Source organism: Vulpes lagopus, chromosome 1 (assembly GCF_018345385.1).
Source record: "Vulpes lagopus strain Blue_001 chromosome 1, ASM1834538v1, whole genome shotgun sequence".
Taxonomy (NCBI): Eukaryota; Metazoa; Chordata; class Mammalia; order Carnivora; family Canidae; genus Vulpes; species Vulpes lagopus.
The window spans coordinates 62,830,806-62,900,291 of NC_054824.1; the positions used below are offsets into that span (position 1 = coordinate 62,830,806).

General features: G+C 54.8%; 1 protein-coding gene across 7 annotated transcripts; it reads right to left on the bottom strand.

Annotated features, from left to right (window-relative positions):
* Window positions 1–459: 459 nt before the first annotated feature.
* FOXP4 (forkhead box P4) lies at window positions 460–53,984 on the bottom strand. 7 transcript variants are annotated; one of them, XM_041762125.1, is made up of 18 exons: window positions 53,731–53,984; window positions 45,656–45,719; window positions 34,864–35,089; window positions 22,350–22,460; window positions 15,244–15,366; window positions 14,607–14,693; window positions 12,955–13,102; window positions 12,610–12,823; window positions 12,231–12,335; window positions 11,337–11,424; window positions 10,193–10,276; window positions 9,894–10,101; window positions 9,736–9,812; window positions 8,780–8,881; window positions 5,191–5,312; window positions 3,596–3,662; window positions 2,887–3,056; window positions 460–2,421 (listed from the first exon to the last, which is right to left on the bottom strand). In XM_041762125.1, exons 3-18 carry the CDS (start codon window positions 35,071–35,073, stop codon window positions 2,274–2,276), a joined length of 2,064 nt encoding a protein of 687 aa, XP_041618059.1. In that variant the 5' UTR covers window positions 35,074–35,089; window positions 45,656–45,719; window positions 53,731–53,984; the 3' UTR covers window positions 460–2,273. The 7 variants fall into 7 exon arrangements, with proteins under 7 accessions (XP_041618059.1, XP_041618066.1, XP_041618084.1 ...); XM_041762132.1 differs by lacking the exon at window positions 45,656–45,719 and having other exon boundaries at window positions 12,610–12,820; XM_041762150.1 differs by lacking the exon at window positions 45,656–45,719 and having other exon boundaries at window positions 9,894–10,065.
* Window positions 53,985–69,486: the final 15,502 nt, after the last annotated feature.

The following is a 69,486-nucleotide window of genomic DNA, read 5'->3' on the forward strand; positions in this document are numbered from 1 at the left end:
CAGGCACAACCCACCCGACAGCCCCAGCCCCAGTCGCTCCAGCCAGGCAGCACCCTCCCCACCGTGGAGACCGTGACACGCCCAGAAGGGCAGCTGGGCCTGCAGGCTGACGGGGGTGGGGACCCCCGCAGCAGGGACCCTCCGCATCCCTGAAAGAAATCTGATGAACACACCCTTGGAGGAGGGGCGGGACCGGCAAGAAGGAATTGTGGCTTTGGGACAAAGCAGAATGACCCACAGAACCTGGGTTGGGAGAAAATACCAGAGAACGAACGTGGAGGACAGTGGAAGAGGCAGGCAGGAGGAGCAGAGAGGTTGGCGGGGCCCACTCAAGCATTCCCAGAGAGCGCCCCTAGGGTTCCCCACTGTCCACCAGGCCTGCTGCCCTCGGCCCCCCAGAGCCATCTTTCCACTTTAGTGTCCTTCCCCCCTCACCTTGGTGACACACGCAGGGCCCGGTGAATAGAGGACGTTTAATATTTCTGTGCTGGTCAAACAGAACACAGGTGGGGAGTACACAGGGGAGGGGGCGGACGGCCCCCTGCCTCTTAGGAGGGGTGGCTTGTGAAGGGGTGTATGTGGGGAGGGGTTTCTTGGGAAATAGTCCAAGGAGTCTTCTCAGCAAAGGGGCCTGGCCTGGGGTATCATGAGCATCCAACATACCCAGTCCTCGGCCTAAGTTGGGGTCCCCCATAGGGGGTCTGTGGAGTCTCACTTTTTTTTTTCCAGCTCCTTTGCTGGAATCCACACTCCCAGCGTGATGGGGGGACTTGGTCCTAGTGAGGGGTCTGCAGAGCCCCCAGGAAGCAGCCCAGGGTTGGGACTCGGGCTCAAGGCCCACGGCCCGAGGAGATGGGAACCCCTTGGGATGCTGAGGGCAGCACATCTCCTTCCCTCTGCCCTCATTCCTTCCTCCAGGCTGGCCAACAGCAGAGCTGGGGTGAGCAGGGCCCCCAGCCTCTACTGAGTCCCAGGGTCCTCGGGGTGGGGTGGAGGAAGGGTGGAGAGAGGGTCTGGGCCACCAACAGACACTGTAAACTTTGGTTTAAAACAATAACTTAAGTGGAGGGAGGGCTTCCAGCCTGGGGCCAGGGTAGGGAGCAAGGAGGAGCAGGGGTGTGGGAGGCGACAAAGGAAGAAGCCAACAAAAAGTTTTGGTTTTTGCTTCCGGCATAAGAAAGGTCTTTGGTCATTGGTTTAACTGGGGGGTGGAGAGGGTCAGGGAGGGGTGCTGAGGGAGGGTGAGAGAGAACTACAATGGGGGACCTGTAGGCTGGGGGTGACCTGTTGGGTCACAGAAGCCACCTGCCCCTCAAGCCTGGTTTCTGCCTGGCCTTTGCTGTGACAGAGGCAGGATGTTCCTGGGTGGCACCAGCGTTGCCTGTGACGCCAGCTCCAGCCTCAAGGGCAGGGGGGCTCCCTTCAGCGGCTCCCCCTCCCTCCGTTAGTCCATCAGGCACAGACCTCTCTGTGAGGAGGCCGGCCCTGGGCCTCTTCCTCTGCTCCCCAGTGTGGGGCACCCAGGGAAGGGGGTAGCGGCTCAGCCCAGCCTGGGCTCTGTCTTAGGTCCAGGGCAGAGGCTGGAGCCAAGCAGCCTTGCTCCCACAGATCCCCACAGGGCACACAACTTGTCCCGCCCCAGCTGCAGCTTGCCAGTGGGCACAGCTGAGGGGGCTGGTGCTCTTGGGGCGGGGGTGGGGGTGGGGGGGGGGTGGTCTGAAACTTCAGCTCCCCCGGCCCTACAGCCTGGGCCAGGGTGGGAGCTGGGGGCAGCGGGGAGATTTTTTCACAGTACGGAAAAGGAGGAGGAAGGGAGCACAAATTAGGAAGGTGGGGGGCCTCTGGCTAGAAAACACTGCCAGAGCCAGGTGCGAGGGGCCCTGGGTTGGAGAGGGGTGGCTTAGCCCCGCCTGCGGGTCTCCATGGCGCTGAGGGGCCCTGTAGGGGAGAGCTGGTGGGGGAGGAGGGCCCTGCTGCTGCTGGTGGTTGGGGGAGGCGGTATTCAGATGTAGGGGAGGGTCTGAGAAAGGGTCTGGGCCCTCCGTGTCCTCTGCCGGTCCCAGACCAGGGGTTATGTGTCCCCTCGGGGGCGGGCCTGTCCCTGCCCCCCGAGCGTCTGTCAGTCAGGTCACATCGGGAGTCGCTGGCCCAGCCCCCCCATCTGAGTCCTGGAAGTGCCTTGAGGTTTGGGCGGGGCTGAGGAGTGGGGGTAGGTGGGGCCTGGGGTCCGGAGGGAGGGGTCTCACCCCTGCCCCGCCTGCCCCTAGAGGCCCTTAGGACAGTTCCTCTCCTGGCAGCTCCTCCTCAAGGTCCCTGTCTTCAGGAGGCCCCGCAGTGCTGGGGTTGGGGGGGCCCAGGGGCGGGCCTGGCCGCCTGTCTTCCTCTGCCTCGGCTGGCTCCTCTTTCACCTGCACCTGGTGGCTGTGACAGAAGGGATCATGTGGGTGCCCCAGGGGCTTTCCCCTGCCCGCCCCCAACATCCAGAAGGTCAGAGTGCAGTGGGGTGTCCCCAGCTTGCCTCCCCAGCTCATCCCTGAGCTACTGAGGCCTTAATTTTAGGTCTGATCTCCCCAGGAGCTTTTCTCTGAGGAAGGGGAAGGCTGGGATGGACGGAGGTTGCCTCTGGTCAGGAGGAGATGAAACAGTGGGAAAGGAGAAAGGAGAAGAGGAAGATGTCATTGTGGAAGGAGGGGAATGAAAGGGGGAGGAGGAGGAGAGTAAGAAGGGAGAGAGGAGGGAGAGGCGCCAGGAAAAAGGAGGGAGAGAGAGAGAAAGATCACCAGTCCTGGGAAGACAGGTATGTGTGTGTGGGGGGGGTATGAGTTGGGGATCCCACCTGCAGGGGCATTAGGGGGAGCACTGGGGGGGTCCAGGCCATGTGCTCACCTGTACTGGGACGGGGAGAGGCGAGGGGGGCTGCTGCTGCCATTGCTGGGCAGCGGCTCAACGGGGGCGCCCACTTCATCGTGGCTGAGGGGCAGGAGGCTGCTGGCGGAGCCCGGGTTCAGCATGCCAGGGCTGTTGAGGAGGGGGAAGCTGCTCTCGGCCAGGGCAGCCTGGAGGGCACAGGGTTGGCCCTGTCAGCCGGCTCCAGACAGTCAGGTATATCCCTGCCCCCACCCCCAGAGAACCCCCAGGGAGTCTATGTGCTGATCCTGAGAGCAGATCTATCTCAGGGACTCCCCAGCCCAGGCCTGGCCTTTCCAGCACGGCACACCCCCCCAAGGCCAGATCATGACCCTGACTGGCCTTCTCCCAGCTTTCCTGGGAGCTTGGGCCCAACCTATCCCTATCCCTTCCCAGGAGACAGAAGACCCCAGAACGACAAGCCAGGGAACACCATTGGTTATGCCAACCACCCTCCTTGCTCTCTGGACCGCCTGTAGCAGCAGAGGTGGGGGCTGAGCCCTGAGTCGGGTGGGGCAGAGGGCTGGGGTTTGGGCCACCCAGGGCGGCCTTCACCCTCCTGGCCCTCCTCTGACAGATGGGCCCTTGGCGGGGGGGGGGGGGGGGGGGGGGGGGGGGGGACAGGGGGCGAAGGTCAGTGTGTGGGGGCAGGAAAGCAAGGGGCTGGCTCCGGCCAGGGTGCACTCACCTGGTAGCTGGCATTAAGTGCTCCGTAACTGAGGCCCGAGATCATGTTCTTCACCAGGGTGGGGCTTCTGGAAGACAGAGAAGGCTGTGTTGGGTTCATTCATTCACTTGCTCCTCCTTCACGCCCTCAGCCTTACTAGGCCCTGCTCTGTGCCAGGGCCCATTCCATTCATGGTCCTAGGAGGCTGGAGCAGGGTCAGTGCTGTCTGCCAAGTCCCTGTGCACTCCATCTTACTCAACCCTCACGCTGACAGGGCACAGCACATATGGACAGCCCCCTCCACGCGTCCAGTGCTGGGGCTCTCAGGGGCTCTGGAGCAGGTGCAGTGTCTTGGAGCTGGCAAGTGGGAACGGGGATCCCTCCTCATGCCTGTCTTCACATCACGCTACTCCAGCGGGTTTTCTCTGCTGTCTAGATGTTCCAGGGTTCACCAGGTCCAAGCTAGAGCCCCAAGAGCCCTGTATCTGTAACATCCACACCATCTTGCCATCCCGAATTTTGGGACATCTAACAGCTGCGCATTCAGCAGGTCCTTGTGTGCTCTGCACCAGAGACTTTTGTGCACAGGAAAGTGTGCAGGAGTTGGGTCCTGTAAAGTAGTGGCTCAAGGCTGCCCCTCTTCCATAATGATTAATCCTTTATCCCCCATTTACAGACAATCTAAGAGAGGTGAAGGAACTGGCCCAAGGTCACACAGCCAGTGAGAAGCAGAGGTGCACTGGAACCCAGGTCTTCTGACCAAGTTGGTAAAGAGACATACCAGTGTTGTGACTAGTATGTGTGTATAGGGGGCACTCAGAAGGAGATGGCTTTCTTCCCTTTTCCAGGCCACCTTCCTATATACCCCCTACCAACCGCCTGGCAGAGAGAGGCTCTTTTCCCAGGAGAATCTTTGAGGGTAAACGGCACCCACAGAGGTACCCATCTAACTGTCTGACTTCTCTCCCTCCCAGCAGGCCTCTGGCACAAGCAGCACAGGCAAAGAAGGGCCACGTGTCAGGAGCACATGGGGTGGGTAAGAGACCCCTGGAAGCCAATGGGAGGTTTCCGTCCTCTCCCAACTTCCTCAGTTTCCACTGAAAATGCTGCTTGCTACAGCAGAACATAAAAGGTGGGAGTTCAGACACCCAGCTCTGCCAGGAATCTGCTGTGTGACCTCCCCCCCAGCCCCTTGCCCTCTCTGGGTCTCTTCTCCCTATAAAACAAAAAGGTGGGACCTGGGGACCTCAGAGATGAGCTCATCCTGTGAGGAGACAGGGTAGTATGGCTCTGGGGCTAGCAGCCACCTCACCAACGGCCATACTAGCTGGCATCCACCCGTGTTCCAGCTCTGGCCATGGCTACCCTCAGTCTCTGTGTCTCTCTGGTGGCAGGTCCCCCCCTCCCCCCAGCTCCTTCCCTCATTTAGACATAGGGACAGAATAAGACATAAACGTCCACCTGTCACTCTCCTGGGTTCCTGCACCCTTTTCTCCGCACCCCACCTCCGAAGTGGGAAGAACGGGGGTACACAGGGGTGTCCTGGTGAAAAATGGGGTGGGTGGCCCAGTCCATGCCCCAGGTGAGTGTCCCTGCTCAGGGCTGAGTCCACATACCCTGTCATCTTTGGCGGCCTCCGCTTCTGATACTCGCGTTCGTCCACAGTCCACACGGCGCCCTTGACGTTCTCCACACGCACGAAGCACTTGTGCAGGCTGAGATTGTGCCGCACAGCATTCTGGGGGTGGTGACAAGGTGCATGCTCTGAGCAGGTTTCTCCACCCTCTCCGGGCTCGGGCAGGTGCAAGGGGCAAAGCACCTGTCCCACCTGGTCCCACTTCCCCAGGCCCAGGGAGGCTGGGGCTGCCTCAGTGAGGAGTCCCAGCTGGGGTTGGGGCTGGCAGGCAGGCCTCTCTCCTGCCCACCACCCAGGACTGCAGGGTCTGTCAGGGTCTTCATTGCCACAACCCATTTTATGATCCGGTCCCCTTCTCCCTGCCATATTTTGGAAAACTCTGCCTACCAACTGAACACCACCTAGGTAGTAATAATTTGGTTCCCCCGGCAGCACTGATCAGACACATGTTGCTGTCACTTGGGGGCTCCTGGTCGCCATGAGCCTGCACTTGGGCCCTGGCACATCAGTGAGCCTGGGACCTGTTATCTCAGGTGCGTGCAAAATTTCTATGAGGCTTTGGAAGTTCTGGAAATAAATCAGGAACTCTCACTGCAAGCCTCTCCAGCCTCTAGGAGTATGGGAGCCATGGCTTTGAGAAGAGACAGCTTAAGAGCATGAGGTAGACAGCAGGCCTCTCATACATACTTGTTGAAATACACTGGGAGAAAGGAGAGCATGGATTTAATAGCTGTGAGGCAGGAAGAGGAAAGAAGAGAGAAGTCACCTTGTCGCTCCCACCTCCTTCTGGTGGAGTGACTTTAGGAATTGAGGCCATCTGAATTGTAGGACACTTGGCGGGTGGGGGGGAGCTTGGCCCCATTCCCCCCAGGGGGCCTAGATGAGGGCCCTAGCCCACCAACTCCTGCCAAGTCCCTCAGTCCTGTCCCTGTACTCTCCTCTCTCAGCTTCAGCCCCACCCCCCACCCCCCGCCATTCCTGTCCCTGTTACCTGTCCTCCCACAGTCTCCCCCGCCTTGTCCCCATCCTTGTCTCCTCTTTACATTTCTAAACGGGGAAGAAAGCCGGCAGGGCGGGCAGCCTATGCCCCTGGAGATCCCCTCTCCCTCTCTCCCTTCCAACTCTTGCCACTTGCAACTGGCCCGATTTCATTACCAATTTTAATTTGCCTCTAATTAAATCCTGTGTATTTTTCCGACTCGCTTGCTAATCCACGAGGGAGGCGGGCGGCTGGAGTGGAATCTCTTGGAGCGATAATTACAAAGGGCCTAATCACGCCGGGGCTCCTGCCTCGGAATAAATTTGCCCGCATTACGGGGCTCCGATCCTCCGCTTTGCAAATGAGAATGACCCCAATTTCCGAGGATGGCCTCACCGGGGCTTTTTTCCCTCATTTCGAAGCCTGATTCGTGATGAGAGACTAATTCGTTACGCTGAAACATTAACGGCAATTTAAGGGGTCTGGCGGGGGCTGCGTAAACAAAAGGACAGGCCCACAACACGGGCCCTGGGAGGGGATGGACACAGGAGGAGGGCTGGTGAGGACCATCGGCTTGGCAGATGGCAGCTCTGTCCCTGGATGAATGGCAGCTGGCCTGGCCCACACTGGCTCCCGACCCTGCTGCCCTGGTCTGAGGTGGACAGCATCTTGGAGTGTGGGCCAGAAGGGTGAAAGGAGGAGGACAAGAGGAAGAAGAGTTGAGAAGAGGGACCTCAAGGGGCAGATAAATGGGTGGTTGGTGGAAGGTGAACAGTCAGGTGTAGACAAGGATACATTTCCCAAGGAACGTGAATGAAGCTTGGCTGCAAAAATCCTGGAGGTCAAAGTGGAGCTCAAGCTGAGCTAGATCTGCTGTGCCACAGGGAGGGAGGGCACAGGCAGTGCTCCAAGTGGCGGAGGCAGCGGCAGAGCACCACCAACTGGGAAAGTCACCTGCTCATTCAGCTAGTGTTGAACTAGGACCCTATAGGAGGTGAGGGGAGGTGGACATGAACACCCAGGAGCAAGAGACACACCACTGGGATGACCCTGGCTACCAGGCAACCATGGACTGTAGCATAGAAGGTCAAAGGGGCTCGGCTAACCGGGGATTCAAGATGGTCATTGAGGGGTTTGTGCAAGTCACCCACACTAGCTCTTTCTGATTGCAAGAAAGGAGAGCAGGGTGATACAGTTAAGAGAGTATGGGAATGGAGGGTAGGTGGGTGAGTGGCACTCTGCCCCCAAGAAGGAGGCTGTCTTATGGGGAGCGAGGCTCTATATTCTCATCCCGACAGGTAGGGGATTAATCTGCATTATGAATACAAACATTAGATGAAAATTGTAATGATCCTTTATGTTTGTATAGGACTCTATCGTTTTTTTTAAAACCTGGTATGCAATCTGGTCTGGGGGTTGGAGACTGGACCAGGTGGTCCCAACAAGGCCCTGCGGGCTCAGGGAGAGGGCAGGACTGTGGTTGGCAGGAAATGACATCACTCACAGCCAATCAGAGCAGCTGTCCCAGCCTTGAAGCCTCTCTCCCCAGCTTTGGGAATTATGAAGGGCCGTGGAGCAGTCTCTCCTGCTGCAGTTAGCACATTTCAGGGCAGAGGAGAGGGGGCCCTATGCAGACTCCACCCCATCGGGCACTGGTGGTGGGGATGGGGCCTCAGTGACACTTGTTGAAAGCCAGCCGCGTTGCACGGCGGTAGCCGGTTTTGCTGCAGTTTCTGAGCTGGCCAGCAGGGGGACTCAAGAGCCAGGGATCCAATTAAAGTCCTGAGCTAAGTACTCCTTCCCAGGTGTCTAACCTTCCCCTCAGGGCGCCAACACTCCCTTCACTTTCCCTCCACCCCCACCCCCATTTAAATATCACTTTCCACTCTGCTGCACAAACCCTAATATTCTCACCCATCAGACAGACACATGGACACACACATCCCTCCCATCTTGGCTATGGGAGAACAAACGGCTGAGCGCCCCAGTCCACATCTCCGTGTCCCATTTTTGTAGGGTCCCTTCCTTCCCTGCCTGCGGTCTCCTGAGTAACATCTATGGCCGAAGGTGTTGAAATGACTAATTGGATGGAGACAATTATCTTCCTGCCGTCATGGCAGAGCTGGGGAGAGAGTGGGGGTGCCTGATGTTGTGTCCCTAAGCACAGTCCACAGGTCTTGTTTGGCCCATCCCTGTGTCTGTTCATCGCACCCCACAGCTTCCAAACATGCACCTTCAGCCAAGGTACCCAGACCCTTAGGGTCTCAAGAGGGTAACCCAGGCCTCCCTGACATGCTCGGGCATTACTGGCTCCCTGAGGTCCTACTTCATGGGGCTTATGGGGGAGCACTCCAGGGAAGAGGAGGATTTCTTCCCAGAAAGAAGGCAGCAGAGGCTGGAAAGAAGGGGCTATTAAGAGGCAGTTAAAGAACATCCCATAGCCCATGCTGAAATGGGGTGGAGGGGCCCATGGTGCAGCCCAGTACCCCTCTAAGGGGACTAAATGTTACGAAGCCTTGGTCTCAAAGGGATGTGGAAATGTCTGAGAGTGACTGGGGCCCCTGGACAAGGAGGAAGGAGCAGGCCTCACCTTCCAGGTGGCAGTGTTTCTCCGGAAATAGGCGAACATCCTGGTGAACCAGTTATAGATCTCATTCAGGGTCAGCTGCCTGTCGGGGGTTTCCAGAATGGCCTGTGGGCAAGAAAAGTGCAGAGGGACCCTCTGTCTGGGCTTTGAAGGGTCACAGGCCTGAGGTCTCTCCCTTCTGCCTGGCCCCTGACTCCCACCCTGAGAACAGAGGACACCCACTGCAGAGGCCTGTAGACAAGTGGACTGGTGGGTATTGTCGATGCCCCGAGGCAGGCAGGCTGCTTATGGCCCAGCCAGAGGCCAGAGGAAACGCAAGCCTCCAGGGCTCTGCACTTGTGTGAGGAGCAAATGAATTCCTTCACAAGAGAAACTGGCCTTAGAGGAGTCCCTGCCCGGGAATGGGCATGAAGCAGTACTCTCAGGAGGGAGAGGTCCACAGGGTGGGGGCTGTTTGCAATTTATCCTGATTTTGGCAAAGCGCACCCAAAGCATGAGACGGGGTATGTGCGCATGTATGGGAATACGTGTGAGGACATGTGTGCCTGTTCACGGAGATCAGAGCAAGAGGACAACTGTGTAAATGTATGTTCATATGAATGTGATGTGAGCATTAAGCACGTGTGTGTGAGAGGGTTGGGGGGGCGGGGAGAGAGGCAGCAACCGACAGTGATCATAAATCTATAGGAAAACAGTCTCTTGGGAGCATATGTACATGGGAATGAGAGGTTGAATGACACAGTGGGTGTGGGTCGCAAAAAACAGTGCGCATGCCCTCAGAGACACGTCTACATGAGCATCGCGTAGACTCAGATGGAACCTGTGTGAGAGGGTGTAAAGCTGGGAAGGAGAGCCATGTGCCAGCCTCCTCCAGTCCCAGGACCCTTGCGGAGGCTGGGACGCTGAGCTGGGGGTGCAGCCTGTGTGCCCTTCCCACCCACTCTACCTTCCATGCTCACCTGGCGGATGAGGGAGGCGTAGGTGAATGGGGGCCTGACATCGGCATTCTTGTAGAATTCATGATTCTGGGCCAGCTCTGGGGGAGATAGGCAGAGGATGAGGTAGCCAGATGGGGGGTCCAGCTTGGGGGGCAAATGACCCTCCTGGCAATTCTTACCTGAGGAGATGGGGGAGCAGAACTTATCACTGCTCCTCCGGCGGGCAGGGCCTCCACTGTGCAGGGAAGCAGAGCTGAGGCCAGGGGGCCGAAGGGGGGTGACAGGAGCAGCAGCCGAGGTGGGGGGGTGCACGAGACCATCTGGGAACGAGTCTGCTGCAGAGACGGTCACCTTGGAGAATGAGGAGGAGCCAGGGACCGGGTTCAACTGTGAGCAATGGGGAGGGTGCTGAGACCGGCGCCAAGGGTGGGGATCCCAGGGGTCCTGGGAGGGCCGCAGGGAGAGGGGAATCACTCACTGGCTGGCTGAAGGGCTTGGGCTCGGAGGGCCGCATGTGCAGATGAGCCATCATGGCCTGCAGCCTCTCACTCTCCTTGGCGAGCTGTGGAGAGGTGGGAGGTGGGCAGGGGCTGAGCCCTGGAGGTGTCCGGCCCTCCTTCTCCTCTACATCCCACCTTTCCCCACCCAGATACCCAACATAACCCCTCTTCCCCCCACCCCTCTCCTCGGCCTGGCCTATCAGTCCCTGGCTCCCTCTTGTCCCCTGCTCCTGGAAGGCCTCAGCTCTGCCCTGCCCCCTCACACCCTCAAGGCCAGGGCCTGGGGTTGCCTGCTCTGGGAAGCCCTCCCTGCTTCTCCTCCAGACTGTGCATCCCAGGCGCGAGCTCAGTAAGCTGCTGAGCTACAAGTCAGGGGCCTCCTTGCTAACAACACATGCCTTTTCTCTCCATCGAAGGGAGAGACTGTGGCTGAACAACACCCAAGTTCAGTGGCACTTATGTGTGAGGGTCCTCGCGCAATGAATGGAAACACAGGAATAGATGAATGATTCATTCACCCCCATTCATAAATTCAATAGGTCTTTCACAACTACCCTCTCATGGCAGGGCACTCTGCTAGGTACCAGAGAACTGGGTAAATGTTGTCCATCATGCTGCCTGATGGACTGTCCAGAGTACTGTGTGCTACGTAGTATAGACTCGGGAACCAGACTGCCTAGGTTCTGATCCCCACTCTGCCACCCACTGGGCTGAGTGACCAGAAGCCAAGTCACTTCACCTCTCTGGGCCTCAGTTTTCCATATCTGTAAAATGGGGATGATGATAATACCTGCTGTATTCGGCTGTTTAGAGGATTCCTTGAGTTAATATAGGGAAAGCGTTTAAGTCATCACCAAGCAAGTGCTCAACATGTTAGCTGCTGGTATTTTGATTGTTTTTATACGGATGCTGGTCTTCCGGGCCTCCCAGCAGATACACTCCCAACCTTGGTTTGCTCCTGAGAATCTAACTGCAATCACCTTGTGACCATGGCACTTAGGAGCAAGAAAGCACAAGATGACCCATCCCTGAGATCCTCAAAAACCTTCCTGGAAAGTCAGTGCTGAGGGGGTAGAGGTCTGGGGGTCCCCATGTCCCTCCCAAGCATGGTCAGAGCCGCACCTGGATCTCCAGCTGCTGTACCACCTGCATCTGCACCCGGCACTGGGCTGTGCTCCGGTCATCCAGGGCATGCTCTGTGTTGAGGTGTCTTCAGGGGAGGAGGGGGCAGAAAAGAGAGACTTGGCCCGACTTCGCCTGCTGCCACCACCCTCCCATCCTCTGCTCCCATCCCATGCTCCCATCTCCTGCCCACAGACTGAAGAGCAGACAGACCAAGAGATACAAAGGGAAAGAGGTGGGAGAAGAAAAAAACAGGGCAACAGGGCAACGGGAAGCCGCCTTCTCCGCCTTCTCGTCAGCCTCCTTTTGATGTCTTTGCTAAAATCCCAGCTACAGAGAGATCTAATTGCAAATGAACTAATTAAGTAAACCTCTGACGAAGCGTGAAAACAATTTGTTTGACCCTGATGCTGCAAGGGTCTGGGAGACAGCGGAGTTAATCAGTCAGTGACAGAGCCTGGCACGGCTGTGGCAGCTGGCCGCCTGCTGCCAGCCGCCTGGCCGCCTCCCACCCTGCCTGTCCACCGGTCTTCCGGCTTGTCACTAGGCCATCAGTCTCTGGCTGAGTCTGGGGGAAGCTGGGGAGGGCGGTGGGGGCATCCTGTCCTGCTCCTTACACTCTCACCCTGCAGGGCTCTGACAGCGAAGGGATGGGGTTTAGGAAGGCTGTTGGTTCCCTCCATATAGATGGGTAAGAGGGTGGGGGTGGGGATCAGGGAGCTGGTGGGGGCAGGGAAGGAGCTAGGCTAGGCGCCCCAGGGGTGAGGACAGCAGGACAGCTGGTGGCTGAAGGCCCAAGAAGGGGCAAGCTAGGTGGCAGGCTGGGGGGTAATGGGCCCTATGGAAAGGTTTTTGTTGGGGGGGCGTGCAGTGGAGAATTAGGGTGACACCTACTTGATAAACTGGCCCAGGTCTTCACACAGGGTCTCACAGCCTGGCCACTTACACTCTCCATGTCCGTAGAGGGGGTGGGAGCCTGGCGTCTCCTCATGGGAGGAGCTAGGAGAGCAAGAGGGAGGCAGTGGTCAGGGACCCTGAAGACCCCAACAGCCCTAGGTCCAGCTCACAGCTCGGCCTGGCCCTCCCATTGGTGACATTTCTTTCCCTAATATGGGATTCCCAGAGGCCAACAACAATTCTGTGTGCCCTGGGAGAGGGGTAAACTTCAGGGCCCTGAGCTCCACCTCCCTGCCCCCCCACCCAATCCCTCACCACAGGTGCCATCCCTCCCAGTCCAGAGCCTACCCAGCCCCCGGCCCCAGGTCCCAGGCACCTGTCTCTCCGAGGTGTGAGCACAGTGGGCTGTCCATTGGGCAGGGTGTGGTGGGAGAGGGGGGGTGAGACTTTAGGGGGAGCGGCAAACGAGGTAGCGGTGGTGGCTGAGCCGGTGAGGTCCAGCCCCTCCTGCTTGACGCTGTCCTCGGCAGGCTGCCCAGGGGCGCCCTCGCCCTTCCACAGCTGGGGCAGGTCCGTCGGGCACACGGCTGCTGCGGGAGAGAGAGTGGTGCGAGGCTGGCAGGGCCCCAGGAATCCACAGGGCCTCCCCTCTGGCCCTGGGGGGGGGGTGGAGGGTGCCCGCCCGGGGGCCGGGGCCAGGGGCGGGCCATCGGGCACTCACCTTGCGGGAGGGTCTGGAGGGGCCCTGAGGCTTGGCTGGGCTGCAGGCTGACCAGCCCCTGTCTCTGCAGGTTGAGCAGGTGCTGCTGCTGCAACTGTTGCATTTGCAGGAGCTGCTGCTGGAAGGCCAGCTGCTTGTTCCCCAGTGCCTGGTGGGGGGTGCGAGGGGGCGGGCAGAGAGGGGTGCCATCAGCCTCCGGCGTGCTGTCTGGCCCCCACCCTGCAGCCACCCCCTCCCAGGGCCTGTCGGCCCCCGGAGCTGTCGTAGTGGCCTCCGCGGCTGCAGCCTCTCTGCTCCCGGCCCAGCTTCCATAGGGCTGCATGCCTCCTCGCGGTAAACACACGCATGCACGCACGCGCGCGCGCAAACACACACAGCAGAGCCAGACGCGCAGCACGACGCCCTCCCTGCTCCCGCCCCCCTCCTTCCGCTGCCTCAGCGCCTCACACCGCAGCTGTGCTCGCCTGGAAAGGGGGGGGGCTCTCATCACAATGATCGATGAGCCTGTCAGAGTCGGGGGGCCCCTCCCGCCTGGCGGGCACCCTTCCCACATGCCCGGGTGCCCCCCTTCTGCACTGAGGAGGGGGCCTACCCCCTCCAGCTCCTCTCCTCTCCTCTCCTGCTTCTTAGATACAGAAAATCAAAGAGTCTGATGGGACTTTAAAAGATGAGCATCAGCTGGTCATCAGGACCCAGGCCCTGGGAAGAGTCACATCTCTACTGCTCAGGCGCACACTTGCTCGCTTGCTCACTGTAGGTCTGGAGCTCTGTTTGCTCCCGCTCTCTCTGTACCCCCTCCCACCCCACCCCCCCATTCAGTTCTTCACACAGGCACTGACAAGTCAGGCCGTCAGCAAGTCTTTGCTGAGCGCCAGGAGCTAAGCATGTCCTGGGTGCTCAGGAGGCAGGGACGTCTCTGCCTGCCTGCCCTGGGGGTGGGGTGGGGGGCTGGCTATTCAATAAAGCCTTCCTAGAGATAATGCTGGGAATGCAACAATGACAAGAGCTTGAGGGGGGAGGCTGAGGGCATTGGGAAATGACTGGGTGTCAGCAGGGAAGCCTTCTGGGAAGAGGCAACTCAGGACTTGGCTGTGGTTTGGCCAGCAGGAGGGAGGCACATGTCTGGGACATGGAGTTGGGGAGCCAAGGGGCTTGGTACAGAAGCTCAGCAGGCCCTGCAGTCCAGGTGAGGCAGGGGGTGTAGGCTGGGGAGTTCTCTGGAGGGGAAGGGCAAGATATTACATGCGGCAACAGGTTGGGGCAGGCCTGGGGGGAGCAGTGCAAGTGGTTTTGCTGAGGGGCTAGAGTGGAGGGCCGAGGTGCTAAGTCACTAAGAGACAAGTGGGCCGGAGAGGGCCCGACAACAAGGCAGCTGGTCATGAGCAAGGGCCACAGGACACATGTGTGCAGGGAACACAGGGCTCAGCCTGCCCACTCTCGTAATCGGATAATGCGAGGACCAAGTGGGCAGGAGGGCATCCCTGGTCTTATTTCCCCATGCCCCGCAATTCCCTCCCAGCACTTCTTGATTTGTCTCCTATTCCCGCAGGGCAATCCTCTCCTGGCCACTTTGGGACGCCCAGCCTCTGGCCAGGAGAGGGCTGGTACAACCGTCCTCTGAAGGTACAATCAGCCCTGCCCACGCCCCTTACCTCTTTGGGTTGCTGCTTTCCAGCCTGCTGTTGGGTGAGGAGCTGTAAGTGGAGCTGCTCCTGCTGCTTCTTATAGTATTCCTGCAGCTGGGTGGGATGTGGAGGGGGACAGGGGTGGGAGTGAGTTACCACTCGCAGGGGACTGCTGACCCCAGAGCAACCCCAGCCCTGCCCATTACTGGGCTCCTGGAGGCAGAAGTAGGGAGTCTCACTGGGGTGGTGAAACAGACATCCTGCAGGTCCCTTGTATGGGTGTGGAGAAGGGAGAGGGGGCTCCTGCCCCCCACAGCTCTGGGCCCTCCCTGCCTCTCAGTGGGTCTCCTGAATACTTCACAACAAGGTGCCAGCCTGTTCCAGTACTTTGCCTTTCCCTGGGGTTCGGATACAGAAGCAGGGCCAGCAAGAGGGGGATCATGGGGGTGCTGCTGTGGGAGAGGCCTGACCTCTGACCTCTCCCCAGCTGCCCTGGAGGAATGCAGATCAATCCAGCCTGAGCAGTCTCTCTGGTTTCTGCCACTTCTTTGGCCAGCAGTGATGTTGGCAGTAAACAGGGTGGGAGATGGGAGGCCAGATGGGAGGCCTACCCTGCCCCATCCTCCCCTCTTTGACTTCCCAGCTGCCCTGGGGCCACACTCACCTGCTGGAGCATGAGTGCTTGTTGCTGCTGGAGCAAGGCCTGCAGCTGTGGGGGTGACAGGATCTGCTGCATCTGCTGGGGGGTGAGCATCTGCGGTGACATCATGGCCACGGACACAGGCACCTGTGGGATTTGGCCCCATTAGCCTACTCACCTTGATCCCACCCACAGTACAGCAGCGTGGACTGGAGAGCAAATTCTGGCTCTGCCACCTACTAGGTGTGTGTCTTTGGACAAGTGACTTGTCTCCCTGTTCTCCATTTTCTTGTCTCTGAGGTGGAAGTAGCAGCAGTGCCTATTTCTTAGGGCTACCATGAGGATTAATGAGGTGACACTTAGAATAGAGCCTGGCACACAGAAAGTGCTCATGAGGGTTGGCTATTATTGCAGGATGCACCATTCTCAGAGCAGAAGAGTAGCCCCTAGTGACATCAGTCAGGAGAACCCATACCCATGCTTTGCAGGGTTTCTCCCCCAGTGATGGGGATGGGCAACACCTAGCCATTCCCAGTTCTTGCTCAGTCTGTTCTAGGTGCGCTATCTCCAGGGTGCACCTGGCCAGAAGGGCAATCTGTAGTCAGGGAAAGGATTCAAATAAGTGGTCTACATGCCATGAGGACCTGGACTTTGGCTCTGATCACAGACACATCACATACTCCAGCACACCAGTCTAGATGGCACACACAGAGGCCCAGAGCTGACCCAGGGAGTGCCGGCCTAGGTGTCTATAGGTGTAGTTAAGTCAAAGTGGGGTGGGAAGAACACCAGGCAGGGAGTCAGGAAGCAGGCTTTGGAATGAAGTTGCTGTGTGGCCTCCAGGCAAATTACCTGCTGTCTCTGGGGTGTTGGTTTCCTCAAACCTAAAACAGGAACTGAACTAAAGAGATGACTCCTTCCAGCAGGAACACACAGGATTCTCAGAGAGGAGCAGCTCTCTATCCCCTTGCCCTGGGTTAGGCCCCTGGAGGAGGCTCAGAGGACCTAGCTACCAGCACAAGGTTCCTGAAAAAGCAGTAACACCATTCTTTTCTCTGCCCCACCTCCCTGAAATCCCCCAGCTTGGGCAGTCAGAGCCAGGGAGGCCCGAGTCTTGTCCTGCTGTTTTGGCAGGACAGGTGCCCCGATGGGGCTCTCTGCCAGGCCCACCACTCTGAGCCAGGCTTGTCTCATCTCCCCTCCCACTGCCAAGCCCTAGAAGCGCCCCTGCCCGCCCCCCGCCCTGTTTCCCATACACAGTAGGCACTCACTGAGTGTTTGCTCCCCTGAGCTGAAATACCTTCCCTAGCAGATCAGAAGCCCCTCTGCCAGCCCAGGGATGGGGAGGGAGGTGTTTGGGCAGCCCAGCCAGGGAGGAGTACCCTGCAGGGACTTGTCCTGGGCAGGATGTGACAGGTTCTGTCCTCAGGAGACTTGTGGCCCCTGCCACCTCCCCCTAGCCTCATGGGTAGGGCAGGGGGGTAGGAGTTGGTTCCCTTCCAGATCCCTGGCAAGGGGCAGGACCCAGCCTCAAGCTACCAATTAGGGAATCCCCAGGCAGAGGAGCTGCAGGGGAAGTGTAGTGGATCCAGGGACATCGGGGAAGTCCCAGTGCCTCCCATTCTTATGTCCCACCCCAATAGCCAGTGGCTGAGCCCTAGCCCTTTATCCCAGCCAGCTCTGTGCCCACAGCCCTGGGAGGGGTATAGCCATGAATGCTCCTAGGGGCCTCCAAGGAGAAGCCTTAAGTGGCAGGGTTGGGAATCAAGCCCGGGTCTGTGAACTCGACAGCTCCTGGTGTTTCCACGTCCACACTGCCTTCCCTACCCCGGAGCGGATCTTGAGGTGGGTTAGGAAGCCTGTGTGGAAACTGAAGGATCCAGGGAGCTGAGGGGTCGATGGGGCTGGAGATCCAAAGGTCAAGCTCCCTTTTTACAACTGTGTATCTGGAGGAGACTCTAGAAAGCCACGCTGTGGGGTCTCCTGGTCCTCACTCTGGGAGGGGCCTGGGCTAGATGGCAGACCATGGCGCAGACTCATACCCCTGGTGGAGCCAGCCCCCGCGTCCCTTGGTGGGTGCCCCCAAGGCTTTCTTTCCTCGTGGTCCTTTCTTTCCTCCTCCTTCTGGGGATGCACTATGGTGGCACTGAGCTTAGAGTCCTGGATTTCTGAGTCAGGTGACCTAGGTTCTTGTTCCTGACTCGGACTGTTCTTTGAAATCAGCCTGCCTCACCTTTTCCACCTGGACTGCTAATTGCTAATTGCGTGCCTTGAGGCACTTGGCTAAATCTTCACAGCAACCCAAGGGGGAAGGCCTAATCATCCTTACTGCCTTACAGATGAGAAAAACTGAGACCTAGAGAGGTTAAATAACCTGGCCTGTCCCCAAAGGGACGGTGGGAAGAGGGGTAAGTGAAAGTGATTTGTTAGGCCATTAAATCCTATACCAAATGTAGGGAAAACTACTTTTTAAAACATTCTGGGGGCAGCCCCGGTGGCTCAGCGGTTTAGCGCCTGCCTTCAGCCCAGAGCCTGATCCTGGAAATCCGGGATCAAGTCCCACGTTGGGCTCCCTGCATGGAGCCTGCTTCTCCCTCTGCCTGTGTCTCTGCCTCTCTCTCTCTCTCTCTCTCTCTCTCTCTGTGTCTCTCATAAAAAATAAATAAAACCTTAAACAAACAAAAAAAAACCCTACTTTTTTAAAACATTCTGAGTTTTCCTCTTCTCTTTTCTCCTCTTCTCCCTCTCTCCCTTCTCTATACTGCCCCTAGGCCTGCTGGGATCCTCAGAAGGCACTGCAATGGTAAGGGTCCCTGAGGACCAGCGCCCAGGGCCTGTCGTTCTCATCCTGGGAGGACTGAATGAGAGAGATGGACATGGTCCAGACAGGGAGACAGACCAGACACCAGGGGCTCTTTCCAGCCACTAGGGCTGTGAGTCACGGTGTGTGGCATGCAAGAAAGGATGTGGCATTTCCTTCCTTGGGGCTTTCCTACTTGGACATAGGGGAATGGAAGAGATGACCTTGGAAGGCCTCCCTGGCCCCCACCAGTCCTGCCAATTGGCCGAACAGTGGGATGGAGAGGGTGGCTACACAGATGTGGACGGATTACCTTGCGTGTACTTGTCCGACGGGGCCAAGGGGGTCTGGAAAGGTCAGTGAGGTGGCTGCTGCAAGCTGAGCTCCTGAGCTGGAATGACCCCATCCACCACCCTTCATGCCTCTTGCGGTTCTGAGAACTGAATTGGAGCTCCCCTGGTGGCCCCGCTGACCCCTCGCTAGGCTAGGATGTGTCAGGATAGGCACTGTCAGCTTGTCAGCTCAGCAAGGCCCGTGAGTCACTATCTGGAGAGTGGCCAGGGCAGCTAAATGCTTACTAAAGCCCTGGCAGTGTGAGCTGTGGGCAAAATGCCTATAGCTGCCTCCAGCCCCTCCCTTGGGGACCCTGCCCAGACCCCTGGGTCCTCCACCCTCTGTGAATACAGTGCTGGGCTGGGTGGCAGCTGACAGAGAAGAAGCTTGTTCAAGGGCGAAGAGCTGGGAGGCTGAGGATCCCATGGATGCAATTTGGTGCCAAAATCAAGGACCCAAACTCAACCTCTGATGTGGGGTTTACCTAGGGTCCTTGGCTCAGTGGGAAGACCAGGCCAGAGCTTGGTTTAGGTTAAACCCCCTTGCAAATGACCAGAAGAAAGTCCTCAGACTAGTTCTGGGCTAGGGCAGCAGCAAGCAAGAAGTGGTAAGGGCATGAAAATGAACTTCTAGAAATTCTGGGTCAGTCTCAGGGGCACTGAGAAGGTGCTATGGAGGCTGCATGGAACTAAGGGGCCTGGCCCTAGCCACCATCCCCCTCCATCCCCCAAAACTCCCAGCTACATTTGCTGCCCTTTCTAACTGACCTCTCCCTGCCTGGAGCCCAGGCCTGGGCATGAACTAGAGGCCATCTCCAGGCTGGAGCTGGAGACTCACATGGTTCTAGAAACTTCTGAAGCTGGCTCCCAGAAGGGGTGGTGAACACAGCTGGGAGGTGAGCGGGCAGCCAATCCCGTCCCGTGTTTAGGAGCAGGGCAGTAGGGATCCCTGGGTGGCGCAGCAGTTTGGCGCCTGCCTTTGGCCCAGGGTGCGATCCTGGAGACCTAGGATCGAATCCCACATCGGGCTCCCGGTGCATAGAGCCTGCTTCTCCCTCTGCCTGTGTCTCTGCCTCTCTCTCTCTCTCTCTCTCTCTCTCTCTCTGTGTGTGTGACTATCATAAATAAATAAAAATTTAAAAAAAAGGAGCAGGGCAGTATCATGTGGAGGCCACTGGAAAAGGGTGGCCATCTATCTTTCTTCATTAACCACTTCACTCAATTTCTAGGCCCTGGGCCCTGGTCAGAGATAGAAGCTCTACCTCCTTAGAGAATGTGAACCTAAGGGTGGATGAGAGGCAAGTAAGGTATGTTTCCAGGGTTGGAGGAGGAAGAGGGTCAACAGCAGAGCTCCAGGCTCCTGAGGGAGTTCAGGCATAGCCCCATGAACCCCATCTCCCCAAACCCAGAGAATCATCCAGCCAGGGCTCTGCACCCAGGGACTACTGCTCTTCATGGCTGTGCAAAAAGCACACAAAATGTCACAGTGCAGGCACTGAAGTCTAAATTCTGGAGCTAGTTGTTTTTTTTTTTTTTTTTTGGAGCTAGTTGTTTAGAGCCAGATCCCAGCTCTGTCCCTTATGAACTGTGTGACTTTGGGCAAGTTACTTAACCTATCTGGGCCAAGGTCTCCTCTTCTGCAAGATGAGGCTAATAATAGCATCTCTAGCCCCCACAGGATTATGAGAATAAAGAGAGACAAATGAGACTCGTAGAGCACTTAGTGTCTGCTCCAGGGTAAGGACTCTGTAAGTGCTATAGGTTTCGTTAGCACTGAGCAAGTATTTGATGAATGGATGAATCAGTCACGGATTCAGTGGAGGAAGCAAGCAGAGAGGAAGCCTCAGAAAAGGATCATTTGCTCTGCCTGTGACCCAAACCTCTGCCTCTGCCTGGGAGCCATCCAGGGCTGCTCTCATTCTGGGGAGGGGCTTTCCTTTTTTTTTTTTTAATTTTTAACTTTTAATTTTTTGGGGGGGAGGGGCTTTCCTAAGGAAGATTCCATAACCTCCCTTCTCCTCTCAATTACTTCAGATCTCCCATTCCTCAGAGCCAGCCGTGAAGTTCCTCTGGATGCCTGACTTCAGACCCTTCAACTACTATCAAGCTGCTTCCCTCCTGCCTTGGGTCAGCAGGCCCTCTCTGGCTGAGGGAACATTCCAGTTCCTCAGCCCATCCCTCCCTGTTCTTAGAAGGAGGTGTGAGGGGATCCCTGGGTGGCTCAGTGGTTTAGTGCCTGCCTTCGGCACAGGGCATGATCCTGGACCAGGCTCCCTGCATGGAGCCTGCTTCTCCCTCTGCCTGTGTCTCTCTTTCTCTCTGTGTCTCTCATGAATAAATAAATAAAATATTTAAAAAAGAAGGAGGAGGAGGAGGAGGAGGAGGAGGAGGAGGTATGAGAGGGACACCTGGGTGGCTCAGTGGTTGGGCGCCTGCCTTCAGCTCAGGTCATGATCCCGGGGTCCAGGATCAAGTCCTACATCAGTCTCCCTGTGGGGAGCCTGCTCCTCTCTCTGCCTGTGTCTCTACCTCTACCTCTCTCTCTCTCTCTCTCTCTCTCTCTCTCTTTCTCTCTCTCTCTCATTCTCTCTGGGTCTATGTCTCTCGTGAATAAATAGATAAATCTTAAAAAAAAAAAAAAAAAGAAGGAGGAGGTGTGAGGCTGGGCCCAGGGTGAGGAGTCTGAGGGTCACTTCAGACCCCAGGAATACATGGGGGGCGGCAGGGGGGAGTCCCCAATCCAAAGAGGCCCAGTCCGGACGCCACAGGGGCCAGAGAGCCTTTCGCATCATTCCAGTGTGAGAACTTTCTCTTCTCCCAGATTCTGTTCTGACCTCCCCACCCAGACCATAATCCATTTTGGCCCAACTCCTCCCCCTGGAGGGCCATCTCCTTAAGACCAAGACTTTGAAAGGAGGGCCATGGGCGCTGCTCAGGCCGGGACCTGTCAGTCCCCCTGACCTTCTACAAGAGCGCTGGAATCTCACCCCCCACAGGACAAAGCCTAGTCCTGGGTCCTTCTTGGAGTACCCTGCACCCTACCCCTGTTGTCCACCTCCCTTCAGCCTCCCACCTCCTGCAAACTCCAGAGCTTCTCACCCAGGATCCACTCAGGATCTCAAGATCAGGATCGTGCTCACCCTTTTCTCCCCTAGATAAACTTCCTTTCAAAGCCCTGCTTCATCCTTTCCCCAATTCTGAGCCTCCCCTGCTGCTGTGGGGAGGGGTGAAGGGAGAGGGGAAGGCAGGCTGCAGGGCCAGGGGGAGGGGAGCCGGCTGCTGCCCGAATAGTGACCCACCCCGACTCAGACCACAATTCTCTCAAGTTCTTTGTGACACAAAAGGTAAACAGAAGGCCCGGCTTTCCCCCCCACCCCCACTTCCCACAGATCTCCCCTCCCCCAGCCAGCCAGATGGGCTGGCAAGCTGGGGGAAGGGAGGGGGGATAAAAAGGGGCAGATTGTGCAAAGGAAAACAAAAGAGATAGAGAGACACCAAGAGACAGGAAATGGGGGAGACAGAGAGAATTGGTGGGTGAGAGATGGGGGGGCACGTGGTGACCTCAACATCTAAGAGAGAGCCCAGGAGAGGGGGATGGGCCAAGTGACCCACAGGGATGGAGAAACAGAAAACTGAGAAGGGATGGGGACACCCCCCTCCCAGGGCAGAGTCAGGGAAAGGAAGCAAGCAGGAGGTAGGAAGTGCAGGAGGTGCGGGAGGTACCCCGGAGAGGAGAAAGCCAGAGATAACCTGCCTGCAGACACAAACTGAGTGACACGCAACAAAGAGGCTGAGTAGAGGAAGGCCTGGCTGATCAGGTGGAAACAAGAGAAAGTGAAGTTTCTTCACCCCACCCCGGCACTGACTGCATTGGCTTCTGGAAAGCTGCCCACTTTGTGGCACTGGGGACTGGCCCTGCCCCTCCCTCTGGGCCAAGCCCACCCTCCCCGCCAGGCCTGGCCCTGGCCCCTGCCCTCCTCCCATACCCTCCTCCTCACCTGCACCGCAGAGGCTGACTGCTTGCTGTCATTGTTGCCCGGTGAGCTCAGGCCTGAGGCCTGCTGCAGCAGGAGCTGCCTGGCCACCTGGAGAGCCTGCAAGACAGGGGCCTGGTCAGGGTCAGAGTGCAGCCTGCCTGCTCCGACATGGCCTGAAGGGCCTGGAGGGGGGCAGGGGCGGTTGGGGGTCAGCTCAGGATCCAGGTTTCACAGAGTCAGGGGGCAGTAAAGGGAAGAAGGCCGGGCTACGGTGGAAGGTCTTGGGGATGGGCCAGAGGGTCCCAAGGTTTACTTGGACTTGGCAGTAAGCCTAGAGGTAGGAGTCTCGGGAGGAACTGCCGGGGTATAGAGATCAGAGCCTATTGGGGCCTCCCTCTGGGACCTGAAAGGTTTTGTTGGGACTCAAAGGAGCAGCAAATGGAAGGGAGAGTGGCCACAAAAGGACCCCAGGTATTAATACTAGGTACCACTTGCTAAGCATCTACTTACTATGTGCCAGGCCCTTTACACACATGATCTCATTGAGTCCTTCTAGTGAGGCTGTGAGGTAGGGATTATCAGTTCCATTCTACAACTGAGGAAACTGAGTCTCTAGGAGGTAAAGTAATTTGCCCAGGATCACACAGTCTGGAGGTGTCAGACAGAGGATCTAAGCCCAGGAAGCCTTGGCTGGGTGGCCAGTCTGGAAGTGAAGGGAGTAGCATTTAGTTGGAGTCATTCAGTTGGAGCTGAGGGGGGATGAGGGTTTTGTCTCAGGGTCTGAGCATGGTGTGGCTGTCTGAGTTCCAGAGTGTAGGGCCTTGCAGATTGGGGAACTGGGTCAAGTCCTCAAGGGCACGTCTGAACTACCAGCGAGTAACTCTGGCCTCGCTGTGGCAGTCCAGGCTCAGAGGCCCCGGCGGCTTGGACTGGACTGCGAGTTGGCAGGGTCACAGGGGTGGGGAGTGTGTGGAGTTTGCAGGAGCAACAGCTCTGGCTCATCTGTGAGCCTGGAAGGTGAGCGATGTGAGGTCTGATGAGAGAGTAGGGAGTCAGGGAAGGAGGCCCAGGAAGTCCTCTGTAAGGATGGCCAAGCCCTCTATCATCCCACTCTGGGTCAGTGGGGGCTGGGTGGTTCAGAGGCAGGGGATTCGGGGACCTGTCCTGAATCCACATTCCAGGAGCACAAAACCTGTCTTCATCATGTTCCACAAAGATCTTCTCCTCAGGCACCCCAGGCAGTTGCCTCAAGGCCTTTGACTGGGGCGGGGTGGGGGTGCTCTGGCATCAGACAGAGCTGGGTCTGAATCCCAATTGTGCTGCCTCCCAGCAGTATGACCTTGGGCAAGTTATTCTCTCCCTGTGTCCCAGTCTCTTAGACAAAACCAGGCCACTGTCCATCTCTGAAACACCAGGGGAATGAAGGGACCCAAGCTTAGCCCTCTGGGTGGCATTGTGAAGTGTCCATTCCCTTCCCTTCTGGAGAACCTGGGTTCTCTCCTCTGCCCAGCGTGCCTACGTAACGTCGTGTGCTCACCGCTGCTCCCTCACTTCTGTCCACACACACACACTTGTTTGTCCTTACGTGGACTTCTCTCTGACCTCACCACAAGCACCAACAAGGCAAAGCCTTGTGCAGTGCAACAGGGACACACTCATACACACTCTCTGCCTGGCAAATGCTCCTGAGTTCCCCACTGCACATACACACATGCCTTCCAAGCCCCTTCACTGCCACTGAACAGCCCAGCCACCCCCAGACTTAAACCTAGCTTCCCTTTAGCACGGTCTCCAAATACTGGTGTATCTTGGAGCACATGCCCCAAGGAATGAATGCCCCCCACCAACCTTCCCCCCTTACCCGCCCTGATCCTAGGCCTTCCCTAGCCCCTCTCTCCCCCTGGAGAAGTAGCCTGGGGTTGCTTCTCCAAGATTCACTTCAGAAACTAGAAATGTGCCCTCTGAGTCAAAAGGCTGCTCTGAGAAGCTATGGAAAGGAGCAGATGGGGTGAAGAAAGGGAGGTGGCCATGTGATCATCAGGAAGGACCCCCTCCAGGTCTAAGGAGTCAGACAAATGCTCTTTGTTCTCCAAAGGTGGGGGTGGCACAGAGAAGTGGGGGGTGGAGGTCAGAGGTAAGCTGGAGGAAGAGGAAGGCTTGGGGGAGCTGGGCAGCCCAGGTGACCCAGAGGGGAGCCACAAGGGAATGGCCTTCCAGGGGAAGTTGAGGGAGTGGCCTGGGAAGCTGGATTCACTCCCTGCAGACTCTATGTAGTCTCCCAAAGGACGAAATTACAAGACTTACAGGAAAAAAATGACAGGCCCTTCCCTCACCCTCCTGCCCTCCTCCCAGTCTGGGCCTTTCCTCCCCTGCAGGCCAGGTGACAGGGAGCCCAGCCAAGGCCGACCCCTCCTGGGAATCCCCCCCACTCACTCCTTCCTTCAATTAGGGGGCACCTGCTATGTGCCAGGGGTTGGGCCAGCTGCTGAAACACAACAGAACAGAACCTGGCCTGCTCCCAGGCTCAGGGATGCAGAGCCTGAGTGGAAGTGAGCAGTAGGCCCGGCCCCAGAGCCCGAAAAAAGTGGTGACATTGGCTCTACTGGCCAGAGTTCTCAGGGGTGAGGTTCTCAGGTGGCCCGGGAGGCTGAAGTGTGTCCCTGGCCACTTACCCCCACTGCACAGAGGAGTGAAATGGCCCAGCAAGGCCAGGGGTCTTGAGACTATTCCCCAGGGCAGGCAGCAGGAGAGGCTGGAGGAGCCCACAGAGGTCCTCAGGTCATCAGAGCCTGAGTGCCTGCAGGCGCTTCCTTCCTTCATTCCTTCCCTTACTCACATGCATGCCCGGCCACCTTGCACAGGCCCTGCGCTTACAGGCAATGGGACAGTGATGGTGGACAACCAAAGTCATTTTGTGTAATTTGCTTGGGGCTCAGCTCTGACCCAATTTGGAGTGGTTTGAGTACCACCAAAAATTCATGCTATGGGTGCCTTGAGGTCAAAACTCCCCTACTCGGCCGGCCTGGACATGACCCTGACTGCTCAGTATACTCCAGTGCTGCTCATTCCCGGCTCCCTACCACTGTCCACACATCTAGACCCCCTGGCTGGGGACAGCACTCTGGGAGGGGTGGAGTCCCTCTGGCCCAGGATTCCCTCCTCCAGGGTACCCACTGCTGAGACTTAGGCAATGGTGGCTCCCTCCCACCCCAACAGAGCCAGCCCCACTCACTCTGATGATGCCAACAAGGTCATAGTCTCTTTGAAAGCACAGGTGCTGTCAAATGTATCGGTGAGCCCCCTTCCCGGGCAGCAGCAAACAGCAGACATACCTATGAAATTCACTTTGGTCTAGGCTGAACAGGAGAGGTAGGCCAGGTAGACAGAGCTCAAGAGCTAGCCTCTATATAGGGCCTCCTACATAGCCCTATGTAGCTTTACCACCTCCTACATAGCCCTATGTAGCTTTACCACCTCCTACATAGCCCTATGAAGCTTTACTACCTCGAGTGAGGTAGGGCCTATGTCACTATCTTCCTCTTAAAGACAAGGAAACTGAGACCCAAGGTCCCATGGCCAGGAAATGGGAGTCCGGATACCTCTGACCGCTCAGCTGCCCTCACCCACTGAAGGGACTTCAGGAGCTTGTGCACGTCCCTCGAGGCCTGTGAATCTCCTCTCCCCTGAGCCTCGTGTGCTTTCAGCTGTCTAGGTGCGAAGAGGAGCTAAATTAAGCTAGTTTGGGTGGGTAGACAAGACCAAGGCAGGAATCTTCAGAAAGCTGGACTTACTGTCCCTTCCTCGAGGTCCAGAGATACCCAAATACAGAATTGGCTGGGAAAAGGCATTTAGAATCCAACACCGAGGAGTGTCTGAGTGGCTCAGTCGGCTGGGTGTCTGCCTTCGGCTCAGGTCATGATCCCAGGATCCTGGGATAGAGCCCTGCATCATGCTCCCTGCTTGGCAAGAAGTCTGCTTCTTCCTCCACTCCTCCCCCAGCTCATATTCTCTCTCTCATGCTTTTTCTCTTTCTCAAATAAAACAGTAAATAAATAATCTTTTTTTTTTTTAATTTATTTATGATAGTCAGAGAGAGAGAGAGAGAAAGAGAGAGGCAGAGGGAGAAGCAGGCTCCATGCACCGGGAGCCCGATGTGGGATTTGATCCCGGGTCTCCAGGATCGTGCCCTGGGCCAAAGGCAGGCGCCAAACTGCTGCGCCACCCAGGGATCCCGTAAATAAATAATCTTAAAAAAAAAAAAAAAAAAAGAATCCCACACCAAGGAGAAGCCATCATGGAAACCCTAGGAAGAGGGAGGAGAGTGGAGCTCAGGGCAGAATGGAAAACTGGGAGTCATTTAGCCTCTCAAATCCCCTTTCTCCACCACTTGGATTTAAAACTTAATCTCCAGCTCTGTGGTTTGGGGGATAAGGGCTAGCTTTCCTTAAAAGGAGGCAGTAGGGGCACCTGGGTGGCTCAGTCAGTTAAGTATCTGCCTTCGGCTCATGTCACGATCCCAGAGTCCTGGGATCAAGGCCTGAGTTGGGCTTCCTGCTTATCAGGGAGTCTGCTTCTCCCTCTGTGCTCTCCCTCTCTCAAATAAATAAAATCTTAAAAACAACAACAACAATAAAAGGAGGCACTAGTAGGTCATTCAGTTCATAGACTGTAGTCAGAGATCTGGATCCACCATATACTGAGTGACCTTGGATAAGTCACTTTACCTGAGCCTCAGTTTCTTTCTCTGCTACATAGGAATAGCCCTGTCCTTAGTTCCCAGAGCTGCTGTGAAGAATACACGATGCACATGAAGTATTTAGCACAGTGCCTGGCACCCTGTGGGTCCTGAATGGACATCACCTTTATCTTTACTATGCACCTTCCTGGCATCCCCTGGGCATTTGTCCAGTGCCACCCAGCAGGACTCACTCACCAACCTCCCCGCCCACCTGTACCCCTTCCAGCCTAAGAACGGTCTTGCTAATGAAGGAGAAGTCTCCACCCCGCCCCCACCCGCCATCCATTCAGAAGTCATTAGCAGGATCTCCACAATTAGGAACAAATGGCTTATAACGGATGACATCCAGGGAGGGCGGTGGGGCAGTCTCGGGATGAAGGGGAATGAAGCCAGAACTCTGAGGGCAACAGGGGCTGCTGTAAAAAGAAAAACAAGTCTTGGAGCAGGAGGGTCTCCTGGGCTGGCTGCAGGATGAGACCACACCCTCACTCTGTATCAGAGAATTCAGTGGGGAGGGACAGGCATCCTCGCCGATGGAAGCCAGGTGCAGGGCTGGTTATGGTCCTTTCTGCAGCCTGAGGATTGGGAGGGTGGGGATGTGGAGCTCGGAGATGAGCTGGAAGGGCTAAACTTTAGGAATGGAGTAGAATCACACAGACCAGGGCCCCTGCAGGGCTCAGGGGTTGAGCGCCCACCTTTGGCTCAGGGTGTGACCCCGGGGTCCTGGGGTCCAGTCCCGTATAGGGCTCCCCGCAGGGAGCCTGCTTCTCCCTCTGCCTGTCTCTGCCTATGAATAAATAAATAAAATCTTTAAAAAAAGTTCTAAAAAAAATTATTTAAAAAATAATAATCACACAGACCTGATGAACTGGAACTGTTGGAGGGTTTCTAGTCTCATGTTTTCTAAATTGCTGGTCATGATCTAATGGTGGGTCATAATAGCAATTTAGTGGGTCAAAAAAAAGGAACACACACAGGCATATAAGAAAGCACCAGAGTTATCAGGTAGGCATAAGCATTGTTTCAGGAAACCGTGCTAGGGCTCCAGGTAAAAATGTATCTCTTGGCGGTGGATCTGAAGCTAACTGGTTTGTGAAGCACAATGCAGTTCACAGATGTGGAAATGATCCAGAGAGGGACAGTGACACAGCCAAAGCCATGCAGTAGCAGAGGCAGAACCTGAATCTCCTGGGCCTGACATGGGCTCTGCACAGGGAAGAGGAACCACAAGCAGCCAGGCAAGAGAGAGGAACTTCTGGCAAATTCTGGTTTAATTTGGATGGGGGTGAGGGGCAGCCAAAATAAAATCCAAACTTCTTTTGTCAGCATCTAGCTAATTTTGGCAAAACTGAGATGGAAATTGTCTTGATAATTAATTTCAACTGGGGCTGACTAGATTTAGGCTAAGGGACACAAGCAGAGCATTTGTGTGTGGGGGTGGGGGGAGAGGTTAGCCTTATCCCAGACCTGAAAAGAGCCCCAGGAAAGCCCATCACCTGTCCCCTGCACCTGCAGCCAGAGTATGACTCTCTATTCTTTTGTCAATAATTCAAAAAGGATTTGTGAAGCCCCACAGGGCATTTGCACCATCCTACCCTCTAGGAAGGCCCAGTATTTGCTTTAACGGGGATCACATTCTAATAAGATGAACCAGACTCTAAAACAAAGACAAGCAGGCCTGGTTAGCGTTACACAGAGCATTACACGGAGCACAGCTGGCGGCCTACTTAAGTTGTGTGGCCAGCGAAGGCCTCTCTGGGGAGACATTTAGGATGAGGAGGGAACTCTTTCAGTGGACCAAATTCATAGTGGATGAAAGAGCTGGTGCAAGAGCCCTGAGGTGGGCCTAAACCTTAGAGCATTATGAAGTATGAAGGCCAGAGTGGCCAAGCTGAGTAGCCTCGGAGGAAGTCCCAGAGGTGAGCAGGAACCAGATCACATCGGACAACGGTTTTCTATTTCATTCTGTGCTGGAGGAAGCATTGCTGGAGGATTTTAAGCAGGAAGTGATAAAATCTCTTGAGGGTAGATACCTAACCCACTGCTGGTAAACAGTAGGTACCTAATAACTACCTGTTGATTTGAATTAAACAGGAAATACTTCTCAGCCCACTGCTTGAAATGCAACTTCTCTGAGGCCAGAGTGGTGGGAAGGGGCCGAGGGAAAAGGGTCAGAGGTCAGTGGCCCCTAACCACTAAATGTACTGACCTGGGGAGATCCAGGTTCTCTACTAGCCAGGCTTTGTCCTCCAGCAGAGACATAAACATGAAATGACACAGAAAAGGGGGGCAGCAAGGAGGATGGGGAGAGGAGACCATAAAACCCCTGAAGTGATTCTACACCTTTTTCCCTTAAAAAAAAAAAAAAAAAAAAGCTTTTTGGAAAGGCTGTAAATTTTTTTTACACCAACCTCGTAAAAATGACATCGGCGCATTCTCAAATTAGAACCATTAAAATGAAAACCAGCAACGCACCGATACAGGCAGGCCCACGTGGGTGGGAGACTCGGAGCCTAGGTGCACAGCCGGGTTTAAGGCCCCCTTCATACCACTGCCAGGAAAGGGCTCTCGCCTCTAGGAGATGAGAATTAACGAGGGACCCCAAATGCTCTGAAGTGAGAAAGGCACTCCTCTGTGGCTCCTTGGTTCCCTCCCAGCCCCGCCAAGGGAGGTGTGCAGGAGGCAGGGCCAGGGAGCTGCAGGATCTGGAAAGCATGCAAACAGAGCAGTGTGGTGGCAGTGCTGCCAGTCCCCATGCGACCCCTCCTCTCTGCTCCCCACTGCCTGCTGCTCAGGGATGCATCCCAGACCTGCCACTACCATGCAGCTGTTGGTTCTCCAGAAGCGGGTCTCTTTCCAGGTCTGGGTCCAGAGCCACAGGAGCCCAGCCACTAGCCTCACACTAGTGCTTCTTCTGCAGGGGGCTTGAGTATTGGACAGATGTGGAGTGGGGCATGTAGGGGCATGCAAGTCCCTTCCCAAGGACTCCCACTGGGACTGCTCAGGATGAAGGCCCTCCACTGGTGAGAAACTAGCTGACCCACTTAAGGGTGGCCCTCTGCATCTTAATCTTTCACTCTCAGATGAGGAAACATTCAGCTACTCCTCCCCCAAATTCTCCCCCTTTGCCCCCAAACTCCCAAGAATCCTAGCATAGAAAGGGGGTGGGGGTGGGCCCGAGGGGGTGTCAGAATTCCATAGCAGAAGGCTTAGTGGTAAGGGGGGCTGGCTCCCTTTTGGTCCCAGCAAAGCAGGGATCCTTTTCCTGGGCCTGGGGCCTCCCTCTGCCCTTCCCACCCACCTTACCCTAGCCCCCTCCTGAGGAAACTTTCTTTTTTTTATTGGACTGGGAGGCAGACCCATAAAGACCCTTTGGCTTAGTAACCCTGGATCAGGACAGTAACCGGGACAGGGGTTAAGGCCCTCTCCCTCCACAGCACCCACAATTCCACTGGCTGCCTTCATACCTGGGCCTCTATTCCCTGGCAGCAGCTATGCTATGCTGCAGCTGTTGGAGAGTCAAGGGCTTCACTGACAAGTTCCTAAGTCTCCCCTCTGGAGAGTTGGGGCCCCAACTCTCCCTGTAGGCCCCCAGCACCTCCTAGGGAGGGCCTCAACCTACTGAAAGAAAAGAGGAGTCCAGAAGGTGAGACCAGAGAAGAGTAGAATCTGGAGGGCGTGGGTCCCAAGGAGAAATGGGACCCTCATCTAAAACTAAAGACCACTGTTGAGAGTGTGTGTGGAGTGGGAGGGGGTGTGTGTGCTAATTCACCCCAGAAGCCTCCCTTTCCACCTCGTACCCTTAAGTAGCTTGGGCAGAGGAGGGCCAGATGGGGGAGGAAAACAAAAATGTCTTCCATTCTTCTTTCCCTCTGTGCCCTGACCACTCCCCCCCATCTCTTAGGAGGGGGTGAGTTAAAAGGCCATTAGTGTGCAGAGCCCCCCAACCCCTTTGAATGTCCTCACAGGATGTGAACAGGGTGGGATTTGGCCCTGGTTGTCACAGCAACTGCGGTTGGAGTTCCCAGACGCTAGGCAACCCTCCTGTGACCCTCACTGACCTGTCACCCCCGAAACCTGAGGACAATGGAAGTGCAGGCTCTGGAGGCCCAGGATGCCTTTCAGCGTGGCCGCCAGCGGCTCTCTGCCGGCCCCCACCCCGCCTGGCGCAGCCCTCCCAGGCCCAAGACCGGCTCTCCTGGGCCAGAACAGTCAAGCCGGGCCCCAAGGCCTTTGGAGGCCCACCACCTCCCACACTCGTCCCAGCCCTCATTGCCCCCCATCACAGAGCCCAAGGGGTATCTGCGTGGTCCCTGGGGAAACCTGCCCCCCCCCAACACACATTGGGGACATTTTATCCAGGAGAAATCAGATTAGGATAAAATGCAAGGCCAACCTTCAAAGAAAAAAGCCATCAGAGGGAAAATGGGAGGAAGGAGCAATGAGGAAGGAAACTTCACTTGGGGAAGGAAGGGGATGAGTGGGCAGCTGGCATGCCTGCTGGGCCCAGGGTATTCTTTAATAGCAGCTGCAGATCACCAACTCCAGCTGGCCAGCAGGGAGCCCGGTGTAAATAAGATTCAGAGCATGTTTGCTGAATGAATGCATGCTCCAAGGCCTACGCAACTGCTAGCCTTCTTCTCTCAGGAGGTTCTCCCGAAGCGGGTAAGGCCCAAGACCCAGGGAGAGCCCGAAGGACAGAGTGGACCCAGCAACAGCAGGTTTGAGAGGAGGGAGCTGGAAGCTGGGGCCCTGACTGCAGCCAGCAGGGGACCCTCTCCCTAGTCAGATAGGGCCTGGCAGCCAAGCCAGGTCACCTCCCCACCCCCAGCCCCAGCCCCAGCCTCTGTTTGAACAAGCTCCCAGCCTGCTGTTGCATGGAAACGGGTGTCTGCTCTTGTTCCAAAGTGATGCGGCCACCCTCTTCAAGCACTGTTTGTTTCAGCCTAAAGTCCTGTCACTGGCCTGACTTCTGACTTGCCCTGTTTATCTCTCTCTGCTCTGTCAACTCATTACTCTCAAAGGCCAAGACTGCATTTCCAGGGCTTGTTTATCCAGAGTGGAGAGACAGAGACCAGCGGACAGATGTAAAAGAAGGAGAGGGGCTTGGAGGTGCAAGGAGGCCCAAGGACAAGGAATGGGACCAGTGCACAGCCTGCACACTGGTCCCCAACCTCCCTCCCCTAGAGTGGCTACTTAGGGCCTACCGCAGGGCAGTGTGTTGCTTTTGTTTGTTTAAGAGCTTTCAGGGCTGGGAATGGGGCGCTCTCATGCACTCACCAGTAGACAGATATCTAGCACCTACAATGAGTCAAGCCCTGCTCCCTCCATTTCCCACAGGGACCCTGTGACAGGGATAGTAGCCAAAAGGAGGCTGAGTGAGCTTGGGCCCAGGAACCGGAAGACCTGAGATCTATCTGCAGCTGTTCTTGTGCCCACTCCTATGCAGAGTGGGAATAACAGCACCCACCACCCAGGGGTGGCCAGGTGATTAAGTGACCTGGGTAGGAGAAGGATCCAACAAGCCAAACAGAGGCAAGGTTATTTGTTTGTCCTCGAAGGACTTCCTGGTTGGGGTTGAGGAGAGGAAGGAGGAACCCGCTGGGCCAGGCTTTCTTTTCTACAGTTACTCTACCCCACAAATAGCCAGGAACATTTGTTGTTGGGGGTACCAGAAAGTGTTATACCTTAAGCTCCACCCCCCACCAAAGCCTGGCTCATATATGGATGGGGCTAGAAGGAGGGTCCACAGACTTTCCTGCTAATTGAAAAATTTATAATTTTTAGTTTTGTGGGGTTCTTTCATAGTTTGGAGCCAATAGAACTTTTTTCAGATCTCAAATATTTTCCTTGGCCCCAGGCACCAGGCCCATAGTGAGCCCAAATGGATAAAACAGCCCTCTGCCTGCCTCCAAATCTCCACCCCAGTTTATTTGTGAAACAGATATAGGATTTTCTAGGACTTTGGGATATTCCCCAAAACAAACAGGAATAACCAGAATGCGGAATATAGATGGCAAAACATGGCTCGTGTGCAATGCAGAATGAAGAAACCTGATCAGTACAGAAAGTTCTGTCTCTCCCCACCCCACACATCTCCTCAGCTATACAGATATCTGTGTTCACTCTGCGGTTTTAGTAATTGTTTAAAGGACACTTTGCAGTATCAGTAGTTCCCCCATGTCCCATCCCCCCGCCACCTTCAAGATCTTTCTGAGCTCAGTGTGCACAGAAGGGAGGGAAGAGGTGGCTATACAAAATGAGTGGCCTTGGAGACTTCTGGTGGGGTGTGTCTTGTTATTATTTTCATAAAGGGTAGGATTTTGCCCTTTGACCTTGCATCCCCAGGAGATGTCACAAACTCTGTGGGTCTCTTCGCCAGAGAACCTGCTTAGGAAGACCTGGGAGAGGCCAGCAAACTCCCAAGGACTGTGTCTCCAGGGAAAGGTAACAGATCCTCTCCACAGTTTGTAAGAGGAAGTGATTTCTATTCTCAAGTCTGCTGGCATCCACATGGGCCACTCAGTGTGTGCAGGGACTTCACACTCAACTGATCCTAAAAACCCTGTACGTTAGGAATGGAGGAGGCCAAGGCTCACAGAGGCCCCATGACTTGGCCAAAGTTGCACTGCTGGTAAGGGGCTGCCTGGGACTTAAGCCAGGTTCATTCAGTTTCTGTGTTAGTGGTGGCTGACCAACTCTGGGCAGGGTTTGGGGCTTCAGATGGTGCTGCTTGTAGTCTGACCTCCGGCTTCACATAGTGTGGTGGTGGGAGAGGGCCCCTTAGGGGCCATGGAATTGGGGGAGGAGCCTCAGGGTGAGCCTGGGAGAGAAGAGGAGGACAACGTGGGAACCCACATATGTGTACACTTGAGGCAGGGGTGGGGCACGGGTGGGGACCTTCATGCAAGACCCGACTACACAGCATTCCCAGAGAGCCCCCCCACAGGCAGTGCCATCAGTGTGCTTGGAGGAGCAATCAAATAAGAGGAGGAGAATCCCAAGGCCAGGGCTGGCTGGGCCGGTTCTCCTGAACTTGTCAAGCATGATTCTCCCTTTGTCCAGGGGTGGGGCTGTGGCCCAGGACCTGGGGCCCCTGCTCTGTCATCACCCAACCTGACTCCCCACCCCAGGGCCTCTCAAGCTTCAGCGGCTGGTCTTGAACTCCTGAACTCTGTAGTTGAGGGTGAAATGATGGAGGGGGATGGGGGCGAGGGGGGGGGTGCAGACAGAGATGCCCTGTCTGACTTCTAGCCTACTGCTCTTGGCCTTTCCCTAGCTGCTTTGGACTCGGGTGCCTGGAACTTTAATTTCTTCACAGCTTGGATTAGGTGCCCAGGCAGAGATAGTGGTGGGGAATATTTTACAACACAAAGTGAAGGTTTTCCTCTGTGCATAGCCCCTTCCTCTGAGGGGCATGCACCTAGAGGGGTCTCCGTCTCCACAGTGTGCAGGAGGAGAGCCCAGGCGACCACCCAGCCCAGACACACAGTCTCAAGCCTACTGCCCAGCGTCATTCTGTCTTTGTGGGCATTTCTGAGGCTGTTCTAAACTCCTTGACTTCTGGGTCCCACTTCTCTCTCCTAGGAATGCTGCTGGGCCCCTGCCTTTAGGTGGCCACTAGAATGGGAGGGCACAGAAGGAGTCCCTGGAGGCTGGGCCTTGGCAAGGTCAAGAAGAGTGAGGCCCCGGCAAGCCTGGGGCGCGGGTCACCAGGAAGAGCAGGGGAACCCGCCCCCCTGGCGGGCCCCTGTCCTGCCGGCTGCCGGCTGCCGGGAAGGGGGCGCCGGCTCCTACCTGTTGCTGCTGGAAGTGCAGCAGCTCCGCAGGGCTCATCTCGCCGTTGCTGTCTGCGCCCGCCGCCGGGTCCCTGCCCGCGCCGCCGCCGCCAGCCCCCGCCGCCCCGGCCCCGCCGCCGCCGCCATCGGCCTGCCCGGAGATGCTGCCCACGCCGTTCTGACCAGAGGGGGCCGACCTGATTGTCTCCGAGGCGGATTCCACCATCATGTCGTTCTAGCGGGACCTGGATGGGGGGAGGGGGGAGAGCCATGGGGGAGGGGGCTGAGGCTCCAGGCCGGCGCCGTCTATCCCAGGGCAGCCACTGGAGTCCCCCCAACACCCCCAAACAACACACCACTGCCACTTAACACCCCCAGCTGCCCCCCCCCCCCCACCAGGCCCCAGTCCTAGGGCATCTCCTCCTCCTCAACTTCCAGGGAGCAGCTCCTGGGACTCCTCTCCTCCCCATGTCACCCTCTCCCTAGACTGGGGGAAGGGGCCACTCCAGACACGCTGAGGCTGCCCCACTGCCCTCCTCACCATTTCCTGGACTTCCAGGAGACCTTGGCAGGGAAGGGGAAAAGGTGAAGGCTTCACCCCTGCCCCTGGGGAGGGTGGGGTCGGAAACCTGTTTTGGGCTTTCCCTCCAGGCTAGGGCATGCTGGAAGCTAGGGTCCCACTAGGAAACCCTATATCAAAGCAGAGGAGCTATTCACTTGGACCAACCATATTGCTGGGCCCCACCCCCACCAGTAATGACCTTTGGGTGTGTTCCCTATAGATAGAGACTTCCCCCAGGGCAGGGCCTCCTTACAGAGTCTCCTTCCCCAGGACCCAGAAAAGCTCTAATCCACATTTGTTCCACAAATGTGGTTGCCCTTTGCCCAGCACCTACTGGGAGCCACTCAGCTGGGCCTGGAGCTGTGCAGTGAAGGCAGCCAGCGGTCCTGCTCCTCTGACCTTCCATTCTAAAGCCCCTCAGCCCAGTACCTGGCCAAAAGGAGATACTCCATAATATTTACTGTTTCTGTAAGCACTATGATTCCTTCTCACAAGGAATGAGAGAGTTACTATCATCCTGATTTTACAGATGGAAAAAGTGAGAGTCCAGAGAGTCCAGGGCAAAGAGTCAAGGCCTGAATCCTGTGCCCTCCCTCCCCCAGCTGCTTCTCAAGGAGTGGTGGAAACATTCCCAGAAAGAGAGGGTATGTTTGGAACGGTCAAAGCAGCCAGGAGAAAGAGGAGGCCTGAGCTTCCTTCTACCACTCAAGGAGGTTCTAACATGTGCTGGCGGTAGGGGGTGGGGGCCTGTAAGCACATGGGGTACTTTAGTATACAGGGCTGCTCTCAAAATCTGGAGTGCCCCCAGTACCAACCTATCCCTGAAGCCACAGCCCCTTGAGAGGAACATGAATTGCAGTCACAAGGGACCTGGTTGGTACCCACCACTGATCTTTGACAGGCGTCTTAAACTCCCTAAACCTCAGGGCGCCTGGCTGGCTCAGTCAGAAGCGCATGTGACTTTTGATCTCAGGGTATTGAGTATGAGCCCCATATTGGATGCAGAGATTACTTAAATAAATAAACTAAAAACAAAAACAAAAAACCCGGGGCGCCTGGGTAGCTCACTTGGTTAAGTCTCCACTTTCAGCTCAGGTCATGATCCTGGGGTCTTGGGATCGAGCCCCACATGGGGCTCCCTGCTCAGCAGGGAGTCTGCTTCTCCCTCTCCCTCTGCTCCTCCCCCTGCTTGTGTTCTCTCTCTCAATCTCTGTGTCAAATAAATAAAATCTGTTTTAAAATTTAAAAATAAATTAACACCTCCCCACCCCAAACACTTCCTAAAGTTTAGTTTCCTTGTCTGTAGAAGTAATTCATTTCAGCCTCTTGGAGTCCTGAGCAGAGTAAATTGAACAGCACACGTAAACCACCTTGCAGCATGTAAGCTCCAGTCTACCCCTTCTCTCTCTGCCTGCCCTATTTGTAAGGGTGAAGACTCTGAGGCCCTGAGAGGCCTAAGACTTGGCCCATTTAACATGGAGATTGAGGGGCCTACAGAACCCAGCCAGTGTTCTTTCTTTCCTTCTGGATCCTCTTTTGGCCAAAGCAGACCCAGGATCACACAACATGGTCTTCCAACAGGTCGTGGCTGCGCAGATCAGAGTGCTGCTTGGAGAGACTGGTTATCTTCCTCATTCCTTCCCCAAGGTGGCGGCTCCCAAGAGCATCTCCCTCCTGCCCAGAAATCCTCTCCCTTCACTCCAGAAGGATTCTTCCCTTACTCTGCCAGGCCACTTGCTGTTTTTGTCTCTACTGGAAGCAAGGTTGGGAGAAGTGTAAGGGTACTGGAGTGTGTGAGGGGGACGGAGAGATTTAAGGGTCTGTGGGGGGCCCACCAGCCACATGGGCCACATCACCGGTCCTGTGGCCCCTCTTCTTCTGTGACTTTGTCTTCATCCTAATAGATTGATCTGTGTAGCCTTTTGGGTGACCCTATGCTGCTAGGGTGTCCCATGTTTATGCATTCCTGTGTGTTTCCAAGGGCTTTCCCTACCACTGCCCACCCCCAGCTGCCTCTCCCACTCCTGAGTTCTGAGAAGAGGTGGGCCAGGGTGAGGGTGAGGTTGGGGGCGATGGTTCGGAAGAGATTGAGCACTTGGGCCTAGGCCTTAATGGCCATGTCAGCCCGAGGGCCAGTGGCTGTCAAATGATGGATGGGGTGGGCACCGGCCTCCACCAAACGAGCACAGGGCCCTGCCCCACCCCCTTCTCTGAGCCACCCACCCTGATCCCTGCCCAAGACCTGCAGAGCACCTTCCCCCACTCAGGCCTGGGCCCCAGCTACACATAAGGGGGATGGGGAGACAGCAGGGGCCCACCCAACTTCCTCTCCCCCAACCCTGGCCCTGCTGGGGGTGGAGAGCAGCTGCCTGCCTTGATTCCAAATCTAGCTTCTCTGAGATCTGAGAACTCCTGGGCCCCAGGGGACAAAGACCAGAGCCTCAGGGGTGTGTGTGTGTGTGTGTGTGTGTGTGTGTGTACAGGAGAAAGGAAAGAAAATCCAGCAGTTACTTCCCTGGGGTAATGGAGAGTGCCCCCCTTCCAACACACACACACACACACACACACACACACACACACACACACCATAAAGTTGTGGATCAGACAGCAAGTTTGGAAAAAGGGAGAAGAAAGGAAGGAGGCTGCAAACAGAGGTGTCCCTTTCTTTTCTGTCTTTTTATGGGGGGGTTACAGAGCGACACCCAGTGAACAACATAATTGCTGCAATGTGGCGTGTAATAATAGCTATTCAAGGGCCGATCATTCATATTAAACAGGGTGAAGCAAGCCTCTCATTTGCATGCTTGAGATTATATGCATTTGAAAAGTCATTTCCGCAGGGTGTATGAATGGCATTAATTCCCATGTGGCACGCTCTGCCCTCTCCCTGGGTTTTCACCTCCTTCCTTGCTCCCACCCACCCACCAATGCGCACCCAAACCTGCACGTGTTCCCAGGCATCTCCACACCCTCTACCTTCTCTGTGCTGGACACCTGCCCTCTGAGGATGAGTACACCAGCAGCCTCATGCCTCCTGCCGGGCTCTCCACTGGGTGTTGCAATAGCACTAGGGTGTTCCCTGCACTGTGGGTGAGCAGGCTCTAGAGGCAACAGGGCCTAGGGCAGGGTGCTGGTAGACCTTGACAGCAGGGCCCTGAGAACCTGGACCCCGGCTAGGAGAAGGCAGAAGCCTGGGCTCAGCCACAACCAGATGTGAATCCTCTGCCTTCCTCCTTTGGGCCTCAGTTTCCCCATCTCTATAGAGAGGTGGTCCTGAAAGCCTTTTTGGCCTTGGAAAGCTCCATGGGTAAAATTCCCTACCCCAGCACATGCACACAAAGCCACAGTGTTCTAGTGGCAGGTGGAAGCCACTGAAGACCCATCTGGGTTACGACTGTGGTCCCTTGCCCAGAGGGCTCTGTCTAATGTGGACCTGAGCTGCCTCCTCTGGTACTGGGGTGGGGGGGGAGTCCCCTCCAAAAGCCCCCTCCTCCCTCCACTCCTGCCCTTCCCCTCTGTCCACACTCCCTCCCTCCCTCCCTCCCTCATCACTCATTCCCTCAGCCAAGAGCAGCTGACACCTGCAGGAGAGGAGAAGACACTTGCAGGAAGGAAATCATTTGGTGTCAAGGGCCAGCTGTGCGACCTTAGGCAAGTCACTGCCCCTTGCCCATGTCACCACATTGGTCTTTCTTCCTTCATACAGTGCGTAAGGAGGGGGGAACTAGGTCTTTCTAGGATTCACTAAGATTGAGGCCTTCATCCCCCGCCCCACCCCCACCTCCCTGACCCCTCTTCTGCCCCCTTGGGGTCAGGGGAAAGTGACTAAGGCCACATTATTTTAGGTGGTCTAGAATTTCTCTCTGGGACTCTAGTCCCCCCTTTGGGCAGGTCCCAGTCTCCCACCTCTCAGGAACCCCTCGGGGAACCAGGGCATCTCAGAGCCTTGGGCCAGGCCCCGAAGCTCCCGCAGACGCCTGCGGAAGAAAGGAAGGAAGCTGGGTCAAAGCCGCAGTCTCCTCTTCCGCTGGGGGCTCCCACTTCCCCTGAGGCTCCAGGCCCTTCGAAGAACCCTGGCGGGCATGCAACGGGGACGCCTCCTGGTAACTTTCCCGGTCCGCTCTGTGCCCCCACCCCCGCCCCCAGGCCGGAAGTGACGAGCTCTACCCATTTTGGGGCTGAAAGGAGAACCCCAGGACCAGGATGCTTTGGGGTGAGACTGGAAGAGGGCCGGGGAGCCCCACACGCGGAGAAACCTTTGTGCCTTTTCCGCGGGCACATATGGCGTAGGGAGTATTAATTACCGTAGCTTTTTAATTAACAATCGCTTAATCTGAGCCGTAACATTTGCCACGACACCCTGCGCCTCGCCGTGAACCCGCGCCGCCCGCCCTGCCAACTCATCAATTAATTTTTATTGACGTTTTCTTCCCCAAACAGGCACAATACCAGGGTTTTCCAATTAACACCTCCGCGATCTCTAATTAGTGCAATTAACAGACTGATGGATGCCCGGAGTTTACCCGCGAGGGAGGGAGGCAGGGAAGGGGCGGGGCCGCCCCCGGCGCACACGTGCACGTGCGCAGCTGGGCAGCGGGCAGCGGGCAGCGGGCAGCGGGCAGCGGGCAGCGGCGCACCCGGGCTCTAGCGCCCGCAGGGCTGGCGGGGCGTGGCCACAGGTAACCCCGACCCGCCGCGACTGTAGTGCTTTGAGGTGAAACAAGGAGTCACTGTTGCCAGCCCTCCGCAAACCCACAATCTAGTCAGGGCGAGAGCTGGAAGCCTGAGACTGAAAGTCGGGAAACCTGGCACCTAGCCCCAGGTCTACCATCAACTTGTGGGTGACTTGGGCCACGTTCATTACCCGCGTTTCTCCTCCGTATAATGGGGGAAAGCAGACTAGAAGTAGCCATCTATTTACACAGTATACCCCTACCGACTTCCGAGAGAGATGAGGAAGCTGACCTCAATAAAAGACACAGGAGGCTTCTTAAAATACATCATGGGGTAGTAGGAAGGGAGAACAAAATGGACCCGAATCTCAAGCCAGGGGACCTCAAACTTGAGTGCATCACAATGCCCTCGAGGGCTCGCTAGAACACAGATTGCTGGGCCCCAGGCCCAGGGTTTCTGACTCAGTGGGTCTGGAGTGGGCCTGAGCATCTTCACTTCTAAAAAGCTCCCAAGTGATGCTGATGCTGCTCATCCAAGACCACAGGTCTCCCCCGTGATGACCACTGACTTTATTTTTTTTTAAAGATTTTATTTATTTATTCATGAGACACACACAGAGAAAGGCAGAGAGAGGAGAAGCAGGCTCCACACAGGGAGCCCGACGTGGGACTCGATCCCAGGATTCCAGGATCATGCCCTGAGCTAAAGGCAGACGCTCAATCACTGAGCCACCCAGGTGTCCCGACCACTGACTTTAGTTTATGAGCTGCCTGTGGCCAAAATGAAATGATCTATCTCCAAGGTCATGTATTCATTCAACATGGATTTAGTGCCTGCTTAAGACAACACTGATGGGGAGGTGCGCCTGGCTGGCTTCCTTAGTAGAACATGCAACTCTTGATCTCCAGGTGGTGAGTTCAAGTCCTACAATGGGCACAGAGCTTACTTTAAAGCAGGGGTGGGGGGGCGGTGGGCACCTGGGTGGCTCAGTGGTTGAACATCTGCCTTTGGCTCAGGGTGTGATCCCAAGTTCCAGGATCAAATCCCATATCGCACTTCCCACAAAAAGCCTGCTTCTCCCTCTGCCTATGTCTCAGCCTCTCTCTAAGTGTCTCTCATAAATAAATAAAATCTTAAAAGAAAAAAAAAAAAAAAGACAAACCCTGAGGACCTATCTTGCAGGACACTGGAATTTGGTCCCTGCCCTCTGCAGGTTTATAAATCTTGAAGAAGCCTGTGCAGTAGTGTCCTAGATGCTTTGAGGGCAACTTATAATAATGGGGGTCCTATTCTCCCCAACCTCTTTTTACTAGGGAAATCTGGCATTGGTCTTTTTGAAAATTTAGCCACTAGTGGAGTTTTGGCTATGAACGAAGTCATTCTCTCTCCTCCAGTAGATGGCCAAGAGTGTATAGCACCAGCAAGGACCCTCATTCATGGGTTGCACAGATATTTAGGCACCTACAGTGTGGCAGGCTCCGTGTCTGCAGACCTGAGCAGAACAAGGCAGAACAAGGCACAGGCCCTGCTCTGCTGGAGCTCATGGTTCCTGTGAGGGGAGGCAGATGATAAGTAAGGACACAAAAAGAGATAAGCTCACAATAAAGTAGGTTTCTATCAAGTGTGAGTACAGGGAATAAACAGCGAAATCTTACTTAAACCAGGCGGGTGGCGGGGGGAGTGCAGAGAAAGTCTTCTTTTTGAGGAAATGGCATTTATGCTCACAAATGAAAGGTGAGTAGGTATTGGCCAGGTGAAGCGTACACTGAATTGCAGGGGAAACGGCACAGGCAAAAGCCCCTTATTTCAAGAGAGGCTGCCAGTTTCAGACTCTTCCAGACCCAAAAGTCTTTGAAATGGACACGTTGCTAGATTACATGAAAAGACGTGGGTACCACGTAGAACAGAGCATGAGGACACCTTATATTTCCTATTTCTTATCTTTCTAGTTATCTTGCTATCAAATCTTGTGTCAGGGACATAAAGCAGAGGGCTCTTCAGAGCAATAAGCACTGACATTACACGTAACTGAAGAATGCTTCCCAATCTGTCATCCAAAGGCCTGGGGGACCCCCCTCCCTCATTCAGCTCAGGCCCTGAAGGCGCACCTGCTCAGGCTGCCAGAAGAGGTGAGGGCTTGGGCAGTAGCCACTTTTGACCTTGGCCTTCTGTAGATAGCCACTCATTTGCCATCTACCTGCTGACCATTTTCTGGTCTCTCATTATCTTTGTAATAAGAGCAGTGAGGTCATCCGTGTGAGCCTCGGTTTCCTTATTTGTCATATGAGGCTAATGCCAATAAACCTTCCTTTCAGGGTTGCTGTGATATCAAATAAAATCCACTCCATGAAGAAGGCATTCAGAAAAGGATAGTTAAGTAAGTATGGGGGCCCAGAAAGTCCTGCTGCAACTCAATTCTGAGTGGGCTATGGTTTATGATCCTATCCCCTTATTACAGCCCGTGGTTCAGCATTTGAGGAAAGTGAGAATAGGGCCCATGGCTTAGAATATGTCTCTATGGCTCCAAAATGGGTCTCCAAACCAGAGCAAAGTGATGTGAGTCACGTCATCACCGGGCTTTCTGATTAGGCCAAGGGTGTCTTTCCCTAAGAAGATGGGGCTCTCTTGAGTTCCAGATAAAGTAATCCCTCTCCAAGCCCCTGTTATCCCCATACTTTGGGGCACCCCAGGCTTCCCTCTGTACTCTGATTCCTGCCCAAGATTCTCCCTAAATGACACACCAACAGCCACATACCCCAATGTCAGAGACCATTCAAGACCTCTCAGCACAAAACTTCAGAGCTCGAGGAACGTTGTACAAGAGTCAGGGTGAGGGCCTGCCTCTCTAACAGAAGGCAAGAAGCCTCTGACTTGGGAGATGAGCCACCATCCGTGCTGCTTCACGTTCTCTCCTGAATTTCAAATAACTTTAGTTTTTAATCTTAAAAGCATTAGACACCTTGGTAGAAAATTTTAAAGAGAAAAAAAGTATAAAGAAAAAACTGGTACCCATAATCGTGCCACCCAGAGAGCTAGCCTTTTGGGATCCACCCCTTCCAGTCAGTTCATTTTCACTCTCTTTGGCATATAAACATTTAAAAAGTGAAATTGGGGTCATAATCTGTACATGGTTTGAATTTTCCTATTTTTCCACTCACCACTTACTATCATAACCATTTCCACATGACAGCAAATATTTTAAGCAACAGTTTTTAGTGGTCACATTGTTGCTCCAATGGGCTGCATGTTCCAGAATTTATTGAGCCAATCCCCTAGAGTTGGACATCCAGACTATTACCTATTTTTTTACTATGACGCTGCAATAAACACCCTTTTGCTAACGGAACATTCGATGTTTCTAACTACTAGCTTAGGAAACGTGTTTAGGTGGAACTATGTATTTTTAAGGCTGTCAATATATTTATTCCCTAATTGATATCCATAAAATTTGTACCAACTTTATCCTCCCTCTGGCAATGCACACATCTCCTGGAGGACTCAAGTACCCCTCACCTTTTTAGCATTTTCCCTCCCTCCTCCTCAGGTCTGATTCCAGAAGATTCTCGGATCCTGCATAAGGCATTCAAAAAACAACACTTACAGATCCTGTCAAATCTGGGTGAGTTTACAGGGTACACAGCTGGCTGGTGGTCCTCTGCCTGCAACTAATACTGAACACAGTAGGTACTGGGGTCTGGGCATATGGAGGGAATAAAACACAGCCTTTGCTTTTGTGGGGCTTACAAGTTGGTAGAAGAAAAAGAGACACACCCAGGCAAACACAGCATTAAGAAAAATACCCAATACCTAGGCTCCACCCTGCATCAAATAAATTGCGATTCTGGGGAGTGGGGCCGGGCATGGATCATTTAAAAATATTTTCCAAGCATTCTAAACTTCAATTGCAGAGGGCGCCTGGGTGGCTCAGTTGGTTAAGCATCTGCCTTCGGTTCAGGTCATGTTCTGGAGGTCCTGGGATTGAGCCCCACATCAGGCTCCCTGCTCAGTAGGGATTCTACTTCTCCTTCCCCCTCTGCCCCTCCCCCTGCCTATGCTATTTCTTTCTCTCTCAAATAAATAAATACCTTAAGCTTCAATTGTAGCCAGGGTTGAGAACCTCTGATCTATATATATCGCCCAACTTTCCAAATGTTACATGAAATTGACACTGTAGGGGTGAGGTGCTGGCTATGGGTGCCTAGAGGGAATGGGGATACTCTGGGAAGGCTCTTCCAGTAGGAGGTGACTTCTAAGCGGAGTCACAAGGAAGTGAAGCCTGGGCACACAATTTGTGACTATATTTTATTTTAATAACAACCATTCCACTCATAGAGTCCTTGAAAGTCCCTTCCCATACCCTGTCCCCTCTTCTGCACACAACCTGGCATTCATTTGACAGATGAAGGAGCCACACTTTGAAGATGCCTACTGACCTGACAAAGTCACCTGGCTGCAAGGAGGGTGAGCTGAACTGGAACTCTAACAGCTCTTCCCATTCCCAAATCAGTGCTCTTCTCCTGAATCCCACCTCAGAGGTGGTGAGGCCTAAAGGGTGGTCACTCTGGGAAGCGGTTGAGCCTCTGCCTTCAGCTCTCCCTGGAGTCTGAACCTTTCGTCACCACTGCCCCCAGCCACAGTTTACTTTCCACTGGCTCTGGCCCTAAAATGCTCCCACCAGGCCCTAGCACTCCATCCTAGAACCACACCAAGAGGAAGAATCAATAAAAAAAGAAAGAAAGAAAGAAAGAAAGAAAGAAAGAAAGAAAGAAAGAAAAGAAAGAAAGAAAGAAAAAAAGAGAACCAAAGATCCCACTCCATCTCATTAAGAAAGTAAACATAAGAGCCATCTAAGTGTCTAATTAAGCTTCTAATTAGTCCCTGCTTGTTACTAATGCAAATTAGATTACTCCGCTTAACTACAGCATGTCCACAACACCCTTGTTAATTGCGGCCTTTTGAAATTAAATTACTCCCTAATTAGCATATCAAAGCCATTGATTCGGAGCTGGGAAAGATGAGGGCAAGAGAAGCCGAATGCCAAGTTTGGTTAATCAGAGATGGCTAATTAAATAGTGACGTCTTTCGTGGGGGGGCCTGCTGGTTTGGGGTGGGGGCAACTCATCCAAGGCCTGAATGGCCATCTGGAGCTTGGTTCCGGTAGTGCCCTTGGCACCAGGGGGCTCCCGTGAGCAAAGGAGGGACTCCAGTCAGCCTGGGACACATCACTTGGTCTGGCCCTTCCTGGGGGCCTAACTGCTTCACGCCCAACCTGCTCCTGACCTGCCCTGGGCCCTCTCTGTCTCCCCTGATGATATTTAGGTGTAATATTTACAGGCATCTTGGGTACCAACTCAAGGGGCATCAGAAATACATCCACATCCAGATATGCAAGATTCAGCATCCCCCCCCCTCCGCCTCTCTTTCCCTGTTACAAAATGAGTTCCAGAAAAGTGACTTATATCCAATTCTCTTGTCGCCACCTGAGGTTCCATTCTTGGAAGAAAGTCTCCCCACTCCCCCCCACAAAAAGTAAGTTTGGGGGACAAGTGATGATGACTTTCACAGTCGGGCTCACCTGGGCAGGGATGACCTGGTTTCAGCTTGGAACAGACTCCTGGTGACACAAGGCCCTATAATTCCTTCCGTGGTCAAAAACAGGAAAAACACCACCGTCAGTTCTGAACAGAATTCAGCTGGGGTCAGGGTGTCCTTAGAGGTCTTCTCTGGCTCTAGTTAAGACCTTGCAGAGTCTCTCAGACCACCTCCCCTTCTCCTAGCTCTTCCTTGAAGAATATTGAGGATAAGTAAAATCTCCAAGACAGAATTACTAACCACAATGCCTTCAGGGGCCAGGCTGGTCACCTAGGAGGCCAGGTGAGAAGTGCAGGGCATCAATCCCAGCCTGCCCTTACCAAATGCAGGCTGAGTGTTGACAGGGTTTTAGTTTTTCACAAGAAGCCAAAGTGGGGATATTTGTGTGAAATGTACCCTTGTAATAAGCTTTGTGTGAGTCAACAAGACTCCTAAGGGGTGAAGTTGGTCAGTTAGTGGCTCAGCCCTTATGGCCAGCATTCCAGAGAAGCAGGTTCCAGTTAACTGTGTGGCCTCAGGGCCATTGCACTACCTCTCCAGGCCCCTCACCCATCAACTGAGAGTTGAGATATGTCTATATCATCGCCTGGAGAATCTCTCCGGGCTGTTGTGAGGATCAGAACAGGGAAGGCATGTGAAATGGCAAGGCAGAGATCCTCAGTCAGGGTCTGGTGACCACTTATTGTACTTTGTACCTGCCACAACCTCCTCCCAGATTGGGACAACTTCTAGAACTTTCCTCCTTCATCTTCCATTTACCTTCTTATTCCTGCAGAGGCCCAACTTAGCTCTCGGGCAGCCAGGAGGTACCACACATCTGTGCCCTCTGCCCCTTCATTGAGCAGATCAGCCCCCGGCTGGGGCAACAGCTCCTAAAGGCCTCTTCTAAAAAATATGAAACTTTCACCAGAACAAAATCCTGAGGGCTGACAGGCAGGCCTCCAGCCTGGCCCTCCAAGGTCCCCTCCTCCAACTAGGGTGTGTGTATCTTGTGGAAGAGGCTCTTTGGAGTCTGTCCCTAGCTCTCCCCGGGGGCCTCTCCCAAGTTTCTCACCAGCAGCCCCTGGAGTACACAGCCTCAGGGTCAGGGCCAAATCCCCCAAGGGTGAGGTTCTGTTGGTTTAAGGAAGGATGGAACAGGGCCCAGGGGAGAACAAGTCCCTATTGCCCCCACCCCCACCCCAGCTCAGAAAGGGTGAATCCCAGGAGGTGCCCAGGGAGGGTACCCATCCAAGCCAAACCCGGCAAAAGGCAAAAGCGTTCATGAGGGTGGTTTTGTTTTAGAAAATAGGTAAAATGAAAGGCAAGGCAGAAACAGAGAAATGGGGAGGGGGTTACGCCATCCTGATGTGAGGGGGGAGGGCAGCACGGAGGCACACAAGGGCCAAGCTGCAGCCCGCCTCACTGAGCTCTCTCTCCCAATGAGATTCAATTAATTGATAACAAGAGGCATCAAATTAATTTCTGGAGGATGTGAGATTCTGATGAAGGGAAATCTCGTCGATGGAGATCAAGCAAGGGGGGGCAGCACCCCCTTTTAATCAGGCTCCGCTGCCTAATTGGGAAGGAGGAGCCCAGCCTGTGCGTGCGGGGTCGCCTGCCCCCCACTCCACGGCGCCCCTTTCGGGAGGGTGAGGGGAGGCCCGGCCCACCGCCTTGAACAAGGGGAGTGCGCCGGGACCTGGCGGTGTCCTCCTTCCCTCCCCCCAAGCCCGACCCGCAGTTCCGGCCAGAGGTAGCCCAGCAGAAGAGGCTGTGGGGGGGGGGGGGGTTCCCAAGTCAACCTGCAGTTAGGAACACCTTTGCCGAGAGAGAGAAGTGGGCATGCCTAAGGTCTCCCCGGCATTAGGAAGTTGGTAGCAGTGTGCTATCCGGTGACCCTCTCCGGGAATCCAGACCTTGTTTACCACCCAGATCTGTTAAGTCATCCCCCAAAGAGAGGAGTGCAGTTCACAGGGAGAAGGCACACCCCCCCCACCTCAAACACCAGCAGCCCCCTCTTCCAAAATTCCCTCGACTCCCCAGGCACTGGAGTGGAGGGGGTCCCGTGCCCCAGGCTCTTTCTCGGTACTGGTACTCCGGTCAGGTGTTGCACGCCGGAGCTCAGAGATTAAGGAACTTCCAGCAACTTGCACTGATGCGCTTGCAGAGGCTCAGGGAAATGCTGGTGGGGCAAGCAACCCAGAGCAAGGGCGCGGAGCTGGATGGGGAGACCAGTAGCACTGGCTCTCCAGGGGAAATCCCGGAGGCTTCCTAAAGGAGGGGTTCTCCCAAGTGGACCAACTCTGCATCCTTAGCAAGATCCAACTTTCACAAGCGCCTCCTGCTCCAATGATCCAGCGATGCAGAAGCCTTGAGAAGATAGGGAGCTTCTCCACACTCAGAGCTTTGCTCCTTCAGTGTTTACAGCTGCAGCCACTCCCTGGGTCTCCTGCAAATCCTGCCATTCAGTGTCTCTTTCAGATTCTCCCCAGCTATGCACACCCTTCTTTGCAGGGTGCCAATGTGCATCTGCCTGGGGAAGCCCTGAAGGAAAGGAGGAAGTGCACTGCTACCCTTTTTTGGACCAATTTCTTTCAGCCTGGGTCTCCTGGACGTGTGGGCTCCAGGCTGCGGAGCCTAATCTGAGGGAGCTCATCGGCTGGAAGAAACAAGAAGGGGAGCCCCTTCGTTCCCCCAACTCCCACTTTTCCTTCACACAGCACAGGCCTCATGAAGGCCCTCCCAGGTCAGCAGAGGCATCCTCTTGCCCCTGGGGAGCATCAGGACCAGTCCCCAGACCCTATCTGAAAGATCAGCCCTGGGGCACTTGCTCCACTCCTAATTTTCCAAGTTGCAATGGAGTCACCTCTTATAAAACCTCTTCCCCTCAACCCTCATGCTTGCCACTGCACCCATTAAGTGCTCCACAGTCCTCCTCCTGGTCTCCATCCCCTGAGTTACCCTGCCCTTAAGTCGCCACCATCTGTCCCTCCTTTGCTACTGGTGAGAATTCGAGGTAACTTCCACCTGCTGACCCTGACTACCTTGAACAAATGCCAAGGGTTAGTATTGTGCACACACTCCACTCTGAGGAAAGCCCACCAGCTCGTCCTCCTCACCCCTACCCCATTTGCACGGCAGCCCAGGTCAGGTTCCATCAGAATCAGTTTGGAGTGGGAGAGAAAATGCCATTTACCTTGGTCCAGGACTACCAATAAGCCTGATGGCCCTCAGGTCCCAGCTCTGGAGGCTCCAGTTGGGCAGAGGATTGGGAACCGTGAGGTCAGCAGAGCTACTGGTATTCTGGGCACAGGTGGCATGGCTCTGGCCAGGGTGGGGAGAAGGTGCAGGGTTGCACTAGAGGGACAGCCCGGCAAAGACCCGGAAAGGAGTAGTCCTGGGATAGGAATCAAGGGAAGGAAGGACATCCATCAGGACCAGGCCCCCTCAAGGCACAGGGCACTTTGACTCCCACAGCCCAACATCCTGTGGCCCTGTCCAGATGTGCACTTCTTGTGCTAGGAGTTCTTGATGTCTAGCTCAGGCAGGCGTGCTCTGAGTCCAGTCTCTCTGAGGGGCCCACTGAGTCCCATTTCACCAAACCCCTGCATGGGCAGCCACAAGGCTTGGAGTAACAGGGCTCCTGCTGTGATGCCAGCAGGGTGGGGCTGGCAGCAGGTGAAGAAGGTGTGTGTTCCCATGGCCAATCCAGGAAGGCAATGCTGAAAAAGCCAGGAACTTTAGGCTGAAGTTTTTTTTTTCTTCTTCTTTGAAGTGATCCATCCACAGGTAGGTCTCCAATTGATCTAAGACTTGTCTTCCATAAGATGGTATAGGCTAGCGTTCCAAACCCCAGAAGTTTCCCTTTTTGGAGAGAGGTGAATTATTCCTCGCATTTTTGTCTTCACAAGCACCATCACAAGTGGTGATGGTGGGGTAACATACGTCTGGATCCTTCTAGGGTGGTATGCAGGTGGGAAATGCCAGGTTCTGAACCTAGACCCCCCCTTAATGGGAAGGCAGGAGGAGAAAACTGAGCCTTCTCAGTGGACAGCAAAGGGGCAGCCCAGGCCTGAGTTTGTAAAGGAGGGTGTGGTGGAGGGGGATTGGGTTGACAGACCCTCTCATCCCCTCCTCTCTCCCTTCCCCACAGCGAGGCTCAGGCCCTACTGGTTGCACTGGGAGTTAGGAGCCCTGCATTTTAGTCTCAGCTGTACCACTCACTAGCTGGTAACCCCAGCCAAGTTGCTTCTTCTCTTTAGGCTTCCTTTTCCAAGCCCGTGAAATGGAGGTTAAAACACAAACATTTCCAGTATTCAGTCCAACGTGCGTGCTGGCAACGCTGGAAGTCGAATAATACAAACCACTCCTTGGTCAGCACTAGTATGTGCCAGGCTCCGTGCTAGGGACTTCACATACAAGCTCCCACTCAACTCCCAAACGGACTTTCTAAGGTGAGCATTATCGACCCACTTTACAACATGGGAAAACTGAGGTTCCAAGAGCTTAATAAGTTCCCTAGAGTCCCATCACTGCCGGTGGTCAGGTTCCAAAGTCTCTTCCACTGTGACCCATGTTCTGCCCTGGCCAGGCTGGTGTTCCTTGCCTTGGGCTCTGGAGTTCTGGAACCAAGTCCAAGGAAACCATTTCAGCCAATGGAATCCTGTCAAAAGTAGCACCCACCTGGCCTTCGTCTGGGGAAGCTGGGAGAGCTGTAAGACTGTGAAGGGACACTGTATGGATCTCCCCGGATAGAAGAAATTATTATTTTGCACAGTTTGGGTTATTAGGAAAGTCAAGTCATTGTGCCAGGGACAGATGCGGAGGGGCTTGCATTTCAGCTGGAAAGATAGGCAAACCACCAAGGTGGGGGGGGGGACGGGGGGAGCACAGTGATCGGCTAGGATGTGGGGGAAGAAGGGTGCAGCCATGCCAGGTGTGGCAGGGCGGGGGAGTCCTCTGGAGATGACCCTCCCTTCCCTTTGCGCCTCACACCTCTCCTCTGAAACAGACACCCTGCTCTCATTCTCCTCTCCTTGACGCAGTAGCCTCCCTGTCTGTCCCTCCTACCCCAGCAAAAGGAGCATCAGAGAGCAGACCCAGCCTTCTTGTTCACGCTCTCTAGTGCCCAGCCTGGGACCTGCCCAGACAGACCAGGGGCTCAGCAAACACTTGGGGGGAATTACTACATCAAAGGAAACCCCCCACCCCCCCTCCCAGCACATCCCCCCTGCTTTCTTCCCCCTAAGGAAGAGGTGTGTTTGGAGTAGGGGCCCAGCAGGATATGCACATTCCTGGCGAGAAGGGACCTACCTGCTAGCAGCCAGAAAGGAAGTTTCTGGCCCACAGCAGAGGAAAGGGGTTGGGGGGGGGGGGGGATGTATCAGTGTCTAGGTGTGAGCAGAGTACCTGCATAGAAAGGGACAAAGGCAGGTCCTGTGTCAGGCTGGGCCCAACCTGCCTTACCCCTGGCATTCCCCAGCATTGGTATCAAGCCTTTCTCTCCCCAGGGCTCAGGGGTTCCCCAACTCTGTAACTCCTGGGAATTCTGCCCAGGACTGGGAGAAGGAGAGAAAACCCCACCCAGAGACTCAACGGCTTAGTGCCAAGAGAGAAGCTTCCCATGGTCTCTCCCCTAACTCAGTGCTGAGGCTGGGACCAGAGTAAAGTAGTGGCTGGAGGGTCTGGGAGAAGAGATTCCCAACTTCCTGGGGGTCCTGGGTATGTTTGGGGGGATTGGGCCCCCACAACACCACTTCCTCCCCCATGCTACCTTGCCCGGCTGAAAAGAGTGGGAGCAACACCGGATAAGGAGGGCCCCCCAACCTCCCACCCTGGCATACCCCTTGCTTTTGAGAGGCTCAAATCTAAAGTAGTCAGAGAAAGCAAGTCGTCCAGGTGCCTACAACAGTCTCGGGGCCCTCCCTCCAGCCTGCCAGGTGTCAGGGCACCCCAGAACCCAGGCAAGACAAAGTTTCTCAAGTTGAAAACAAAACAAAACAAGCCTGCAGACTTCCCATCCCCAGAGCAGTTTTCTTCCCGGTTGCATGGGGTTCGTGGAGATCATCTGGGGCAGGGACTGTCTGAAGCGAGTGTCTCTCAGGGCATCTGAGATGCTGGCATCCCTGCCCTTCCGGCCCCTGAGACCACCCGCTGGCTCACCAGGAGTCAGGGGCTTGAAATGCCCAGCCCCGGGGCGCTTCCAGTTCGGGATCTCTGCTGAAAGTGAGTTTCTGGGTTCAGACTCTCCGTGTTCCAGTCTGGTTACCCACTGCCTTCTCCGATGGGGCTGTGGTCAGACCCTTCCGCGGCTACAGGCCGTGTAGACGCTCCGGCCGCTCCTTCCCTCTGCGTGGGAGATGGTGGCACCCTGTCCGTCTCCGGCTCCAACCCCCGCCACATCTCATGCTTCACTCCCGGGCCCTGCAATCCCAGACCCAGCACAGTTCGCCCTGGGACAATCCAGGCAGTGCTTTAAAACGAGGGATGAAGATGCTGAAGTTCAAGGAAAAAACCCGCATGGGCCAAAATGCTCCCGGGTGTTCTCAGGAACTGCAGGGATGACAGCTTCAGACTCGGGTTTGCTCTTTCATCCTCCCACCTGAGCCCCTGCTCCAGGCTCCGCGGCCAGGCCAATCCGTAGGACGACCCGGTGCTGGGGTGCGAGACACGCGGTGATCTCCAGACGCCTTAAACCCCGGACGCCGAGTGAGCGAGGAAATCCTCCAGGCGGGGGTTGGCAAGAGAAGCCGGAGTGCAAAGGGATGAGCTGGGCGCTCTATAGGCTCTGGGTGTCCGTATTCCCATATCACCTTCCCCTAGCCTGGAGGGTCCGGGAGGGACGCGGACGTGTTCACGAGGTCGCCCCAGTTGTAGGAAGGAATCCGCAGCCCTTAGGGCCTCTGTCTCAGAATCCGCGTCCCGCGAAATCGCATGGTCCTTTGCCGGGGAGGCCGGGACCCGGGTCGCTCGGAGCGCCCCGCTTCCTGGCGCCACAGGCTTTGCCTGGGCTCAGCCCCAAGTTAGTTCGGCGTTGACCGGGAGCGCCAGGCCGGAGCACCGCCGGGGTGACCGCGGGTCACAGAGGTGTCCGTGACGGGCAGTCCGGAGGAGACACTGGGGTCGTCAGTCTGAGGGGGGGTGTCCTGCTTGGTCACTCGGGAACCCTCTTCCCTGGGGGGGGGGGGCGTCGGAGCCCTGCGGCCGCGCTCCCTTTCCAGCCCCAACGCGGTGAGACGGGTGGGGGCAGGGGTGGAGAAAGGTATCGCCGGGTCGGTCCCCCGCCCTCCAGCACAGGCGCACAAAATCACAGGGGCCGTTTCCAGACGCTCCCAAGTCCCCAAGAAGTTTTCCGCTCCATCTCGGAGCTGGCCGAGCGAAGCGATGGGGGGAAAGGGGTTGCCTGGCCCCGGCACCTCCAAGGTGCGAGCCCAGCGAAACGAGTCCCCTTCTCACCCGAGGCTACTGGGCGGTGCGATCGCGGCCCACCCCCCACCCCCATCTGCCTCCGGGGCGCGTCTCGGGGAATCCTGGACAGACCCGGGTTGGGTTGGGGGAGCTCGCGCCACCACTTCCCTCCCCAGCTCAGCAAAGTCCGGGCCGGGAACTACTCTTTGTTCGACTCCGGCGGGGGCCGGGGGGTGGGGGGGTCGCGCCCCTTACACCCCACTCCCCGCGGCCAGGCCGGGAGGGGGCGGGGCCAGGTCCTGGGGGAAGGGCGGGCCTCAGTGGCCTTCCCAGGCCCCCCCACCCCGCCTCGCCGACCTCCGGCTGCCCCCACCTCCCGCCGCCCCGCCGCTGCCCCCACCTGTTCCCAAGGCGGCTCCGGGCCGCGGGGGCCCAGGCCGGGGGCGGGGTGTGGTGGCGGCGCGGGGTCAGGGCGCCGCAGCCGGCCCCGGCTGGAACAAAGTGCGCCGGCCTGGGCCCGGCTCCTCCCGGCGCCCAGCGCGTCTCCGGCGGGCAGTTTGCAAACACAAAGTGAGCCAGCGAGCGGGCGAGAGAGTGCGCGAGCTAGGGAGTTGGTCTGGTCGCCGGCCCAGCCCCCACCCGCGTCCCCGGGCTCGGCCCGCCACCTACCTGTCCGGCCCGGCCGCTCCGTGCGGGCTCCGGCCCGTCAGCCCGCGCGGGGCATGGGGCTCGCTCGGGTCGCAGCCCGGGCCCGCCGCCGCCCGCTGGGGCTGCCCCTCCGCGCCGCCCGGCGCCGCGCCGCTCCCGGGCGTCCTCCCTCCGCGCCGCGCCGCGCCGCGCCGGCCGCCGCGCGCCCTAGCCCCGCCGGGGCATCGCACTTGGCGGGCGGCTCGGCTCGCTCCGGCGGCGCTCCTCCTTCCCGGTCCTCCGCGCCGCTCGCCCGCCCGCTCCGGCTCCCGGGCTCCGGGACCCCGGCGTCCCCGCCCCCGGCCCAGCCCTGGTTCCGGCCCGGGCTCCTCCCCGCCGCGCCGCCGCCGCCCGCGCCGCGCCCTCCTCGCGGGCCGGGGGCTCCGTCCCGGCGGCGGCCGCGCTGTCCGGTCCGCAGGGGCGGCCGGCTCCGGACTCCGAGGGGCTGCGACTGAGCCCGGGCTGCGAGTGGCTGCGAGCGGGCGGCGCGCGGGCGGGGCGGGAGGGGGCGGGGGACGCGGGCTGGAGGGGAAGGAGGGAGCGCGCCGGGAGCCCGGGAGGAGGGAGCGAGCGAGCGGCGGAGGGAGGGGAGACCAACTTCTAGCGCTACCATAATTCGCCTAAAGCAGGTGCAGCCGCTTTCGCCCGGCCCGGCCTGGCCGCCGCCGCCGCCGCCGCCGCCGCCGCGAGCCAGCGAGGACCAACCACGTGGGCCGAACTTCAGGGGAAGCAGTGGGGACTAGGGGAGGAGACGCGGGGCGGCGGGCCTGGAAAGGGCGGGAGGTGGAGGGGCCCCCGGCCTCTGCCTGCCCCCGCGAGTCCTGCGGCGCCGTGCAAACCCCAGCTTTCCCCGGAGTCTGGAGGTGCGGCGGAGGCCCGCTCCCACCGCTTCACTGGCTCCCGGCCGGCTGCGCTCGGCGCGGGGAGGGGCCGGGGCCCTGATCCCGGAGCCGGTGCCCGGCCGGAGTCCTTCCTCGCCTGCCTCCCGCTCCCGGCCGCGTGGGGGCTGGCGGTGAGCTCCGGGAGCCGGGGGTGGGGGGTGGGGAGGCTCCTTCGGGGCATTGTGAACGCTCACCCCGGGCGCGCGCTGACTCCCTTTCCGGAAGGGGAATTTCCCAGAAAGTGCTGTGCTAACCGGTGAAGAAGGGGCCCAAAGCCGGATACACGCGGGCAAAGCGAAGTGCAAAATCGAGGCGATTATCCGGACAAATTAGATTGCAAACAAAACTCAGTGTCTTTGCCTGGGGGCTCGGAGGGATGGTGGTGGTGGCGGTGGCGCGTGTTGGGTTAGGGTGGGGGCGGAGGTTGGGGGAGGGGGTTGGATGGGGGGGGCGGGGAGTCCGGATGGGAAAAGGCCCGAGTGCCCCGGCCAGGAGTAAGCTGGTAGCAGATGCCCCACCCAGACACCCGTGGAAATCTGAATAAATCCTCCACTCCCAAAACATCTCCTGTCTCTCTGTGTTGCGGGTGGGGAGAGGTGAAAGACGCCCCAGAGATCTTCAAGGAGTGCCCATGACCAAGGGAGGGCCCTGCTTTCCTGGCCCAGATCACCTGAGGCAGGTGATCTTTGATGCCTCTGTGGAGTGTGAGCTGCAGATGCTTGGGGTGAGTCAGTCCTGTCGCCTGGGGAGAGAGAGAAGGGTCTCTTGGAAGAGAGGGTCTTTCCAAAGGCGCTTGGAAGAAAAGGAACCTAGGAGAGGAGGCTCCTTTTGGGGTGGTTCATCAATTATAATATCCCTTTTCTGCAGGTAGGGATATTAACCTCAGAAGTTGTTGTAAGGTTAGTGACACCCGTCCAGGTCCTGATCCTGTTTTTGTCCCATTGGGTGGGTGTGATGGAGATTTAGGCCCTCCCAGAACCTTCAGGTATCTAAGTGGGAAGTTGTGGGGAGGAAGATTCTAAGTGTCTTTTATGTGACTGTCACAGTGTTCTTCGCAGTGCAGTAATAGCAGTAGCAATAAAGAATAACAACAGCTAATGTTCGAGTCCGATAGCCGGCCAGGCGGAGGACTTATTTCATCTTCAGAATAACCCAATGAGGTGGATAGTACCATTATCTCCATTTTACAGAAGAGAAAGCTGAAGCATGGAAAGATTACCCCACTTGCCTAGGCTTACCGAGCTGCTAAGGGTGAAGCAGGATTCCAACCAGAGCCACTTCGGTGAGGATGGAGATGAACTCATGGAGGCCCCTGAAGCGGCACTGCTTGTGGCTTACCTGAGGAGGAGGGCAGGCTGCGAGAAAGGAAGCCCTTGGTAATGTGATCCTGTTTAGCTTCCATGGAGAGTCAGCTCTGGTGGGAGTCGGGGTGTGTGAACAGGTCTGGGCCTGGCCTGCAGTTGGCTGGTCCTTGTGTAAGCCCAGCTGGGCCGTGGCCATGCCCCCCAGGCCTCCTGCCCATCCTTCCTGCAGAGGCTTGGGGTGGGATGACAACTCAGGACTTTCAGTACAAAAGAAGGGATTTTTGCAGGGGGAGGTGGACCGGGCTTGTCCACCTCTTTTCTGGCTTACTCTGAGTCCTTTCCCCCACGCAGTCGTTTCCCCATCACCTTCGTGCAGAAGCCCTCCACACCTCCCACGCGGGCTCCCTTGCCCAAAGTGGGCAGTCCCTGGGAAATGCTTGGGCTTTCATTTCAGGTGACCGGTCATCTCCAGACCAGCTTGAGTTTCCAGCGCCCTGTGAGTCACATTGAGGGGGGCACAAGGGAGGCAAAAGGCCCTGTGTTATCCTCACCTAAAGGGCATTTTGGGGAGGAAAGCAAGCCTCACCAAAGAAAGGTACAGAACAAACACCCTGAAATCAAAGCAGCTGGTCTGAAGCTCTTCCCTCTGGTACAAGAGCTCTGTGAGAAGGCTGGAGAGTAGCCCTTGGCTCCCAAGGTGGAGTGATCCAGAATAGATAGGAGGGTCCCGTTTCTATCCTCGTTCCTTCAAAGGGGCCAGGGCAAGGGGCTTTGGTTTTGGCAAGAATGAGGGTCTGTGGTCTAGCCCTGCCAGGAAGGCCATAGTCAGAAGCACAGGGGCTGGCATGAAGCAGCCTTGGGTTGAACTTAAGCCTCTGTCATTTACCAGCAGTGTGACCTGGGCAAGTTACATGATGTCTGAGCCCTGCTTTCCTCATCCTCAACACTGGGAGGGTGGCTCCTTGGGTGGTTGGCAGGGAAAAGCATGGGCAAATCATTTGCTTTCCAGAAATGCTTCCTTTCCCTTTTGTAATCCCTGATTCCCTCACCTAAAAATGAGGAATATTGACCTCGCAAAAATGCAAACCGTACATACAACTACAGTTGATACTTATTAAATGCTTGCTGTGTGCCAGCCACTTGACTCACATGCCTTTGAGCCTTATCTCCCCAGACGTAGTGGCTTTTCTTATTTTATAAGTGGAGACCTTGAGACTCAGAGAGGTCTGGCAACTTGCCCCAGGTCACACAGCTGGGAGGTGGTGCAGCAAGGATGTGCTTCCAGGTCTTCTGCTCTGAAGCAGGGTCAGCTGCCTCCCTGCCGTGGGGATGAAGTGGGCTAGTGGGTGAGCCTATTCCTCATATGAGGCCTGGCACTCTGGGGTGGGGGCGGGGGTGTGTCCAAAAACATTAGTCTCCTTAATCCCACAGTCCCAACATATCTAGGCCCAGATGGTTTATGTTTCCATCATCTGTTTGAGTCTTACTTTTTTTTTTCCTCAAAACTTTTTTTTTTAGCCTTATTAAGGAATAAAACTTTCCAACATAACACAGCAGCTCCACTCCTAAAACGCATACATATATGCGTTCCCCAAAAGACCTACACTAGAATGTTCTCTGCAGCACCACACACAATAGCCATCAACAGTGCCATAAGTGAACAAATCGTGGTATTTCACGGGCTAGTACTTGCCAATGAGAATGAACCAAGCCAATGCCAATGCCATGCACAGCAACATGGAGATATCGCACATGCAGAATGTTGAGCATAAACATACCACACATGAGAAAGCACCCAAGATGATTCCATTTCTTGGAAATTCGAAAACTGGGCAGATGGACAGCATTAGAACTCGGGCGGTGGGGCATGACTGGGAGAGGGTGCGAGGGGACCCCAGGGGAGGTTGTCTGGGGATTATTGTTCTGAGTTTTGTGAATTTGGGAGTTGGTTGCATGGCTGTGCTCCCTTTGTGAAAATTAATTGAGCTGCTCTATACTCCTGATTTGTGTGCCCTTCTTCATGCTTAGAACTAAAAAGATCAACCTTGTCGCTGCTGCTCTAGTTGAGGACTTCTCTATATCTCTTTCACTTTCCCCAGCCTTCCCTTGCCAGAGGTAGTCACTTTCTTGCAGTTGGTAGGTGGCCCCTCCCAAGTAAGTTTATACAATTAATCCTTTAGTGTTGCTTGGGTATCTAGAAATTTTCAAATAGAAGGTAACTTTCTGTTCTTGGTCTTTATTACTGAACTTCATGCTGGGAAGATTAATTTAGGTTTGCTACATGTATCTCCAGGTCAGTCATTGAAAAAGGCTGGTGGAGAACATTCCACTGGGTTGGTATGCCCTGGTTTCTTTGCCAGCCTCCTGGTGGTGGACAGTTAGGTTGTTTCCTACCTCTGGCCACTGTGGTCACATGGCAGTGGGCTTGCTTCTGTGTGCACCTCCCCTCCCCATCCCACCCCAGGCCTTCTGTTTCTTTCTCCCCCTTTGCCTCCTGCTCAATCAGGTTGTCACTCCTTTCCCCCTGTGGTTTCTCTACTCTGGATTCTTCTCCCCTCCCCATTTCCCAGCTGCTCCTCCCCACCCTGCTTACTAGTCTTTCTGACTCAGAAAGACCCCCGGGGCCTGTGCTGGGTGAAGCTGGGGGAGGAATGGGAGGGGACAGCCTTTTCCTTTGCCACAAAGGCCCCTGTTCCCCAAGATAAATGATGATTTAAACAAAGAAATATTTCATTAAGGGTTGATATCTTAATGAACTGTGCCAGGAACCCTCAAGACACTCCCTAGATGCCCCCCTTTTAAGGGAGGCTCCTGGGGGGGGGGGGGAGCTTATCAGTTTACCATATTGCCCTGAGTAGAGGTCCATGTGCTGTGGGGAGCTGTCCCAGGGGACTGTGGTGTGGCCTGCACTCAGGACTGGGGGTGGGGCCCAATTGCCCTTGCTTGGTGCCAGGCTGGATGCCTGGGCCCTGGGAGATATTTGCAGGGCCCCCTGCAGTCACTTTCAGGGGCTCAGAGACTTAGGCCTAGTCCATAGGGTGGCAGGCTTGCGACCCCAGGCTAATTGGTGGAAAATCAGTCCTCAAGGATCAGGAAATGAACAATAATAACTTGACAAGTGATGAACAATTTTCCACCTATTAGAACACAGTGTCTCTGCGTCAAATGAGAGTTCTCTGTGGAGGGATTTCCGTGGAGGGAGACAGGGGGACACCTAGAAGGATGGGCGGGGAGAGTACCCAGTGCCCTTCCCCCTCCCCTATAGACATCAGGCAGCCTTTCCTGGAAGAGGGGGTGTGCCCAAGGACAAGGAAAAGCCCAAGAGCTGGCAGGCACGGAGGAAAGACCCCCTTCTTCCTTCATTCTTCGGGAGCTACCGCATGATTTCCTTCCTCGTGAAGACGCTGGGGACTTTAATCCCAATTCTGGTACTTTCTAGTCTGAAATCCCCAAGCAAGGGGCTTACTGTGTTTCTTTGGCTGCAGGATGGAGAGAGAAAGGAGGGTCTGGCAGAGAGGTGGGGAGGAATCCGAAAAGTCACAGAGCTTCTCAGTATGGGCAGTGGCAGCACAGGATAGTTTGGAGCTGGGTTGTTATTCCTTGATTCCCGGTGGCCAGTTTACACCTACCTTCCTTCTCTTAGGCACTCCTGTGGATGTTACAATGTGTTGTTGGCTAACTTTTATTTAACAAGTACCTAGAAACTTTGAACACATTCTATTGTGTTAACTGTTTAATCATTTATGCCTCATCTCTCCGACTACATAACAAATTGAGGTCAGTGGCTTACAATTGTAGTCATTTTGGAATTTCCTGTTGCCCCCGGCACAGGGTGTTTTGCATAGTAGGTGCACAGTAAATGCTTGTTGATTTTATTTTATTTTTTATGACTTGATACTTTAGAGCAGAGTTTAAAAAAAAAAAAAAAAGCCTGATACATCTCAGAGCAAGTTGATGCCCTGAAGGTATCAGCTGGGGATTGTGGAACATGGGCAGGAAATGGGTCTTCCTTGACTGGAGGAACAGAGGAGCTGGGAGTCCTGAGAGGTGGGGTGGGACTTGGATAGAAAATGGAACTAGGTGGCACGCTCCCTCTCTTGGGGCCATCCCCTCCTCCCAGAGGGCTGTGTTCCCATTCTGCTCACTCCTTCCAACTCCCTTCCTCCTGGTCCACAAGGATGCCTTCAGAACTCTGTGCTGAGCAAGGGAAGTATTCCTTCCCTGGGGAATTTTTTTTTAAAGATATTATTTATTCATTCATGAGAGACACACAGAAAGAGGTAGAGACATAGGCAGAGGGAGAAGCAGGGTCCCTGCAGGGAGCCCGATGTGGGGCTTGATCCCAGGACCTCAGGATCATGACCTGAGCCGAAGGTAGATAGTCAGCTACTGAGCTACCCAGGTGCCCCACCTTCCCTGGGGAACTTTGAAGGCCTAGGGTTTGGGGTCTCAGTCACTGGTACTGGAGGGTGAGATGGGATGTGGAGGAGGAAAGTCAAAGCTACTGTATTCTCACACTGCAAATAGCTACCATCTATGAAGCATCTTATACCAGGCACTTCTGACACATATTTCTGATCCTCACAGTGGTCTTACTGTGACCACTGGTTTTGGTTGGGTGATTGGTTTCCTTTCTTTCTTTCTTCCTTCCTCCCTCCCTCTTTTCTTTTTTTCTTTTCTTTTCTTTCTTTTTCTTTCTTGAAGGTGGGTCCCAAATAACAGAGGCAATGGAGGTAGTGTGGACATAAGGGGAGATAGGAGAGAGTTTTTATATGTTCATTATTGTGTGTGGCATCTGGCCCATGGACCCCCTTTTCCTGTGGCTTTCATACTCTGTTCCAAATCACATTCCATGCCAGGCCTGGGCTCCAGGGCTTACCTCCTTCCTAGTTCTTTTGCCAGCCCTCTTCTTTCTGGCCTTCTCCCCTCCAGTCCCTTCTTCTCTTGATCCTGGCCCTCTAGTCCCCAAGACCTCCCTCATGGTTGTTAGGCAGCAGGAAATCTCTGGAGCCAGGCATCAGAAGGCCGGAATGAGGCTGGGTCTTGATTAGAGATGAATCAACTATGCATCAAGCACTGTGTTAAGCATTCTTCACGTGTGACCTCATTTTGCCTTCTAATAGCTAAGATGATGCAACAGATGCTGTTGGTGCCCTGTTTCTATGCCCACCCCCTGGCCACTTACACTCCCAAGACTTCCAATCACCTGCACCTACTCTGGGCATCGAAGCCCACTCTAGCACTATGTGGGAGGCCAGAAGTGCCAGGGCATTAACAGCTTCTGGGAGAGCCCTCCACCCATGATGTGTGGGTATTGGTGTGTAAATACCCCCACTCCCTCATCCCTCTGGTGGGATAAGTCTGAGACGTGTGTGTTCTGTGTGTACGCCTGGGGCTTCCCCAGCAGGGAGAGCCCACCCTAGGAGCTGGTGTGACGGTGTACATTCTGTCACCTTCCTTCCCTTCCTTGTCAGACCTCTTCACTTCTCTCCTGGTATTTCCTTTACATCCTGAATGAACCACATGTACTAGAATAGTTGTCTCAGGGCCTACTTCTGGGGGAACCCAGCCTAAGTCAGTCATTTTTTATTTTTTATTTTTTTAGTTTGCATTTCCTTCATTGGGAGTAGTAGTATACATCTTTCATATTTATAAGGGCCATGTTTCTCCCCTCATTTAAAAAGATTGAAGTAGGGATCCCTGGGTGGCGCAGCAGTTTGGCGCCTACCTTTGCCCCAGGGCGCGATCCTGGAGACCCGGGATCGAATCCCACGTCGGGCTCCCGGTGCATGGAGCCTGCTTCTCCCTCTGCCTATGTCTCTGCCTCTCTCTCTCTCTCTCTCTCTCTCTGTGGCTATCATAAATAAATAAAAATTTAAAAAAATAAAAAAATAAAAAGATTGAAGTAGGGGATCCCTGGGTGGCTCAGCAGTTTGACGCCTGCCTTCTGCTCAGGGCGTGATCCTGGAGACCCTAGATCGAGTCCCATGTCGGGTTCCCTGCATGGAGCCTGCTTCTCCCTCCATCTATGTCTCTGCCTCTCTCTCTCTCTGTGTCTCTCATGAATAAATAAATAGTCTTTTTTAAAAAAGATTGAAGTATAGTTGACATACATTGTTATATTAGTTTCAGGTGTACAACACAATGATCCTGTAAGTCTGTACGTTGTGCTCACCACAAATGTAGCTACCACCTTTCACCATAGGACACTATTACAGTACCCCTGGCTGTATTCCCTATGCTATGCCTTTCATCCCTGTGACTTATTCATTCTACAACAGGAAGCCAGTATTCCCTTCACCCCATTTGGTCCATACCCCTACTCCTGTCCTGAATTATCAGTTTGTTCTCTGTGTATATGGGTCTGTTTCTTTGTTCATTTGTTGTTGTTTTGATTCCACATAAAAGCAAAATCATATGGTGTTTGTCTTTCTCTGACTTATTTCACTTAGCATTATACCCTCCAGGTTCATCCATGTTGTCACAAATGGCAAGATCTAGTTCTTTGTTATGGCTGAGTAATATTCCGTTGTGTGATATTCCATCTTCCTTATCCATTCATCTGTTGGTAGACACTTGGGCTGCTTCCATATCTTGGCTAGTGTAAGTAATGCTGCAGTAAACAAAGGGATGCATATAGCTTTTTGAATAGTGTTTTTGTTTTCTTTGGGTAAATATCTAGTAGTGGGAACATTGGATCATATAGTATTTCTATTTTTAATTTCTTGAGGGACCTCCATACTGTTTTCCACAGTGGGTACATCAACTTACATTTTGGGGGGTATTGTCATTGTCCTTACTTTACAAGTGACAAGACCACAGCTCAATGAAACTCATACACAGTTCCACAATTATGTAAGCAAAGTGCCTGTGTTCACACCCTGGTTTGATACACATCAATTATCCGCTTCATTGCTCTACCATATGGCTTTTTGAGGACCCTTGTCCCTGTCCCCAGAACTCTGGTTCAAGGCCATTCTCCGTGGTTTCTTGCCTTGAGGGATAAGAGGTGAGGAGTAGGTTGGAAGTGGGGGGTGTTACAGGCCACCCAGCCCTACCTACCTCTCTGTGGGTCACCACCCACAGCCAGAGCCAGGCCCTGGGTCACAGACGAAGAGAAATGATAAACACCTGCCGGACTGAACAACTGGAATGAAGTGACAGGACACCTGGAGTGCTGGAAATGGAGAGGGCTGATCCAGGGGTCCAAGGAGAGGTGCTCAGGCTGAGGAAGTCTTTCTAAGCCTCTGTAGTATTCACAGGGCCATGACCACTCTTCCCTGTACACTGGAGCCCCTATAAACACAGAAGGAGCTAAGGTGAGAAGATAGAAAAGGAGCCCCCCCTGGAATGGATATGTATTTATTTTTATTTTTGAAATATTTTGTTTATTTGAGAGAGATAGAGAGAGGGGGAGAGGATGAGCAGTAGGGAGGAGCAGAGAGAGTGAAGCAGATTCCCCGCAGAGCAGGAAGTCCTATGTGGGGCTCAATCCCAGGCCCTGGGAATCATGACCTAATCTTAACCAAATGAGCCACCCAGGTGCCCCTCCTGGAAAGGATATTTAAATAGTGAAGTTTGCTCAGCCTCAGAATGGGACTGCCCAGCTGAGAACCCCAGGAGCAGGGCACAAATTAGCTTGTCTCTTTATGAGTGTGGAGTGTGGAGTGTGCCACTGCACCCAGGGTGGGGATGACCTGGTCCCCCCCCCCCCAAGACAAAAGTTACATGGTGGGAGCATCTTGAAATGTTTCACTTGTTTGGTTTTCATGACAAGTTTAGATTCTCTCAAAAGCAGACTCTGAGACAAAGATTTAAACACAAGTGGTCTATTTGGGAAGTGCTCCCAGGAAATACCCATTGAGGAGTTGGGGGGGGGAGGGGTGAGAAGGAAGCCTGGGAACCCACAAGAGCACTCCCTTCATTGGCTGGGACCTCGGGAAGACATATGAGATAGGTCTCAAGTCATCCCTACCAGGGGCAAGGAAGCTGGGGTCTTTTATCTACCGCTCCCCCTTTGCCATTGGTTCAGGGCTGCCTCCAGGCACACTGACTCTCCAGCACTTCCAGCGTGCTTTGAGCTGTAGCCAAGGGTGTTTCCATGGCCAGAAAAACCCTCTGGCAAAGAGCAGGTATTGGCAGGGAGCAGCCTTGTCCATCTAAAGGTATGCGCCCAGAGGTAATGGGCAGGGTGCCAGCTCCTGGCACACTCTGCCCTCTGTGCTCCTCCTTGACTTTTCCTTTCCATGTGTCTTTGCAGATTCATGTCATTTCCCAATGTCCTCCTCTTAAATGCTTGGTGTGGTTCACAAGGCTTCAGCCTTGACCGACTGCTTTCCTCAAGCTACATGTCCTCTTGGACAATCCCACCCACTCTCTTGGTTTTAACCACATCTGTGGGTTGGTGGCTCCAAGTACTATTGCAATCTTAGACCTCACTCCCACTCTCATGTCTATGAGCCTCCAGAGATGGCATATTCAACATGTCCCAGACTCAGATCATCATTTGTATCCAAAAACATGCCTTGCCTTTGCAGTTTTTCTTCAGTGGTGGTATCCTGATCCAGCCTATCCCTCTAGAAACTAGGGATCACCCCTTGATTCTCCCTATCTCTCCCTTTTTACATTGAATCAGTCACCAGTTCCTCTGGATGTGATTTCCAGGATACTCTCAGAGTCATTCCCTCATCTCCATCCCCACTCCTGGTGGTCTGAACTCTCATCTTCTCCCTGGGACATTGCAGTGCCCTTCTGGTTGCCTCCCCACTTCTAACCTGATCCCCTCCCTGCACCTCTCTGCAGCAGTTGTGAAAAGTTCTATTGTAAGTGCCAACCCCCATGGGGCTAAAATCAAGCATGTTGGCCTGGTACACAAGTTTTCCTTTCTTGAGCCTCTGATTCTATCCCTGGCCACTCCCAGCTCTGCCACTTGGGACTTGTGGCCTGTGCTGTGCTCCTTCCTCTCGTGTTATACTCTCTGCTTAGAATACCTTTTCTTCTTTCTGCTTTCATGGCTGACTCTAAGGCCCAGTTTAGATGACACCTCCTCTTGGAAGTTTTCCTTTAATGCCCCCAGCTAGATTAGACAGTCTTCTTTTATGCTTTTGTAACCATGCAAACAGCAGAACATTCACTTCAAATAAGCTTAAATAACAACGGGAGTTGATTGCCTCATGTAACCAAAAAAATCAAGGGGTAGCGCTCACTGCAGGTGATGTGTGATCCAGGAGCTTAAACCAATGCCATAGGGTTCTCTACATTGCTTAAATCTGCCTTTCCTTGGGTGGGCCTTGTTCTCAGAGTCCTTGGAGGGAATCCCATCAGGTTTAGACTCACATCCTGCCCAGTCCAGGCCAGTGAACTGTTCAAGCAAACGCTGGCTTGTCAGGACCTGTCTAGGAATTTACTTGCCTCACTCTAAACCAATCAAAATGGCCAAGGGTTTAGAGTGTTCTATTTTGGGGACTGGCAAACTATGGCCAACTTGTTTCTAGAATGGCAGAGTTCAATAGTGGAAGCAGAGACCAGCAAATGATTCCTGTAACAGGACAGATAGTAAGTATTTTAGGCTTTGTGGGCCAAGAGGCAGCATCAAGAATACTATGTGGGGACTTATATAATAAGAAAAAAAAGAAATTTTCACAAAATTTTTATTGATGGATTATAATTATAATAAATAACTGAATATATTTTTTTGTAGTACATGTCTGCTAGTGAAAAGAATGAGATTTGTGGGGAGGAGAGGGCTAACATTTTGTTTGATTGGAATTCAAAGTTAATGCCCCCTATTATAAAATTGATGGCAAATGTTCCTCTATAAAAATAACTCTTGGGGGCAGCCCAGGTGGCTCAGCAGTTTAGCACTGCCTTCAGGCAAGGGCGTGATCCTGAAGACCCAGGATGGAGTCTCACGTCGGGCTCTGCGTGGAGCCTGCTTCTCCCTCTGCCTGTGTCTCTGCCTCTCTCTTTCTCTCTTTCTCTCTGTGTCTCTCATGAATAAATAGATAAAATCCTAAAAAAAAAAATAACTCTTGGGGCGCCTGGGTGGCACAGTTGGTTGGGCATCAGACTCTTGGTTTTTTGGCTCAGGTCTGATCTCAGGGTCATGGGATTGAGCCCCTTGCCAGGCTTCATGCTCAGCTTGGAGTCTGCTTACAGTTTCTCTCCTCTTCTCCTCTGCCACCCCCCTCCGCTGTTCTCTCTCTTCCTCTCTGTCTTTCAAATAAACAAATCTTAAAAAAAAAAATAAAAAATCATTCTTAGTTCACAGACCATACAGAAACAGGCAGGATTCGGCCCACACTTTGCAGAACCCTGAATTAAATCAAACCATTATGAAGCTAAGAGGAGAGACTGTGGGAAGCTGGAAAAGGAAACAGAAGACCACCTTGATGGTAGAGAGGACACTGATACTACAGGTCTTTGTATGTGGGCTACCTTTGTGATGTGCCATTCACAGAGGTGGGCTGTGGGAGCATATTTTTAAAGATTTTTATTATTATTCATCTAAGAGAACAAGTGAGAGCATGAGCAAGGGGGAGGGGCAGAGGGAGAGAAAGAAGCAGACTTACCCCTGAGCAAGGAGCCCGATGCAAGGCTTGATCCCAGGACCCTGGGATCATGCCCTCAGTCTAAAGCAGACATTTAACTGACTGAGCCACACAGGCACCCCTGTGGGAGCAATTTATAAAGCATATCTTTATAAGACAAGTTCATGTCCATTAGGCTCCTTAAATCTGACATCATCCCTACAAAATAGGCAGGCAAGAGTGGCTGTACCCTTTTCACAGAGGAGAAATTGAGGCTCAGAGATAAGTGGCTTGTCTGAGGTTTGCAGAAAGGCCTCTCTGGGGCATGTTAGAGGATTCTAAGACAGAGTCTAGGGGCATGTGTTGTGTTGAGTAATTGAACAATTGTGGTATTCCCTGGTTGGGGGGCAGGGGCTAGCCAGCAGGAGGACAGCCTGGTCTGGACATAGCCTGGGAGGCTAGGTGTCCAGGTGGTTCTGTGACATTCAGTGGTCACCTGGAATGGGCCTGTCTACACAGGTACTTAGGAACCCAATTCTAGTCTAAGACTCTCTGGGTTTAGGCCTGTTTCCCTTATAACTCCCCATGCAGGACAGGTGATACTAGCTCAGTAGCCCTGAGCTAGAGAGAGAAATCAGACTTTGGGCAAGAATGCCCAGGGCCACAAACAAGGAGTCTGATGAGCATCCAGGTTCTGCATGAATGAGGTTTAAACCTTGATGTCGGGCTGACCCCAAGGCGGGGGTAGGCGCTGTGGGCAGCTCTCAGAAAGGACCATCCAGCCCTTCTCAGGGCTGACCTGACCTCAGGCAGGACTGCCCCAGGCCAGGGAAGGGTTCTGGGGGTGTTCAGAGGCAGCCAGAAGTGAAGGATGGATGCTGAATTCCTTCCCACGATGATGATAGGTGGTTACCGAGTATATGTGTCTACTGGTATGTACACACACACACACATTTGCGCATTCCCTTGTCTTTCACACATATTTACAGCCTCCCATAGTCAGAAATTCACACCCATACTCACCTTCACTGTCAGGATCTCACGTATACATTCCCACGATTTCCCAAACTTACCTACCCACTCCCAAGTGTGCACACATGTACTCCAGTATTAGTTTCTAGGGCTGCTCTAACAAAGTACACGGCTGTGTACTGTGGCTGAAGCAACAGAACCTTATTATCGATTATTCTCAATCTCTGCCTCCATCTTCACATGGACTTTTTATGAGGAATCTAGTCACACTGCATTAGGTACCACCAGTACCATCCCAGCACTATCTTGTCTTGAGTACACCTCCAACAGGCCTGTTTCCAAATAAGATCATATTCCCAGGTGCTGGGGGTTGGGACTTCAACATATCTTTGGGGGGGAGGGCACAGTTCAACCCATAACCATGTTTATGGCTGTAAAGTCTCACATGTACATATCATACTCCCACAGTGACACACAGATGTATACACTATCAAGTCGCACGGACATGCACACTCACACATTCATGTAGTCACAGAATCACACATACCCATATATACCACCAGGATCATGCACACACAGTCCCCACTCCCAAAACCCCCAGCAGCCCAGACCCCCTCTCCCTCAGTGTCTGTCTCACAGACAGCACCACACTCCCTCCGGCTCCTATCCTGCTCCCACACGTCCCCTCGCCACACTCAGAGGCCACCCCACCGGGGTCATGCTCTGAGACCTGGCACATTCTCAGCCTCGTGCTCTGCTTGTACATCTCGAATCCTCCCCCACCCACACAGTCTCTCCTTTTGTGCCACCTCCTCCATCCAGCACGCATGGGTCCCCAAACAACCCTCAGGGCAGGGAGGTGGTGGCACCCTAGTCAGGGCACCAGGTAGACAGCCCCATGCTGTCTGGGGTCAGGTGCTCCCCACAAGCCTGCTCCTTGCAGACTCCCGCTTTCCCTTCCTAGGGGAGCAGACAGATAGATAGACACAGGGCACACACACTGTCACCCTCGCACCCGCGCCCCTGCGGCAGCCCCACAGCGCAGTCTGTTCCTCATTATGGGCCAATGCGCCTGTTTACTCACCCAGCTGGAGATGGTTAGAGAGTGATAAATAATGAAAGAGAAAACAGGCTTTTCCCCTCTGCGGCTTCTATTTATGTAACATGTGTCACAGCTCACTCATAGACTTTGTTTCAGAGCTGGTTGCAGGAAATAGTTTATTTTTTCCGGACGGTGGCTTGGGGGTTGGGGTGGGGGGCCAGGGGTTGGGTTTCTGCTCTCACGCCCATGGGAGTTTCAGGATCTGGCTTCCAGAGTCCTCTTTCCCCGGTGCCTCGCCTCTGCGCCTCCCCCAGTGCCTCCTGGGCAGACATCACAGCTCAGAGCTACCTTAGAACAGACTTCTCCCATTCTTGGAAGGAGTGGGGTGATGGGGGGCTCCTCCCAGCTGCCTCTGAAGCCTCTCAAACAGATGGGCTCATTTTAAGAGCCAGACAGCTCGAGGCTGGGACTCCCTGAGAGGCGGCAGTGGGACAGGGGGCTTCGTAGGTAGCCTGCACCTGTTAGAGGGAAGGTGCAAAAAGGATTCATCCTACAAAATATGAACAAACAGAGCCAAGCCTCGTATTCACTTAGCACTTATAAATGTGGCCTCTCTGAGGCTCCAGCTTTCAGGTGCTGCTCCCTGAGGGGAGGGGAGGGGAGGGCAGGGACCAGGAGGGACTTGCCATGGTCCACTCAACTGTGAGTGTGAGAAGCCAGGACTTCAAACTCACACATCCCGCTGCCCCCACTTCCCCAGAAGCACCTCCTCTGGTAGAGTTCTGGTCAACTTAACTCATGCTAAGGCAGGTGGGAGTAGTTAGAAGGGCGTGGGGCTTGGAATGTAGGGGAATGTGAGCTGTCAGAGATCTGAGATGTACCCCCTCCCAGTCCTTCCCCAAACACCAAGGCAGCCATCCTTTGGGGGGATGGTCCAGGGAGGGAAGAAGCTGCAGAAAGCTGCCCTGCTCCCCAGACCTCAGTGCAGGAAGGTTCTTGAGAGTTTGAAG

Excerpts from the sequence above, each read along its gene's own strand:
- FOXP4 (XM_041762119.1), bottom strand. The coding sequence starts at position 35,073 with ATGATGGTGGAATCCGCCTCGGAGACAATCAGGTCGGCCCCCTCTGGT. Across the intron at positions 11,425-12,230 it reads GACCTGGGCCAGTTTATCAA|ACACCTCAACACAGAGCATG; the intron begins GTAGGTGTCACC and ends CCTCCCCTGAAG. Across the intron at positions 10,277-11,336 it reads TACAGCAGCTGGAGATCCAG|CTCGCCAAGGAGAGTGAGAG; the intron begins GTGCGGCTCTGA and ends ACCTCTCCACAG.